We start from the raw sequence: 72,089 nt of genomic DNA, 5'->3' as shown, positions 1-72,089 counted from the left end.
CCTATGAAGCTCGCCGCCCGTGACACTCTCATGTAATAATGAGTGGGGCTGTACACGCCCCGGAGTCTCCGGAGTGTCGCCCTTGGGCCTCGGGGGCTCCCGCCCACGCCCAGTGGCAGCACTTAGCTCCGCGCTGGTGAGAAGACGTCGAAGACTAAAATAGGTGTCGGACGCGGCTTTTTCATTTGCTTTCTGCAATTGGCATGTTTATTCGCGTTTGAAGTCTTATTGGAGTTGTTGGTGTTCCTGGCTTGCGACTCTCTGTCTTTTTCATCCACCCGCCTCGTTTTCTCTCGCACAAGTCTCGCGAGGGATGTTCGCGGGCGCCCTCGCGAGCGTCTTCTGCCCTGATCGTCTGGAGCTTTCCTGTCTGAGTCCTCTGCGGGAGCACCCCTCCCAGTCCATGCCTCACGGGCATCGCGACACAAACACAGGACCTAGGCTGATCGCCCCCGCTGCCGGGACCAAAGGTTACCCCTCTAACTAATCCTTGCAGGGCATGAAGCGCACGGCGAGGCCTCAGCCTCCGGAGGCGAGGGCCGCGTCAAGCTCCACCAAGCTCAAATGACTCCCGCACATGGACACCCAGCACGGAAACATAGCGCAGAAATGGCAAAAGCAATGCGACACTTGACAGCAATAGTTCTAACATGCCCCCACGGGGCCGTGTACTACATTCTTCTTACGCGGGAAAGGAAGGAAACAAAATGGACACGACCAGTCCAACACCAACCTACAGCAAAAGCTCGAGCTGCTCCTGGGGTTCGGGCGGACGCCTCCTCTAGCTTCACCAGGGCGCGGCGGCGGGTGGACCCGCTACCTTCGCCCAGGCGGGAGCGACAGCGCGGGGGCTGGTCGCGGCCACTGCTGGAGGAGCTGCTGCCTGAGGGAGAGTCACCGAAACTTGACGAGCCCCGAGTACCGCCGCCGGCGCGCCTGGCGCTGTCTTCATCCTGGTCGGTGCCGGGGCTGGGCAGGCGGCCGCGGTCACCATCTTCGGGGAAGCACCCAGCGCGGCGACCATCTTCCCCAAACACCCTCATGTAGAGGGTGGCGTCGCCATCGAACTTGAAGTGCAGGGTGCATTGCTGACCCAGGCCGTGCGTGCGGGCAAACGTTTGCCAGCCGTGAGTCAGGGCCCCATTTCCGGAAGAGGAGGCCTCCAGTGAAGCCCAGAAGGCCCTGCTGCAGCAACCTTCCGCCTGGAGCTAGAAGCCGCACCAGGCGCTGGCCGGCAGCTCACCTATGAAGAAGCGGGGGAGCTGGAGCCAGGTGCTGGTCGGGTCCGCCGACCACACAACGAACTCCGGCAAGCACCTCCGCAGAGCAGAAGCGTGGCCTAGGGGGGCGCACACCCACGGCGTGCCCCCCGTCGGCAACCGAACACTCACCACCGCGCAGGGAACCGCCTCCATGACCGCGGGAGGCTACCACGGGGACCGTGGTGTACTTGCGAGGGCGGCCTCGGCCGTGCTTGGTCGGAGGAGGGTTAGGCCCTGCCCGGGGGGCCTTTCCTTTCTCTGCGGCCGAGAATCTCTTTGGGGCCATGGGGACGGCGATTAGCCAAGAAGAAGAAACGGAGCAGCAAGAAGGGATGGACTGAAGGGGCTCGCCCAGCCCCGTACTTATAGCCGGAGGAGGTCAACCACCTAGCACCACGATCGCAGGTAATCATGACCAATTTCTCTGCATGCAGGGACTTGTCAAGTCGTGCGATTGTCGAGGCGTCGTGGGAAGTGCAGACGCCCACGTCCAATCAACCGCCACGCGGCGCCCAAGGCCGCAGGCTGTTAGGGCCCGTGGCACTTCGTGCTTGCCCCTTCGCTTCTCTGCTAAGCCAAGCCCACGCGCGCCTCGGGCCCGGGGGCTACTGTCGGCGTTCTGGGAATGGGGGTCCCCAGACTTGCCTGCCTGCGGCCTGCGGCATGGCTTAGGTGGGGGCCCAGCACGGCCCATCTTCATCAACCCAAGCTCAAGACCCTCGCGAGGGACCAAGCCTCGTGGGGCGGACGACAGGAAGCTTCCTCAAGAGCGGCCTCATCAGGCAGGCTCGCAAGGAGGCGGAGAGATCAATGAAAGGGTACCTCGCGAGGATCCCATGACGCAAACCATGACGATCAAGGCCAGGCGGGAGCCAGGAGGGCGCCGGCCTGCGCAGGGTCCTTGTTTCCCCTTTGGTGCAAAGGGGGCAAGCACAGGCCAAGGAATCAGGCAAAGGTTTACCATTCCGGTGCAACGAGACCAAGACCAGTCGGACGGCTGGACGGAGGTCACCGTGGAGCCCAAGGCGGCGTCATCACTAGTGCTTTTGGCAGTCGAAGACCACCTTTGGTCAGGATAACGTGTACTAGATGTTCCCCTTCAAAATGGCCAATTGTTGGAGCCCTTCCCGCTCAATTATTCGGGGAGAGGCCCAGGGCCTCTATAAATAGAGCTAGCCTCCATAAAGGGAAGGAGAAGAGAGGAGACAAGGAAGAAACCCAGTAGAGACTAAGTAGAACACACTGCACCAGCTCAAGAACACCCCTTGCGAGGCTATTCTTCCCTTGTACTGTCCATCATCAGCCCCAAAGGCAATCCATCACACCACACACTAGAGTAGGGTATTACACCACAATGGTGGCCCGAACCAGTATAAACCTTGTGTCTCTTGTGTTGTTCATCATTTCCATCTTAGTTCGCACGAGAGGATCGGACGTAGATCGCTAGGGGAGAGATCTCCGTGCGCACCCTAGTGTTCGAACCTCAAGGGCCTGCCAGAACCCGAAATCCGACAAGGAGAATCCTGGCCGAACTATGTCTGGCAGGATTGGGATGCGGATTACGAAGAAATTCGCCGCCCACCCACCACCCACTTAGTAGCCACTGTCGATGACTTAACCGACATGCTCGACTTCGACTACAAAGAGATCGACGGTATGGATGACGATGCAGGAGACGAACAGGAACCACCGCCCACAGGGTACTGGGCGCCCACTTCATCACACGACGTATACATGGTGGACACACCCAAAGAAAACGACGACGAGGAACAGAAGGACGCAGCAAAGGGTTGTTCCCTCGAGAAACAGTCAAAGCGGCGGCGTAAGCGCCGCTCCAAATCCCGCCTCGACAGAAGCAACGATCACGTAGACCCAGCGTTAGATCAGGGTGAACCATCGCCTAACCACGGCAGCACGGAGAATCAAACCGAACAACCCAACCCCGTCGACGATAACAGTCCGGATGACATCACACTGGATAGGTGCCAGGAGCAACAAAATGCCCACCAAAGGCTTGTTGCCACGGCGAGGAGTCTGAAAAATCAGAAGCAAAGGCTCAAGGCTCCACAAGACACACTCAAAATCAAATGGAGTGAAGTACTCAACACTGCAGCGAAGTACGGCAGTAATCGCCACACCAAGAGCTATCCGAAGCGAAAGTTGCTACCTGAATTCGAGGAGGAGCCCTTAGATCCTCCACAATTAAAAAATAAAACGGCCATCCGGTTGGATAGACGACCTCATAGCCAACATAAAGCGGCAAACGACGCTGCACATAAACCAGTACGCGATCCGCGTAAGGGCTTGTATCAAAAGGACGGCACAACCAGATCCATCTATGGACCACGCAAGCGTGCTCCAACATACAATCAAACACAACAAACATACGAACACCACGGTACACCCAAATACAGGGGTGCCGCACACCCCTTATGTTTCACCGACGATGTGCTGGACCATGAATTTCCAGAGGGATTCAAACCCGTAAACATAGAGGCGTATGATGGAACAACAGACCCTGGGGTATGGATTAACGACTACATCCTCCATATCCATATGGCTCGAGGAGATGATCTCCACGCCATCAAGTACTTACCCCTCAAGCTCAAAGGGCCAGCTCGGCACTGGCTTAAAAGCCTCCCCGAAAACTCCATCGGAAGCTGGGAAGAGCTCGAAGATGCCTTTCGGACAAATTTTCAAGGGACATATGTCCGACCACCGGATGCAGACGATTTAAGTCATATAACTCGACAGCCCGGTGAGTCAGCCCGAAAACTTTGGAACAGGTTCCTCACTAAAAAGAACCAAATAGTCGACTGTCCGGATGCCGAAGCCTTAGCAGCTTTCAAGCATAGCGTTCGAGACGAATGGCTTGCCAGACACCTTGGTCAAGAAAAGCTGAGAACAATGGCAGCATTAACAAGCCTCATGACCTGTTTTTGCGCGGGCAAGGACAGCTGGTTAGCCTGATGCAGCACCAGCAACCCAAGTACATCCGAAGTCAGGGATGGAAACGGGAAATGACGACGCAGCAAGAATAAGCGCCGGAATAAAGAAGACAGCCCGAAGAGCACGGTGGTAAACGCCGAATTTAGAAGCTCTCGGCCAGGTCAGCAGAAGCCGCCCTCCAAAGGCAACAGAGACGAACTGTCTAGCCTAAACAAAATTCTGGACCAAATATGTCAGATCCATAGCACCCCTGATAAACCTGCAAATCATACCCACAAAGAATGTTGGGTCTTCAAACAGTCCAGCAAGCTCAACGCCGAGCACAAGGGGCAGGATACACCAAGCGAAGCCGAGGATGAGCCTTGCAAGCAAAGCACAGGGGAGCAGAAGAAATTCCCACCAGAAGTCAAAACAGTCAACGTGTTACACGTGTTAAAGGGGAAAAAACAAAGCGGCACCCCTAGAAAGACATGCCTGAGGGCCTATCACCATAGAGCTCCGCCACCGGTTGTCCCAACCGATCACCTTCGACCATCGGGATTACTACGCAAGTATCTGGCATGCAGGATGGGCTGCCTTGGTATTAGATCCAATAATTGACGGATACCACTTCACACGAGTCCTGATGGACGGCAGCAGCAGTTTAAATCTGATATATCAGGACACAGTCCGAAAAATGGGGATAGACCCAACAAAAATTTGCCGCAGCAATGCTACCTTTAAAGGAGTAACGCCAGGCCCAGAGGCCCATTGCAGGGGCTCCCTGCTACTAGAGCTTATCTTCGGCTTCCCCGATAACTTCCGCAGCAAAAATTTAACCTTCCGCATCACTCCGTTCCAAAGTGGCTATCAAGCACTGCTCTGACGCGAAGCTTTCGCTCGCTTTAACGCAATACTGCATTATGCTTCCCTCACGCTTAAGATGCCCGGTCCATGCGGCATCATCACAGTAAATGGAAATATTGAGCGCTCCTTGCGCGCTGAAGACAGTGCGGCTGCCTTGGCAGCCGCACAGTAAACGGCCTCACCAACTAAAGTATCTGACAGGTCGTTAAGACCACGGACACGGTTGGACGAGTCTGGTACAGCTATATATAATTGATACAGGTTTGATGGCTATACCCCTATTACAATACAAGGGGCTCAACGCGCGCGCACAAGCGGCAATAAGGATCACCTCTACTCATTTTGAACTATATATTGTTTATTTCGTATAACTCAACTTTTGCATGGCAACTTTTCAATTAAGTTCCTCTCTTTTTCAGATGACCATCGTGCTACACCCGTCCAGGATACGGCACAACGGAGACACAGGCACAGACGTGCAGCAGGGACCCGTTCCAAGGATTCTTTGTAGATTAAGACCCTGTGTAAACCTTTTTTACTATCTCTTGTTGATTTACATCCCTCGGATTCTCAGTACAATCGAGAAAGATGCTGACGTCTTGGCATGTGGCCACGCCAGAATAATGCACGTACCTGGACACCAGGGGCTTATTACAAAGGGTACTGTTTAGACCCGGTTTACACCATAAAGACCGAATACCTTAGGGAGTGTTCGGTGTCGCGGGTTTGGCCTTATATGCATCAGCTCTGAATCATGTCTTTGGTCAAATGTTGGGTTTGCCTGGCTCTTGTGTTTTGCTGCCTTACGTTCCGCTCTATCGGCTAAGGTGGCACCAGGAGAACTACTGCGATTGTGCCCTGGTTCATCCGGACGAGCACCTCAGTAGAGAAAGCTGAAAACTGACTATCATGATATAGAGTGAGACTAGTCAACCACTCGATAACCTATTGGAATCTTCGGGATTCCTCCGCATTAACGAAGGGCCGTTTCCCGGCCAGGCATGTACGCACCCTGAATCCGGATGAGTGCGGAGCCACCAGGGGCTATATAGTAGCCCCACTGTCAAACTCCTCTGGCTAAGTGAAAGTGTTAAAGCATTATAGTCCGGTTGCCTAGTTCGCTGCGCTATCACCTCCTTAATAGGACCAAGACGTTGGATCAAGTGTGAATATGTGTCTTCTGTGAACACCCCCGCATTATATGCATGGGGGCTGAAGCCGACGACTGCAATCTTTCAGGTTATATACATGAATACATAAACAGTCGCACGGGAGGCATCACAATACTTTCGGGCAAAAGTATAAATACAGCCTTGATAAATTCAATAAAACATTGTTTTTACAATGGGAATACATGTCACTCAAACATAACATTCTTCGAGCACTGGGCCTCTATCGAACGAGCGCCCTCAAGAACTTCTTCAAAATAGTGCTCGGTAGCCACTCGGCCTATGGCCGAGCCCTGCGCCGCGACAGTGGTGGCATCCATCTCCGCCCAGTATGTTTTCACACGGGCAAGGGCCATCCGCGAGCCTTCTATGCACGCCGACCTATTCATCGCATTAATGCGTGGCACAGCACCAAGGAACTGTTGCACCAAGCTAAAATAGTTGTTCGGCTTTGGCCTTTCCGGCCACAGATGATCCACGACAGACCTCATGGAGAGTCTGGACAATCTATTGAGTTTAGCCCATTCGGCAAGCTAATCAGTCAATGGAAGCGGACGCTCTGGAAGGATAAATTGCGACCAGAATAGCTTGTCCACTTCACGATCTATTTGATCTCGGAAGTATTCGGCCGCATCGACAATGCTCACCGCCAAGTCCAGATATGCGTCAGCCGAACTCCACAGCCGATCCAGAGGGGCAAACCGCGGATCTCCGAACTTCCTCCGCAACATAAAGGGCTTCCCAGCCACAATGTCCTCGGCTTCATGCAGTTCCTCCTTCTTTGCTCTCATTGCAGAGCGGGTGTCTTTGGTCGCCGTTGTGGCCTTTTCGAGGTCCGTAGCCTTTGCCCGGTTTTCTTCTTCAAGTAACTGGCAGCGGTCGGCAGTGTCTTTTAACTTCACAGCCATTTTTGCCATTTTCTCTTTGCTCTCGCTATGCGCGGCCTTCTCGGCTCTCAACTCTTCGGCCGCATTACTACTCCTTGCTTGCTCTTTGGCTCGGGCAAGCTCCACCCGCAAGGCCTCCACGATGGCAGCTCCATCTGCAGTCACAACATTTTAAAGATACTCACATCACGCTGCTCTTGCTATGTGACATTCACTATAAACATCACCTACCATGTGCCTCGTCAAGTCGCTTGTTAACAAGCTCGATGTCGGCATCCGCTGCATCCAGTCGCCACTTTAGTTTGGCAACCCCATCAGTTCGGCTAGCCACCAGAGCTTCAGACACCTGCACATAAATGCGGTTTGGTTATTACCTAGGACTATGATCCTCTGTTCATCGCCGTTCTCGAAGACAACCAGAGTCTCAGGGGCTACTATCTACACAAGGCACACCTAAAATGTGCGGTACTATCACAAATGTAAATCATTTCACGTACCTCAAAACCCGTCAGTAGACTCATAAAGTCTTCATGCAACCGCTTTCGGCGGACGAAATCCTTTCTATCACCGTACCCATCAACGTACGGTGCTCTTCTGACATAGTGACTTGCTCTAGCAGATCCCTCATTGCGTCCGACAACATACCAGACGGTGTCGGATTCTTTTGGTTACTCTCTTCAAGAGCCGGATACTGGGGACTTCGGGCGACCATAGGATTATCTTCTGGCCTCACCGGATCCGGAGTGACCCTTCGCGACGACACTTCAAGGTCGCCCGCTTCTTGAGCCAGGGAATCCGGGGGAGGCATTTCGCTCTCCATCATCTCCGGAAGAAGATCCCCCGAAGACGAGCTCTACTGAGAAGGGCTAAGATCCGAACTGCAAGATAAATGCTTCGGTCATTTCCTCAAAGGTAAGGTAGTATATCTTCACTACAAAGTACTTTTTGATTACTTACAGCTCGTTAGAGGGCTGATCCCCGCGCGGACTTTGTGCGGCAAGAGCACCCTCCAAGGCAGGACCCTCTAGTGAAGTTTTCTTCTCCCGTTTGGAAACTTTGGTTTCCGGATCTTCAGAGTTAGTCCTCTTCCTCCCCCGGGGCGAGGGAACGTTAGATTCTTCCCCTTGGTTATCCTCCCTCATGGAGGCGCTCAGTCCCTCGGTTGGAATAGGTAGCGGTGGAGGCCCGCTTTCGCCCTCTTTATTCCCCCCTTCATCTTCCTTTGAGGGCACCGGGCAGGGTGCTGGCTCGAGCATCTTTTCCAGCACCAGATTGTCCAAGCCTTCAGGAAGGGGAGCCGAACACCGAATCATCTTCGCCTTTGCTATCCAGTCCTGGTCAAAGAGCGACTCTTCAGAATGATGTCATGATAAATAAAAAGACGGTGTGTTTGGCCGTGGGATTACTTACTTGGGCCGCGGTGCGGTTGCTGCTTAGGCCCACGTCCTCGGAAGTGTCCGGACACTCTGCTTGGGGTCCGAAGAACGATTTGTACAACTCCTCGTGCGTCAGGCCGAGGAAGTTCTGGATAGTGCGCGGTCCTTCCGGGTTGAATCCCCACATACCAAGGGGCCGGCGTTTGTAAGGCTGGACTCGACGAACCAGCATGACTTGCACTACCATAACAAAACTAAAATCGCCCTCGAAGAGATCTCAGATGCAGTTCTGCAGTATGGACATATCCTTGGCTGGACCCCAGCTCAGCCCCCCGCTGATCCATGACATCAGTTGTGGTGGAGGGCCCGAGCGAAAGGCGGAGGAAGCTACCCACTTGGCACTTCTGGGAGCGGTGACGTAGAACCACTCCCGTTGCCATAATCCGGACACCTCTGGAAAAGAACCCTTTGGCCATGGAGCTCCAGCGATCTTGCTTATTAATGCACCTCTGCATGCTGCATGCTGCCCCTCGATCGTCTTCGGTGTCACATCGAAGGTCTTGAGCCACAGGCCAAAGTGAGGGGTAATGCGGAGGAAGGCCTCGCATACGACAATAAATGCCGAGATGTGGAGAAAGGAATCCGGGGCTAGATCATGGAAATCTAGCCTCTAATAGAACATCAAACCCCTAACGAAGGGATCCGGAGTGATGCCTAGTCCTCGGAGGAAGTGGGAGATGAACACGCCGTCTTCATTGGGTTCAGGAGTAGGGACGACTTGCCCTCGGGCAGGCAGCCGATGTGAAACTTCGGCGGTCAGGTATCTTGCCTCCCTCAACTTCTTGATATCCTCTTCCATGATGGAGGAGGGCATCCACCGGCCCTGGAGGCTGGATCCGGACATGATTGAAGGTCCGAAGCACCTAACCTGAGCTTTGGGTGTTAGAACTCAAGGCGGGGGAAGGATTCGATTGAGCACGGGAGGAAAAAAGTAAAAGCCTTGTCCCTTTATAAAGAGGGTGAATATCAAGCGTCCTCCTCATGGCCGTTTGGGACTTGCCTAAGATCTGGGAGTCCTAGGCACGGTTGGGTTACCCACGTCTGTATTGATGAGAATCCCGTAATAAGGGGAACACGATCTCTGCTTTGACAAGACATGTCAAAAAACTGCCTCGCGTTATGTGTGGGGTGGGTTAAGGAAAAACGGTTCGAATAATTACCGGGCCATGGCGTGATGTCATGCTGCCGAAACGTGTCAGCAGTTTACAATTGTGGAAATATTATTCTCTCTACGGTCATATGTGGAACTTATTTTTCAGGGTCGGACACTATCCTCGTATTCAAACTTTTATGTGATGTATTCGGAGGAGGAACCCGCCTTGCAATGCCGAAGACAACACTGCGCGCCGGACTCATCGTCATTTGAAGCCTGGTTCAGGGGCTACTGAGGGAGTCCTGGATTAGGGGGTCTCCGGACAGCCGGACTATGTCCTTTGGCCGGACTATTGGACTATGAAGATACAAGATTGAAGACTTCGTCCCGTGTCCGGGTAGGACTCTAGTTGGCATGGAAGGCAAGCTAGGCAGTACGGATATGGATATCTCCTCATTTGTAACCGACCTTGTGTAACCCTAGCCCCCTCCGGTGTCTATATAAACCGGAGGGTTTTAGTCCGTAGGACAACATACAATCATACCATAGGCTAGCTTTTAGGGTTTAGCCTCTCCGATCTCGTGGTAGATCAACTCTTGTAATACTCGTATCATCAAGAATAAATCAAGCAGGACGTAGGGTTTTACCTCCATCAAGAGGGCCCGAACCTGGGTAAAACATCGTGTCCCCTGCCTCCTGTTACCATCCCCCTTAGACGCACAGTTCGGGACCCCCTACCCGAGATCCGCCGGTTTTGACATCGACACTTCCCCTCATGAGGGGAAGAAGAAGAGGGCAGCCCCCACCATTCTGGAGGCGGAGGCGCCCAAGAAGGGGAAAGGCCCACTCGTGGGCAGCTCCGCATGGGATGTTGAAAGCAGTCCGGAGCAACACCCCCGCACTAAGCCGCGGGCCGCATCGTAAGTGCTAAGACTTACATCCGCCCATAAAGTTTCTCCTCTTCATTGTATTGATATGATTGCTTATGTTATTGTAGTCCGGCCCGAACAGCTCCCCGCGATCCTCGTCAGGAGGCTCGCTGGATTCCAAGGCGATGGCCAGCAATTCACCGCAAGCCGCTCACTCCCCCCAGGCCAAGGACGATGCAGAGGTGTTGTCCCGAAGGACTGTTCCAGGCGGGGGAGAGGCTCAGGCGCCGCTAGAAGGAGAAACCCCCATCGCTGGACACCAAGGGGAATCAATCCCCATGGAGACTGGTGGGGAGGGCCGTATTCAGTTCGGCCCTCAAGCGGACTCATTTTCGGAGACCGATACGGCTCCGAAATCCGACACGCAACCTCCTTCGAAAGAAGGGGGTGCCTATTCTGCCGGTGACCCTGTCCAACCAGGGGCACCACATAATCTGTTGGAGGCGCTGCAAGGCACTTCTATTGTGGATGAGCAGCGTGTCCTTATGGGCACGGTAATTGTCGTGGTTTTGTCACGACAGATGTCCTAGAGAAAGGACTTAGTCGTGGAGCCATTGCGACGGGTTAGCTTGAAGGGGTTAAAGCGGACACAAGGACACAAGAGAGTTTATACTAGTTCAGCCCCTTCAATGAAGGTAAAAGCCTATGCCTAGTTGTTATGGAATTGATGGGGTTTCGATGACTAGGGAGCCAACAAGCTTCGCCTATGTCTCGAGTTGTTGTCTGTCCTCCCTGAACCGCCGCCGGGTCGTCCCCTTATATACACGGATGACTCCCATCGGCTTACGGAGTCCCAATACCGGCTCATAGATGTGTCTGGTTTGGTCTCTACTTATTCCTAACTTACAATACAGGTTAACTACTAATGCCGGTTTACGGCTACAGGCCTTGAACCGTCCATGGGCCTTGAGCCCTCCTCTGTCTTCTTGGGCTTTAACATACTTAACTACTGACGAAGTTAACCCGGCCCAGATAGGCCGGTTTATGCCCAGTAGTAATATCCCCAATATTAGGCCCCAGATTGATTTGAACGGGTTCATGTCAATCCTTTAATAAAAGCTTCATCTTCAACATCTTTTTATAAATTGGTAAACCGCCATGACGTCATCTTCTCTGATTGCTATAAACCGGAGTGACATCACCTGTCATAACGAAGCTATCCATTATGCTTCTTTGTTTAATAGATCGGCGGAAATTGAGGCAACAGCTCCGTTTTGTGGCCCCTTGATTGCCGCGCCTGACTCATGTTCTTTCGCCTTATAAATAGGACCGAAGGGTCATTTCTTTTCTCCTTCCGTGCCTTCTTCGTCTTCCTCGCGTCGCCAGCCTCGGAGCTTCGCCACCGCCGTCGACCTCTGCCTCATCCTTGGCCGCTGCATCAACCTGAGCGCACCAGAACATCGCGGCAACCTTCCGCATCTTCCTCAGCTCCGGTAAATCTTCTATCCTTTCCCCCGCAGATCTGGCCTAGGGTTTCGCAGTTCTTCAGTGTTCATCGTCTGCATCTTGCTCATACGATAGATCTTTAGATGAATCCGCAAATCTTTACTCTGTGCAACGATAGTTGTTTGACCTTCGCCTTCACTTATGCATCTCAAACCATAGATCTATATGAACATTTTGCTCATTGGTTCGGTACTGCTCCTTTGAACCTCTAAGCATTTATCTCTTTTCTGAACTTGCTTCAGATCCAATGCTGTAAAGAAATCTTGTGAAACCTGTTTCTGCGTACTTGTCCATCCGCAATCTCAGCTTTTCAATGCTTAGATCAGGCGGTTTAACCTTATAGAAAATTTTCCAAACCGGTATATGCCATTAGTCCCCTTGTTGAACCGCCAGATGTTGGTTGCTTCATGAAACTCCGGTTCAGATAGTTCTGTCTCCGGTTTAACAGTGCACATACCAACGTACCTTGATCAAATGCTTTTTGAACCGGGATCTTCTACCTTGCAGATTCCATCATGGCCAAGCAAGTATATGAGTGCAATTGGGTTCCTTCTTGCGTCACAGAGGATCAACTGGACGATTTAGTCCTGATTGGCGCTTTAGGCAGCAAAGATACCATCCATTGGAGGGCTCCTGGCAAAGAATGCCCTCCCACACCTCGAGAAGGAGAGGTTGTTGCTTTAACCCGCCCGGTTCTAAATTTTACCGGGATGTTTTAGCCGATTTCCAACTCCATCCGCAAGACACTGGCCCCAACTCTGTTACAAATATGTGTCACTTCCAAGTGCTCTGTGAGGTGTTCTTTCAAGAGGAGCCCACAGTGGACTTGTTCAGAGACCTTTTCCATCTAAACCGCCGTACTGAGTTTACTGATGGCTCTAATACAGACTTCGGTGGCGTGGCGATTCAGAAAAGGAAAGAGGTCACATACCCTCACGCCAAGCTGCACAGTCACCCCAAGGAGTGGAATCAGACATGGTTCTACTGCAAAGACACCTCCCCTGCTGGTGAGAATCCCTTGCCTGGCTTTCGTCCGGAGCGGCTCAGCAATACACACCCTTTTCCTCAAAGATTGACTGCCCAGGAGAGAAGCAAATATGCTCCCCAACTGTCAAAGCTCAGAGCCTTTATGGCCAACGGTTTAACAGGGGTTGATCTCGCTCGTTGTTGGATATCATGGAGCATACTACCCCTTAGTCAGCACTCCGGTTTGATGTGCGAGTATACTGACAGTGTTGATGACCCACTACGACATTCAAAAATCCAGCTCTCCGATGAAGAAATCACAGAGGCTGTGAATAAGATGCTGAATGAACCGGAACACGTCTGTGCTAGAGCCGACCTGCTTCCCTTCTGTGCCACCAACAAACCGCCAGCTGTAAGACTTTGATTTTTTTCTTTGCTGAACCTGTTATTGATATGTCTGGTCATTGTTTAATATCAGTGTCTGCATAATCAGGGCAATGATCCGTTTTGGAGCAAAAAACTGCCGCAGGAGAAACCAGAAAAACCAGACAACCCGGAAAGAGCAACCCGGCAAAAGACTAAAGCTGTGAAGAAGACTGCCCACAGGAAAAGAACCACTGCATCTTCTAATCCAGCCCCTGATGATGATGTGGATAATCCGGACTTTGAGGTAGAGCTTGACTCACTTGGTTTATTTTTCATGCGTCTTATTGATGATGATATTTGTCAGGATGATGCCGAAGCCAGCCACGCGGATGTTGCAGAGGTAATTATTCTCTCTTCCGATTCAGAAACTTTGCCTTCACAAAAAATCCGCCAGGCAAACCGGAAAGTTAAATTTTCTCATCCTCTTGCTTATTTGGATCCTAAATTTCTTATGAAGACCCAACAACACGAAGCTCGTCGCACAACCCGGCACAGCGGCCAGGTAGTTACCTCCGCCGGTTTACCGAATAGTCCGGTTCGGAAACGCCATTCAGAGGTCTCTAATTTGCTTGTCAGTGCTTGTCCTAAAGCGGGCTGCTTTCGTCAACCTCTTAATCCGTCTGACTCCGATTACCAGGTTACTTCCCACTCATCTTCTGGCGAGTCATCGGCTACTCAGCTCCCACCGCTTAAAACGGTGCTTGGGTAAGCTATACTTATTGTGATGTTTGCAGTACATCGCCTTAGAACATATGCTGTATTTGATTTTATTATTCTTCTCAGGGCCAAACCTAGGCCAAGCAAGAAGGCCCGCCTGGACAAAGCGGCCGAAGAAGATGTCGTTCTTGAAGCAGGCAAGACACCCAATGCTGAAGCGGCTATTCCTGAGGATATTCCCAACGATCCACCGCAGCAAGATGATGATCTTATTGCTGAAGAGAGACCTACTGATACCTCAGGTCCTATCCATCAGCCCACAGGTTCCATCCGGATTGAAAGCTCCACCGGTCCAGCAAAACCTACTGACAAGCCAACAGCTCCAGTGCAAACCGGCGGTACCAAGGATGATGAGGTTGTCATTACTGGCACTGGCCATACTGAGCCAAGCAATCCTGTCGCTTTATCCAAACATTCTGCCAAGGAAGAATTTGCTGCCTTTGGCAAAGGCAAGTGGAACGCTGATCTGACGACTTACGCTGCTCTGAACGCCCAAGATATCCATTCCGGCTATCTGAACCGGCTGTATACCAGTCGTGACTATGAAGCCGGTCTGGTTAATATGATGAAAGATAAATATGAGGTAACTTCCATATGCTCCTTCCTGCTTGTATGCTTCCATTCTTGCTGACTCTCCTAGCCCCCAAGGGCCGGTTTGAAATATTCTTTCAAACCGGGACTTAATAATATAAATCTTGATGCTTTGAAATTCGCTGATGTAGCCCCCAAGGGCCGGTTCAACTTAGCGTAGTTAAACCGGTACTTTAAGTAATTGAAACTGCCGCATCAGAATATATATGATCAAATAGCCATTAGCCCCCAAGTGCCAAGTTGAATACTTGTATTGATCTTGGGACTTTGTAAACAATTGAAAGATGAAGATCGAATATGCATTAGCCCCCAAGTGCTAAGCGCATAACTTGTTATGTGGTTGGTACTTGAATCCTTATACCGATTTGTTGAAGCATATATCTGTATGCATGCAGGCGGAGCTGAAGACGAAAGAAAACCAAGTCATCGATCTTCAAGAAAACCTGAAAACCCAACAGGCTGAAACCTCCAAAGCAAAAGAGGAATTGGCCAGCGCTTTAAGCGCCATGGAACAACTTAAGGAGAACTTCAAGAAGAAACGGGCGGATTGGGCCACTGAAAAGTCCGCTTTGATCAAACGAGCAGAGGATGCCGAGGCTGCACTAAAACCAGTGACGGATGAACTGACCAGCATAAAGCGGCACGTGCATGCCATGACCACTGCTATCTTTGGTAAGCCAGCTTGCCTTCTGAATTGGCTCTGCCTTCTTACAGAGTCGCCGGTTTATTAACCCTTTATGGTATTTCAGGGACACGCATTGGTCACTTGGGGTCAGATGTGCGGAAGAAATTGAAAGCCGCCTATACATTGGTTGAACAATTGTATACTGGTGCCCAGCGGATCATCTGTACCGCGTCTCATAACAAACCGGCGCCCACTTTGATTCAAGATACTCTGATGAAACTGTCAGTGCTTCCTGCCCGGGTTGAAGAGCTGAAGAAATCTGCTGCTCGAACCGGTGCAATCAATGCCTTAATCCGGGCAAAAGCCTGGGTGCCGGATTTTGATCCTATTGAAGCGGCTCAGGGCTATCCCAGCTTGAAGGAAGACGGGTCAGAATTTGGTGAAGCGGATCTGCGAGCAATAAACCGGGAGGTACGTCCGCTAGCTTGTCAGTTGGCTGAGGAAGCAGACTTGTCTCATTATCAAGCGCAATATGACAGTCAGAACAAGCGAATAGCTGCACCAATCCATGAATCGGAAAATCTGATCCCTCCAATCCGTAAGCATACTTACGCTCCCGATATTGACCCGTCATTGCTGATCCATGATGAAGCTGTTTTTCAAGCATTAATGGGAATCGACTGGACAACTGTGGATTTCCAGCCACTGGGTAGAGAAACGGAGGCTGAAGCGGCGCAGGATGACCCACAACCATCAGGCCAGGCTGGTGACCAAGCTTGAACCGGAAGCCGGTTTTAAAACTGCCTCTCCTTTGTGAAAAACAATTATATTATTATGGGCACCATGTTGCCTTGTAATAGGCTAGCTGATACCTTTGATGTTGATATGCCTTCGTGCATAATTTGTTCTTCCTGTGGTAATGAACTTTCCAAAACACTTTCTGAAATGAGAAATTCGTCAAGTGCCACCACGGTTGTACCGCCAGGCGGAATATGATGTCTGTGTATATGAAATCAAAACATCCAAAACAGAATTTTAAGTATATGATCAAATTTTTGAGATACATAATACCTGCCATCGTTGAGTGTGAAGTTGGCTTGGCCAATCTTGAAGCGGAGTTTTGCAAACCCACACTGTTGGAGGAGATAACAGCTCCTGTATATATATATATGACGCTGGTTTACCATGTAAACCGTGCCGGGTTATAATAAACACCGTGTTACTCCATAAGAGGATGTTAACAACAAGGATCAAACCGGGCAAATAGTCTCCGGATTGACGTGAACTGTGTTCCGTCAATTGATTGGTTAAAAAACTTTGTCGGTTTAAAAAACGCAATAAAAGCAAAAAAAACCCTTCAAAGAAAAGTGTGAAGCAAAAGCAATGACAAAACCGTTTGCCAAAAAAGGTTTATTTAAGCTGATCAAATGGCGTTACCATGGCCAAACATGACCAAGCTCCCGTTAGGTGTAACTATGGTTCTAGTCAGCCAGGTCCCCAAATGAAACCGTGGCATTTATGCCGACCAAATGGCATGGTCATGGTTCGGGTTCGACCAAGCCCCCAAGTGATTCTGTGGCCTTAGGCCGATCAAGAGGCATGACTGGTTCAGACATGACCAAGTCCCCAAGTGATCTGGTGGCTCTCGCCTATCAAGAGGCATGGTATTGGTTCGGACACGACCAATCCTCCAAGTGATATAACACGATGCTTTTAGCAAAGCGAACTCAAGGGGTAAACCGGAAGCCGCTTTAAAACAACTCCGTGTAACCACACATGATGTAAAAGAACAGATACCCCGCTTTAGCTGAGGTTCCGGTTTATTATAGTTAATATATACATCGCTGTAATATGTACATAAGTAGAACCAATGGCTCAGGTATAATAAGGCCGAAGATGAGCTATGTTCCACGGCCTGTTGGTCTCCTCCTCTGATGTACGTGAGTCCTTATGTTCTCGAATATCGATCAGATAGTATGACCCGTTGTGCAGATTCTTGCTGACCACGAAAGGCCCCTCCCAAGGTGGGGATAACTTATGCATACCAGTCTGATCTTGGATGAGCCGAAGCACCAAATCTCCCTCCTGAAAGGTTCTGGTTCTGACCCGGCGACTGTGATAACGACGAAGATCCTGCTGGTAAATCGCCGATCGGGCGGCTGCGATGTCACGCTCTTCATCCAACCGGTCCAAAGCATCTTGCCGTGCTGTCTTGTTGTCCGCTTCAATATAAGCCGTTACATGAGGTGAATCATGACGGATATCACTGGGGAGAACCGCCTCCGCTCCATAAACCATGAAGAACGGTGTGTATCCTGTTGATCTGTTGGGTGTTGTATTGATGCTCCATAGCACAGATGGTAATTCTTCTACCCAACAACCCGGCGTTCTCTGCAAAGGAACCATGAGCCGGGGCTTGATGCCTCTCAGGATCTCTTGATTAGCTCTTTCTGCTTGACCATTGGACTGTGGATGTGCCACTGATGAAACGTCGAGCCGGATGTGCTCCCGTTCGCAGAACTCCTTCATAGCACCTTTGGACAAATTGGTACCATTATCTGTGATAATACTGTGCGGAAAGCCAAACCGGAAAATCACCTTTTTGATGAACTGAACCGCCGTGGCCGCATCACACTTGCTAACAGGTTCTGCCTCCACCCACTTTGTAAACTTGTCAACCGCCACCAGGAGGTGGGTCTTCTTATCTTTGGACCTTTTGAAAGGCCCAACCATATCCAGCCCCCAAGTCGCAAACGGCCAAGTAATTGGAATCATTCTCAATTCTTGAGCCGGTACATGAGCACGTCTTGAAAACCTTTGGCAACCATCACATCGTCTGACCAGATCCTCCGCATCAGCATGAGCAGTTAACCAATAGAAGCCATGGCGAAACGCTTTAGCCACCAGAGACTTTGAACCGGCGTGGTGACCACAATCTCCTTCGTGGATCTCACGCAAAATTTCACGGCCTTCTTCAGGAGACACGCAACGTTGAAAAGCTCCTGATACACTGCAATGATGCAACTCGCCGTTGATGATAGCCATGGACTTGGATCGCCGGATTATCTGCCGGGCCAGAATCTCATCCTCTGGCAACTCGCCCCGGTTCTTGTACGCCAGGTAAGGAAGCGTCCAATCCGGAATAACATGAAGAGCTGCCACCAATTGAGCCTCCGGATCAGGAATAGCCAAATCCTCTTCACCAGGGATCTTCACCGACGGGTTGTGCAGCACATCCAGAAAAACATTGGGCGGGACCGGTTTGCGCTGAGAGCCCAGCCGGCTTAAAGCGTCCGCCGCTTCATTTTTCCGCCGGTCCACGTGGTCCACCTGATAGCCTCTGAAATAACCTGCAACAATATCCACCTCACGACGATATGCTGCCATGAGTGGGTCCTTGGAGTCCCAAGTGCCAGACACCTGCTGAGCCACAAGGTCCGAGTCACCGAAGCACTTAACTCGACTTAGATTCATCTCCTTAGCAATCCGGAGACCATGGAGCAAGGCTTCATACTCAGCTGCATTGTTAGTACAAGGGAACATTAAGCGGAGAACATAACAAAACTTATCACCTCGTGGGGAGGTTAATACGACTCCAGCCCCCGAGCCTTCCAATTGCCTGGATCCGTCAAAATGGATGGTCCAATACGTATGATCCGGCTTTTCTTCAGGTGCTTGCATTTCCGTCCAATCATTGATGAAATCAACAAGTGCTTGAGACTTAACCGCTGTCCGAGGCACATACTTCAAACCGTACGGCCCCAGCTCTATAGCCCACTTTGCAATCCGGCCAGTTGCTTCCCGGTTCTGGATGATATCTCCCAAAGGAGCAGAACTGACCACTGTAATTGGATGCCCTTGGAAGTATTGTTTAAGCTTCCGGCTTGCCATAAAAACTCCATACACCAGCTTCTGCCAATGCGGATACCTTTGCTTGGACTCAATGAGCACCTCGCTGATATAATAGACCGGACGTTGAACCGGATGCTCCTTACCTGCCTCCTTTCGCTCTACCACAATAGCCACGCTGACCGCCCGAGCATTAGCAGCAACATATAGCAGCAACGGCTCCTTGTCAATGGGAGCAGCGAGCACAGGCGGATTGGCCAATTGCCGTTTTAAGTCCTCAAATGCTTCATCAGCAGCAGAACTCCAGACAAACTGATCCGTCTTTTTCAACATCTGATACAAAGGGATTGCCTTCTCACCGAGGCGACTGATAAACCGGCTTAACGCAGCAATCCGGCCTGCCAGGCGCTGAACATCATTGATACACTTCGGTTTAGCGAGGGAGGTGATGGCTGTGATCTTCTCCGGATTAGCCTCAATTCCCCTATTGGACACCAAGAAGCCTAATAACTTGCCCGCCGGTACACCAAAGACACACTTGTCCGGATTAAGCATCATCTTGTATGTCCTCAGGTTATCAAAGGTTTCCTTCAAATCATCAATCAGAGTCTCCTTCTCCCTGGACTTAACCACGATATCATCCACGTAAGCATGTACATTACGGCCAATCTGCTTGTGAAGACAATTTTGTACACACCGTTGGTAAGTCGCTTGGGCACTCTTGAGCCCGAAGGGCATAGACACATAGCAGAAGGCTCCAAAGGGAGTTATAAATGCCGTCTTCTCCTGGTCCTTAACTGCCATTTTGATCTGATGATAGCCAGAATACGCATCCAAAAAACTTAAACGCTCACAGCCCGCCGTAGCATCAATAATTTGATCAATACGGGGGAGAGCAAAAGGATCTGCTGGACAAGCCTTATTAAGATCTGTGTAATCCACACACATGCGCCAGGTGCCGTTTTTCTTGAGGACCAGCACCGGATTGGCAAGCCACTCAGGGTGAAAAACTTCAACAATAAAGCCAGCTGCTAAGAGCCTGGCTACCTCTTCTCCAATTGCCTTGCGTCTTTCTTCGTTAAACCGGCGGAGGAACTGTTTCACCGGTTTATATTTAGGATCCACATTAAGTGTGTGCTCAGCGAGTTGCCTCGGTACACCTGGCATGTCAGAGGGCTTCCATGCAAAAATGTCCCGATTCTCACGGATGAACTCGATGAGCGCGCTTTCCTATTTCGGATCCAAGTTGGCACTGATGCTGAACTGCTTGGACGAATCACCAGGTACGAAGTCAACAAGCTTAGTTTCTGCTGCCGATTTGAACTTCAGGGCCGGATCATGCTCCGTAGTTGGCTTCTTCAACGGAGTCATGTCCGCCGGATCAACATTGTCTTTATAGTACTTCAACTCCTCGGTGGCACAAACCGACTCTGCATAAGCCGCATCTCCTTCCTCGCATTCCAAAGCGATTTTGCGGCTTCCGTGAACCGTTATTGTCCCCTTGTGACCCGGCATCTTGAGCTGCAAATACACATAACAGGGCCGAGCCATAAACTTGGCGTAGGCCGGTCGCCCAAACAGGGCATGATATGGACTTTGGATTTTCACCACTTCAAACGTCAATATCTCCGACCTGGAATCATGATCATCCCCAAAGGCCACTTCCAGAGCTATCTTACCAACGGGATATGCTGATCTGCCAGGCACTACACCGTGGAATACTGTATTAGACGGTTTGAGATTCTTATCTGTTAGTCCCATACGACGGAAGGTCTCATAGTACAGGATGTTAATGCTGCTCCCTCCATCCATGAGCACCTTGGTGAACTTGTAACCTCCCACCTGAGGCGCCACCACCAGAGCCAACTGACCCGGATTATCGACCTGGGGAGGGTGATCTTCTCTGCTCCATATGATTGGCTGTTCAGACCAACGTAGATAACGGGGTATGGCCGGTTCAACAGAGTTGACCGCCCGCCTCTGAACTTTCCGGTCTCGCTTGTCCAAGCTAGTGGTGAAGACATGGTACTGCCCATTACTCAACTGCTTTGGGTTGCTCTGGTAACCTGACTGTTGCTGCTGTTGGTTGTAACCACCCTGGTTGTTCTGACTATTTTGACCATTATGTCCGCCCGGATTACCATTGAATCCTGAACCGGAACTTCCTCCTCCGTAACCCGGCCCGGATCCCGAGCCACCGCCAGATTCGTGATCATACCGGAAATTATTAGAATTCTTGAACTCCTGCATAATAAAGCAATCTTTCCAAAGGTGGTTTGCCGGCGCCTCCTTCGTCCCATGTCTTGGACAGGGCTGGCTTAGCAGATAGTTTAGGCGGTTTGGGTTAGGGTTGGGCGCTCCATTACGATTTTTCGGCCTACCCTTGCGTCGCTGGCCATTGTCCTGTGCGTTGGTATTAGCCACAAAGTCCATGTTACCATCCGCTTTACGCTTGCCTCCTCCACCATTGCCTGCCCAGTGATGCTGCTGACCTTTGGAGCTGCTGTTCTTCTTCCCTTTCCCTGTCTTGTCATCATCAGATTCGGGATCCTTGGTACTATCAGAATCAGCATATTTCACCAAAGCGGCCATGAGGGTCCCCATGTCGGTGCAATGACGCTTCATCCGTCCCAACTTCAGCTTCAGGGGTCCAAACCGGCAGTTGCCTTCTAGGGTTAATACTGCGGTGTCAGCGTTGATGCGGTCTGAGGAGTGCAACACTTGTGAAACCCGGCGCACCCAATGAGTCGTTGATTCTCCTTCCTCCTGGACGCATGCAGCTAAGTCCACTATCGACATAGGCTGTTTACAGGTATCTTTGAAATTGCTGATAAACCGGGCTCGTAATTGGGCCCATGAACTGATAGAATTAGCCGGCAAGCTTTTTAACCAAGTACGGGCCGTTCCTTCGAGCATCATGGTGAAGTATTTCGCACACGCCGCGTCATCCACATCAAGCATCTCCATGGCCATCTCATAGCTCTCCACCCATGTCTCTGGAGGTTGATCCGCCGTGTAATTTGGTACCTTGCGTGGGCCTTTGAAATCCTTGGGCAGGCGCACGTTGCGTAAAGCGGGGATAAGGCAAGGCACCCCCAAAGAACTAGAAGTAACACCAGGTTCAGTCAAGGTGGTTGGACGAACCGGCGTGAGCTGCCGAGCCTGATGCTGTGTGGCTAACTCGGCCTCCCTGCGCGCGCGGGCCCGGTCCACCACTCCCTGAGCGTCATCAGCACCACCCGCCGGGTTGTTGTCACGGGGTGCCCCACGTCGTTCATTACTCGACACTGCCGGTTCATCCATGTGTCTGCTATAGCTCCGGCTTGGACGGGGGGTCGAGTGGATCCGGTCGCGGCTGTACGAGTACGCTTCCTGTTGGGCCAAAGCTGTCCTCAGAAGTTCCTTGACCCGTCGCGTCTCTACTGCCTGCGGCGAGTCACCTTCAATTGGAATGGCCTCCAGCCGTGCAGCAGCGGCAACAAGATTGTCCATTGGGTTGGAGTAGTGACCCGGAGGTGTTAAAGCAGCCTGAGGTACAACGGTGTTTTGACGAGGCGGGTCCATCTGACGAGGCTGAACCGGTGCACCGATCCCAGGGGCTTCTGCCCGGTTTCCCTCCAGCGGATTGCCGGCTCTTGGTCCTGGAGTGTTGAAAAGGTCTCTGGCCTCGAAAACCGGAGGTAAGCGGGATCGGTGCTTCCTCCTCATGACTTCATGCGACGCGCTCTGGTCCAACATAAGCTTGTAGGCCTGTGCGTCTAAAGCGGCCCGCTCTGCGGCCATCCTGGTGTCCTCAGCCGCCAGATCCGCCTTGGCCTGGGTGATCTGTTCCTTTACCTTTGCAATCTCCGCGTTGTGAACGTCCTGATCCGGCGGATTAACTTCCGCCATAAGCACAGCCAACACATCAAATAGTTCTGATAGAACCTGAGCCGGCGGGCGCACAGGGCCTCCTGCCCCGGCAGCCGTCGCCGCTGCTGAACCGGAGATCGTTGCCGCAGCTGTCGAAGAATGAAGCGCTGCTTGTGTTCCGGCCATGAATATTCCAACCCGGTTGGGCAGATCAGAGGGGTCCGGAATACTATCGCCATCGGAACAACTCCCAATCCGGCCATCTTGTAGCTGATAAAGAGATTCGGTTTCTCCGGTCGAAGATTCGTCACCGGAACAAACGACGGTCGCGCCGCGAAATTCCGATCCGTCCTCATAACTTCCTCCATGGATGACTCCCACGAAGGCACGCTTCATGGCCGGTTTAACCCGGGCGGATCGCGCACGCTGAGCCGTCTCGACGAGGTCGGTGCAGATGTCCGGCTCAGGGCCCGGTTCACCGATCTTGCCAATGAAAACGTGAATGCTACCAAAGGGGACCCGGTACCCGTACTCAATTGAGCCGGCCTCGGGGCCCCAGCCTGCGTCGTCGATGTAGAGCTTACCGCGACGACTCTTAGTCATCCGGCCTACAGCGTAGCCCTCGAGTCCTTCAAAGCGGCCCTCCAAGAACCGGAAACCATCGTGCGACGGCCCCACGGTGGGCGCCAACTGTCGTGGTTTTGTCACGGCAGATGTCCTAGAGAAAGGACTTAGTCGTGGAGCCATCGCGACGGGTTAGCTTGAAGGGGTTAAAGCGGACACAAGGACGCAAGAGAGTTTATACTAGTTCGGCCCCTTCAATGAAGGTAAAAGCCTACGTCTAGTTGTTATGGAATTGATGGGGTTTCGATGACTAGGGAGCCAACAAGCTTCACCTATGTCTCGAGTTGTTGTCTGTCCTCCCTGAACCGCCGCCGGGTCGTCCCCTTATATACACGGGTGACTCCCGTCGGCTTACGGAGTCCCAATACCGGCTCATAGATGTGTCTGGTTTGGTCTCTACTTATTCCTAACTTACAATACAGGTTAACTACTAACGCCGGTTTACGGCTACAGGCCTTGAACCGTCCATGGGCCTTGAGCCCTCCTCTGTCTTCTTGGGCTTTAACATACTTAACTACTGACGAAGTTAACCCGGCCCAGATAGGCTGGTTTATGCCCAGTATTAATATCCCCAACAGTAATTGAAAGGGTTCAGTCCGCCAAGAGCGGACTAACCGAAGCCTGCAGCAGCCTGCTGACAGGTTTTGAGATAAGCGACGCAGAAAAGAGAAAATTCCAATGTAGATGGTAGCCCCTGAGACACTGTCCGGTGTTCTGAAATAAAAAGCCGGACAGAGGATCAATATCCTATTGCAGGAAACTAACTATTTTTTCTGAAATGTAAACACATGCGTCACTGTTGGCTGCAGCCTCGCATATTGTCGAAGTCTCTGGACTGAAGCAGGAACTGGCGAAGGCCGAGGAAGAGCTGGGCCAGGTGAAGAGGCAGCTCCAGGAAAAACAAGGTAAGTAATAACTTGTTATGTATTCGAACAAAGGAAAATGATATGTAATGACCGAAATGCCATGACGTGTACAGAGGCGACGACCGAGGTCAAGGCCCTGAAACAGGCCCTGGTTGAAGCCGAAGGGAAGGCTGTGAAGGAGCAGACCGCTCGGAAGAAGCTCAAGGCCCGGGTCAACGAGGTCCAACAGGAGCTCGAGGACGCGGTGAAGAAGTGCGAGGCCTTGGAGCGCGATGTGTCAGTTCAAGAGATCAAACTCGCCAAGGCTCGCCAGAGTGCGGAGGCAGCCCGAAATGAGGCCCAAGGCGCCCTCCAGGAGGCCAAGAAGATCGTGGTGGGTAAGGCATTCAATATGCAAAGCAAGAATGTGAAGATGAAATATCGTTTACTAACCCAGATTCGGAGTTCTCCAGGGGCTTTTACTGATCTGCCACGCAGTGTGGCCGACGCCGCAGAATTCTTCCTAGCCGAAGAAGAGAGCTCTTCGGAGAAGCTGTTCTGGTCACAATATCTTGCGCCAGAACATCCAATGTCCTTCAGCAATCAGCTAAAACAGCTGGTCGAGCTGCATAGGGCGGCCGAACTGACCATGAAGGATTTGATAATCCGGTTGTGGCCAGCCGAAGCTATACCTGGCAGTTACTTCGGCCTCGTGAAGCGACTAGTGGATGCCTGTCCTCGGCTGGACATCGTCAAGCGGTCCGTCTGCATCGAGGGCGCACGTCTGGCCTTCTCCTATTGCAAGGTCTGGTGGGCAAAGCTTGACGCTGTGAAATTAGCGACCGGGGGGCTGCTGGAAGGCAAGGAGCACCGCACACCCGAGCGATACTTCGGCGATGTCTTGGAGGGGTCCCGCATTGTTGCGGATCATTGTGCGAAAGACACTATCTTTGAATGAATGTATTCGATCTCCCTCTACCTTGTATGATAAAACAAAGTGATTGTGCAATATAATTATTGTTATGTTTTTAAATTTTTACTTCCTGTGCGGCCGTGTTGTATGAAATCTGAGGGTTAACCAGTCATCGGCTTCTGCCCCCACATAGGTAGTACAGGGGTGTTCGGGATGCAATCTAAACAATCTTGATCCAATTAGATGATCCTTGAAGGAGTTGTTTAGCGCAACGAACCAGGCAACCAGACTATGCGGCTGTAACGCCCTCACTTAGCCATAGGACTTAGACAATAAAAACATGGGCGCAGCCCCTAGTATCCGAACTAGAGTGCTATGAGCGTTTGATCGGGAAATACCAATCCTTCACGTAATGCGGAAGAAACCTCCAACGATTTGTAACCTCCGAACAGCTGACCGGCTCTCACCGCATCATGGCAGTCAGTTTTTGGCTTTCTCTACTGAGGTGCTCCTTTGGATAAACCAAGGCACAATTGTAGTAGTTCTCCCTTTACTACCTTAGCCGATATAGCGGAACATAAGGTAGCAAGCACAGGAGCCGGGCAACCCAAGTATTGACCAAAGTCATGATTCGGAGCCAATGCATATAATGCTAAATTCGGGGTGCCGAACTATACTTACAAAAAGTGTTTGGACTTTTGTTGTCGTAAGGTGCTATGAAGCCCCTGGCAAACATCAAACGTACCGAAGTGTACGGGTGCTACCTGATAGGGTTATCCACAGGGGAGCTGAAAAAGAGGAAGAAAACAGGAAAGGTACAAAGGTAAAAAGCTGGGGTCCTAAAGCTCCAGCCACAAACTGTTCTCATTGTATTTTAACTAGTACGTCAAAGCACGTTGATACAGTTAGTGCGATAAGCAACATGCTATTTAATATGCCAAAACCAAGGGAGAGCTGCAAATTGGTCCTGAAAAACAGGTAGGGTTATCGTTAACAGAATCACCTAAAAAGTCCCCGTATGTATGCGTTTCTCGCCGTTTGGTGTGTTTATCCTTCAAGAGGACCGATGACCAGTCCACCAGACGGGGCCTGTGGGATTGAGACCTGCAAAGGAAATAAGTAAAAAGTGAAAGTATGTGTGTATCCGATGTCGATTGAGCAGTACTATGGACCACAAGCTAGCTATGCCTCTGTCGATGCCCATGGGATTTTGAGTGAGTCCTTATGTATGTGCGATACGGAGGCCGGATTGCTAATCGAGCTCCTGACGAGCCGAGCTCTCCTGCTACAGAGTAGTCCGGACCCTCTTAACGGTGTCCGTGGGCTCGGCAGCCAAATTAAGGTTCTGCTTGAGAAGGCCGCTCTGTACTTCTGCTGCTAAGGCAGCTGTGTGCTCTTCTGTATGGAGGGAGCGTTCCATATTTCCGGTTGACAGTTATGACACCGCGTGGACCGGGAATTTTGAGCTTGAGGTAAGCATAGTGTGGTACTGCGTTGAATCGAGCGAATGCAGTTCGTCCGAGCAGTGTGTGATAGCCGCTGCGGAAGGGGATGATATCGAAGATTAACTCCTCGCTTCGGAAGTTGTCCGGAGATCCGAAGACAACCTCTAGTGTGATTGAGCCCGTACAGTGGGCTTCTACACCTGGTATGACTCCTTTGAAGGTAGTCCTGGTGGGCTTGATCTGTGATGGGTTAATGCCCATTTTTCGCGTTGTATCCTGATAGAGCAGATTGAGGTTGCTGCCTCCGTCCATAAGGACGCGAGTCAGGTGGAACCCATCAATTATTGGGTCTAGGACCAGCACGGCTGAACCACCATGAAGGATACTGGTCGTATGATCCTGGCGATCAAAAGTGATCGGGCATGACGACCATGGATTAAATTTTAGGGCGACTGGCTCTATCGCGTAGACGTCCCTGAGCGCACGCTTGCGCTCCCTCTTGGGTATGTGGGTAGCGTATATCATGTTCACCGTTTTGACCTGAGGGGGAAACTTCTTTTATCCCCATGTGTTCGGTTGCCGGGTCTCTTCGTCATCGTCATCGCTTTCGATCCTTTTTCCATGTTCTTGGCATTTAATTTGTTGGCCTGTTTAAAAACCCAGCAATCTCTATTTGTATGATTGGGTGGTTTGTCCTGGGTGCCATGAATCTGGCACGAACGATCAAGTATGCGGTCCAAGCTGGATGGGCCCGAATTGTTCTTTTGGAACGACTTCTTATGCTGACCAGACTCAGAGCCACTGAATCCGGCATTGACCCTCGTATCCTCGGTGTTATCACTATTGTTTCGACGCTTGTATCTGTCGCGTCGAGACTTGTCTTTGTTATCTTTAACTTCGGGGGTGCCGGCGTCGCTTGCATTGTTTTTCTACGGGCCAACCAACTGTCCTCGCCCACACAAAAGCGGGTCTTGAGTGCCGTGAGGGCCGCCATGGATTTTGGCTTTTCTTGGCCGAGGTGGCGAGAGAGCCATTCATCACAGATGTTGTGTTTGAATGCTGCTAGGGCTTCAGCGTCCGGACAATCGACGATTTGGTTCTTTTTAGTTAAGAACCTAGTCCAGAATTTCCTAGCGGACTCTCCAGGTTGTTGAACTATGTGGCTTAAGTCATCAGCGTCTGGTGGTCGGACATATGTACCTTGGAAGTTGTCGAGGAAGGCTTCTTCCAAGTCCTCCCAGCTGCCGATAGAATTTTCAGGCAGGCTGTTTAACCAGTGCCGAGCTGGCCCTTGAGCTTTAAAGGGAGGTATTTGATGGCGTGGAGGTCATCGTCGCGGACCATATGAATGTGGAGAATGAAGTCTTCGATCCACACTGCGGGGTCCATGGTTCCATCGTATGATTCTATATTCACGGGTTTGAACCCTTCTGGGAATTCATGATCCATGACCTCATGAGTGAAGCAATGAGGGTGTGCGGCGCCTCTATATCGGGCTGTGTCGCGACGTAGCTCTGATGGAGTCCGTCGGCGGTTTTCAGCCCGCGCATGACTAAGTTTGTCACGTACGAATAGGTGGCCGTCGTCGCGTGTCGAGGCACGCCCTTGAGATCCGTAGATTGATCTGGTATGTCCTGCTTTATTGTTCAGGTTTTGCCGGAGGTCATATGTATGCCCGTGGGCTAATTTACCCCTACCTATGCGATGAGGTGGGGCGGGCTAGTGTTCGGCGTGAGTTGCCATTTTGTCCCGACCATGTGGTGGTCGGTCAGCCGCATTGTATGATGGTGGTATGTATTCTAGCGCCTCCTCGTCAAACTGAGGTAGCAATTTGTGCTTTGGGTAACTTTTGGTTGGACGCTTGAGGCCGTATTCTTCGGCTGCTAGGACATCAGTCCATTTATCATTGAGCAAATCTTGATCACCTTGAAGCTACTCCTTCTTCATTTTCAGGCTCCTTGCAGTGTCTATGAGTTGGCGCTTGAAGCGCTCCTGCTCAAGAGGTTCCTCAGGCACGATGAAATCGTCGGTGCCGAGGCTCACCTCATCCTCGGAGAGCGGAAGATAACTTATGTCCTCTGAGTCTTCGTGTGTAGCCTGTTTACTAAGGATAACCTACCCATCTTCATGTTCATCTTTTTCATTAGCTATGTCAACCGGGTCTTCGTTGTCTTCGGCACCTTCTGGAGTATTATCTTCTCCTGTGTCGGTGTTGCCGTCTTTACTGCGCGTGACTTAGAGCGGTGCCACTGACGCTGGCACTTGGATTGTATTTCAGAAGGTTTATCCTCAGCTGGATCTTCCTTGTCATCGCCGATGTTCTCCTTTGGTGCATCCACCATGTATACATCATATGACAAAGTGGCCGTCCAGTGTTCGGTGAATGCTGGGTTCTGGGCCTCTTCTTCTCCGGCATCGTCGTCCATACCGTCAATGTCCTCGAAGTCGTAATCAAGTGTGTCAGTTAAATCCTCGACCGTGGCTATGAAGTGGGTGGCGGGTGGGGGGCAAAATTCGTCATCGTCAGCCCCTAGTTCGAACCGGATATAGTTTGGTTGTGAGTCCTCCATCAAGGACATGTTCTTTAATGAGTTTAACATGCATGTCGCCCAAAGGCGAGTGCTGGAAGATGTATGCGGCTCTGAATTCGAAGATTGATAAACGATCGAGTTCGGCGTCCGTGAGCTCACATGGTTCAGAACTTACGGCCAGAGACGAGTCCGGAGTTCCGGTGGCACAGGTATTGTGTAAGATCAAGTCTATGTGAGGCACCAACGCCGGGGAACCTGTGGCCTCCGTGGCGGGGTTGAGCTTCCCGTCCTTGGATGGTGCAGCCTGCTCCGGATCTAAGGCCAGAGCGGTTATGGGAGCTATCTCCTGGATGCAGTCTGATGATAGATTTAGGTCATGTCCCTCGGGGTGGCCAGGAGTGGTAGCTGCAGTCTCGAATCTGTGGAAGATCAAGTCCCCACGGATGTACGCGACATAGTTCAAGCTCCCAAATCTGACCTGATGGCCAGGGGCGTAGCTTTCGATCTGCTCCAGATGGCCAAGCGAGTTGGCCCGCAGAGTGAAACCGCCGAACACGAAGATCTGTCCGGGGAGGAAAACTCCCCCTTGGGCAGCATCATTGCAGATGATTAAAGGAGCCATGGAACCTTTTGATGATGGCATAGTGGTACTCTCAATGAAAGCACCAATGTCGGTGTCAAAACCGGCGGATCTCCGGTAGGGGGTCCCGAACTGTGCGTCTAAGGTTGATGGTAACAGGAGACAGGGGACACAATGTTTTACCCAGGTTCGGGCCCTCTCTATGGAGGTAATACCCTACGTCCTGCTTGATTGATCTTGATGAATATGAGTATTACAAGAGTTGATCTACCACGAGATCGTAATGACTAAACCCTAGAGGTCTAGCTTGTATGGCTATGATAATGTGTGTCCTCCGGACTAAGTCCTCCGGTTTATATAGACACCGGGAGGATCTAGGGTTATACAAGGTTGGTTACAAAGAAAAGAATCTACATATTTAGTCGCCAAGCTTGCCTTCCACGCCAAGGAGAGTTCCATCCGGACACGGGTGTAGTCTTCGGTCTTCATATCTTCACAGCCCATCAGTCCGGCCCATGGCTAACAGGCCGGACACCCGAGGACCCCTTAGTCCGGGACTCCCTCAATTGGAACACCATGAATGATGTTGAATAGCAAATTCTTCATGATGCCAATGACTTTTTTTCGTTAGAATCATGGCCTTTGATAGGACTCAGGGTCTTGGTCAGAATGCAATAGATAGTCCTCGGCACATATAGCAATTCCTTCACGAGGAATTTGGTTCTAGGGGCTTGACCAGGCTTCAGTGGCTTCATCAAGACTTGCATCTAATGATCAGATAGCTCAGGTTCATGGTAGATGAGCTACGCACCTTCAAGGGGAGGACTGACAGGCAGGGCATGAAGCAATTCAGAGGCCGGTGCTTTGAAGTGAGTGTTTTAGGTCATCCAGTCCAACACCCCAAAATTCACATCTTCAGCATTGCCGGTGATGTGCAGCATTGCGTAGAACTGAAGAATTAGTTCTTCATTCCAATCAAATATATTAGTGCAGAGGTTGAGTAGCCCAGCATCATGAAGAACACTGAGGACTAGGGTGAAGCAAGGCAGCGATTCCATGTCAACATGAGGAATATGCTCATGTTCAAAGATCTTGTCTTTGTCAAAAGTAGAGAGGAATAGAAATTCATCTGACTTGCTGTCCAGAAACGCTTCCTCCGAAGATGAGTAGAGTCATATGGGGTGTAGTCAATGAAGAATACATGCTCATGAAAGAAGTCATCTGCTTTGAATTTCTTCTTCTTTGATAAGGGATTCTTCGGCTTGGGCTGAGGAGTATCAGTCAATGTCTTTGCAGCCTTAGGAATCACAGTCTCAGGAGCCGCAGGCTGAGGAATTTCAGTGCCAACATCTTCAGTGTCAGCCTGGGTCTCCATTTCTTCAGCAACATGAGCATCAGCACTAGTGGCTGGAATTTCTTCAGGTATGGTAAGAAGAGAAGCTTGAGGTTCTTCAGAGCCCATAGGAATTTCTTCAGTCTGGACTGGGGAATGAGGAATCTGCTGTAGTAGGGTGAACAGTGGTGAATTGGGGTGCTGAATTTCCTAATAGTCATCATTCAGAATAGGAGTGGAGCACCCAATGTCCACATCTTATTCTTCTGCATCAATTTCCTCAATGCCTGCCTCTTCAGCTATGAACTGAGGCATGGGCGATGATACCAATGGAGTTGAAGGGATATCCTCCACTTCAGTTTCTTCGTCCAACTGCTCTAACAAAGCAGCAAAAGGAACATCTTCATTAGATCCGCTTGGGATCTCATAATCCTCACCAAAGGGAACGAGTTCCTTTGATGGCATGCTCGAAACAGTAATAGCATCAATGGGATTGTCAAAAGAGCTTGTCAAAGTCTTCATCTTCTTTGGTACTGAAGACTCTGAGGCGGCTGATGCTTTCCTTTTCTTCATAGCTGCTCGCTCCGCAGCTTTGGTTTTCTTTGCTTCTGATGTAGAAGGAAGAACTGGGAATGGTGTTGGTGCAGGAGGAGCAGAGGAAATTGGTTCATTTTCCTCAGGCGCAACTGATTCAGTTGCACTGGCATTGTCAGTGTCTTCAGGCGCAACGACAGATGCTTCAGTTGGCCTGGCTTGTTCTTCAGGCACAACACTAGTGGTTGCCTTGGCAATTTCATCAGCTGCTGGAATATCTTCATCAGCCCTGGTACTTTTAGTTTCTTCAGTAGCCTGATTTTCATCAGTGGTGCTGGCATGACCTTTAGTTGGCTGGGCAGATGCTTCAGCCTGAGGAGATTCATGTTGCATTGGGGCAACAACATTTGAGGCGAATCCTTCAGCCAGTTTCACAAATGTGACTTTGGCTCCAAGCCAATCTGCATCGTAGGTGCTAAATTCATCACTGAGTCGTTTGATCTCAGACTATATAGCAACAAGTTCATCAGTTGTCATCTTGGCAACATTCTTCTTCAGCAAGCGCTCCTTCTTGTATTGAACTTTCTTCAGCTGTCTGGCCTTCTCATATTTCCACTTTTCTTCGCCAATGAAGGCGGTCAGCATGTGACTTTGGCCAGGAGTGAGCTTGAAGTCTGGCATAGGTGTGTTGGGATCCTTGTGCCAGAGATAAATGTACTTAAGGATTAACTTGGGATCTAGAAGAAGAGGCACTTCACTTCCTTTGGCTCTAGCGGCCCTTTGCTATCTATCTCTGATGATTTCAGCGAGTTCTTCATCATCAGCTTCGTCATCACTGGACGGCACATGAAAAGCAATCTGCTTCTTGTGAGGACTTGGTCTTGAGCCTCGTCCAACAGTGGCCTTGGTCTTCAGCAGAGTGGGGCCTGTTGAGGATTGTGGAGGAGCTGAAGAACTTGTAGAGGCTCCTGAGGCAATTGAGATTACCTTTGTTCCTTTGACACGAGGCGAGATGCACAGGTGCTCAGGACTTTGCCGGAGGAGCTGAGGTTTTTGCAGCTTGAGGAATTGGCCGTGAGGGCATTTATGAGCTTGGCCGTGAGGGCATTGGTGAAGAACTGAGCTTCCGAGTTGGCTTCTTTTGCATAGACTTCCTGGGCTTGCCAGCAGAAGCCTCAGCAGCAGCAGCAGAGTCTTCATTAAACTTCCTCACTGCTTCTCTAGCCATCTTGGCTAGCTTTGCTTGTTGTTTTGCCCATTCATCAGGATAGTCCTCACCGCGCTTGAGGCTAGTGGGATCAGCTTCTTGGCCAGGTGCCGATGAAGGTCTTGGGCAAGGAGGGTGAAGAGCGAATTTGTTTATGTACTTTGGAGTGACATACCTGTACTCCCTCCATTCTCGTGCCCATCTCCTCTCTATCCTTTGTATGCCCACCTTGCGCTGATTCTTGTTCTGCTTGCCATGTTTGGCCTCATCAGGAGTACAATATTCTTCATAAATGTCCTCAGGGATCTCAAACATTGTGTTGACTTCCAGTCTCTTGCCTCCCTTCTGAGGTTTCTTGCCATCTGCCATATTCTTTAGCTAAGGATTTTGAACAATCGACTTCTCTAAAGAAGTGTGCAATTTTTCTTCGAGGAACGCTGCAAATGAGTTAAGTTAATGAGAACCTAGTGATTCAGCAGTGGACATGAGTACCTATGAATAGAGCATAGGTGCAAAGAATTTGGAGAGGTCATATGCGTTCTCAGAAGTTTTTGCAAAAAGAACAAGTTTGAGGAATTTGACCAGTGGCGTCTTGAGGAATTTCACTAAGCGCCTTTTGTCTTAGGTTCCAAAGTTGTATAGATTGAAAATCCACGCAATTGAGGAATCTTGAAGAAAAATGTTGCTTAAGAGAAATAGATCAAGAACAGATGCTTGTGTGAGGTCTTCAAAGTGTCGAAGTTGAAGAATAAACACTTTTTGAAGATTTGTGGAAATCATCAGAATCAACAAGGGTGGTAAAAGTAACTTTTAATTACCCATGACGAAGAACACGAAGAACTGGGAATGTAGATTGGAAGTTCGTCAGTCCAGATCTTCCACGCCCTAACTTGGCAGAGGAAGACAGCTACGGCGATGGCGGAGTGAAGAAATCCGCGGCCGGCACGAGTACGACGGCAACGAGGTTGAGGCAGTGAAGCTCTTCCTCACCAGCGATGATGGAAGTAGCGACGGACCTAGGTCAGGAAGCTCAATCAAGGGAAAGTGAGGTCGAGCAAGGTAAATGCAGTCTAAAGAGGTGAGGGGTATATATAGCCGAGGTGAAAAACCGCTCGCCCGAAGAAATTTGATGAACGTGCCCCTAACTCTTCTCATCCTAGCGACATGTGTCACCCACGTACAGAGTGGTGGCAATCATGTGAGATCGTGGGTGAATAGATAATTCTTATTGTGGGATGTGGAATGGTTTAGGCGGCAAAAAGATGAAAATTTAGATAAGAAAATTTTAATGTTTCGTTCGCAAATTCTTCAGCTGACAAGGACACAGTGAAGACTTTGGACGGGTTTCGAATAGAACGCACATGAAGAATTTGTGAACAAACTGGATTGAGTCTAGCATAGAGGGGGAAGGGTTCGATCACATTCACTTAGCAAAAAAGGCAACTTGAAGAATTAGCAATAAGTGAATGATGTAGAGGACTAAAAACTCAAATATATAGTCAATGAAGAATATAATCGGAAAGAGTGAAGACAATGCAAAGTTGCAGAAATTGAACAACTGAGGAATTTCAAAACTAAAGAAATACTCAAATTGAAGATTTTCAACTTTTGTTGGTAGTGTGACCCACCGTATAAGAATGATGATTTTAGACGCCGCGTACAATTGTCGTAGGGCTCTGAGAATCAAATTATTTGTTAATTTCTTCACAGTTAGAGGGTTAGTCTTCATTGATTGAAGAAAAACATTACTTCGTGTATTGCACATCTAAGTCATGAATTTTGCATAAGTGTTAGGATGTGTGTCCTTTTCAAAGGACATTCGAAGATTCTAAGATATTTAGCTCACACCGCAACTTGCTAAATCTCTTCTCATCCAAGGGCTTTGTGAAGATATCGGCTAGCTGTTCTTCAGTCTTCATGTGCTCAATGGAGATATCGCCCTTCAACACATGATCACGAAGAAAATGATGACGAATCTGAATGTGCTTTGTCTTCGAGTGTTGAACTGGCTTATGAGCAATCTTGATGGCACTCTCATTGTCACTATAGAGAGGCACATTCTTCACATTGATGTCGTGGTCCTTGAGGGTTTGCTTCAACCATAGCAATTGAGCATAGCATGAACCAGCAGCAATGTACTTAGCTTCAGCAGTAGAGAGTGATATGTAGTTATGCTTCTTCAAGGACCAACATACCAAGGAGCGTCCGAGGAAATGGCATGTGCCTGATGTTGACTTGCGGTCCACATGATCACCAGCATAGTCAGAGTCTGAATATCCAATGAGATCAAAATCCGAGCCCTTAGGATACCATAATCCAAGTGTTGGCGTGTGATCTAGATATCGAAGAATATGCTTCACAGCCTTATGGTGTGATTCCTTCGGTGTAGCTTGAAAACGGGCACACATGCAAACACTAAGCATGATATCTGGCCTAGATGCACATAAATACAATAAAGATCCAATCATGGAGCGGTATACCTTTTGATCAAAGTCAATACCATTTTCATCAGTGCATAGATGGCCATTTGTGGGCATAGGGATTTTGACTCCTTTGCAATCTTGCATGTAGAATTTCCTCAGCACATCCTTGAGGTATTTCTCCTGAGATATGAAGATGTCGTTGCTCTGTTGAAAAATCTGAAGACCTAAGAAGAATTTTAGTTATTCCATCATAGACATTTGATATTCTTCACTCATCATATAGGCAAATTCATCACTGTAACGTTGTTAGTATAGCCAAAAATGATATCATCAACATATATTTGGCACACGAATAGTTCATCATCATAAGTTTTGGTGAAAAGAGTTGGATCAAGTGAACTGGGTTTGAAGCCTTTCTTCATGAGGAATTCCTTCGAAGTATCATACCACGCCCGAGGGGCCTGCTTGAGGCCATAGAGAGCCTTATTGAGTCTAAAGACTTTGTCAGGATGCTTTGGATCTTCAAAACCTGGGGGTTGAGCAACATATACTTCTTCCTCAAGCTTACCATTGAGGAATGCACTTTTCACATCCATTTGACATAATATGATATTGTGATGGTTAGCATAAGCAAGTAATATGTGAATAGCCTCAAGTCTAGCAACAGGTGCAAAAGTTTCATAGAAGTCAATTCCTTCAACCTGTGTGTAGCCGTGAGCTACCAGTCGTGCCTTATTCCTCACCACAAGACCATTTTCATCTTGCTTTTTGCGGTAGTTCCATTTTGTGCCGATGATATTGTGCTTGCGTGGGTCTGGTCACTTGACAAGTTCCCACACATTGTTGACCTCGAACTGATGTAATTCCTTTTGCATCGCTTGAATCCACTCAGGCTCCAGAAATGCTTCATCTACCTTAGTGGGCTCTGTGATAGAGACAAAAGCAAAGTGCCCACAAAAATTAGACAAATGTGAAGCTTTTCGGCGTGTGGGAAGACCTGGTGCGTTGATGTCGCTGATGATTTTCTCAATCTGCACTTCATTTGCGACGCGAGGATGTGCTGGTAGACGACGAGGAATTTGCTCAGCATTTTCTTCAGAGCCATTTTCTTCAGGTGCACCAGCATAATGTTCTTCACGATCAGGAATGACTTCTTCAGCAGATTCTTCAGTAGGAATGACATCCTCAGTAGCCTTGAACTTGATGGATTCCTCAGGTGGTATTTCATCTAGCACAGGAGGTAGGTGCTCTCTTTGCGAGCCATTACTTTCATTGAACCACACATCTACAGTTTCAACAACCTTGTGGTGATAGGTGTTGAAGACTCTATAGGTGTGCGAGTCCTTTCCATAACCAAGCATAAAACCTTCATGTGCTTTCGGTGCAAATTTAGAACTGTGATGAGGATCTCTAATCCAACATTTAGCACCGAAGACTTTGAAATAACTCACATTGAGCTTCTTATCAATGAGGAGTTCATGTGAGGTCTTTTTTAAGAATTTGTGAAGATATACCATGTTAATGATGTGGCACGCAGTATCAATTGCCTCAGGCCAGAAGCGAGGAGGCGTCTTGTATTCATCAAGCATAGTGTGAGCCATCTCAACAAGAGTCCGACTCTTGCGCTCCATGGCGCCATTCTGCTGAGGAGTATAAGGAGCAGATAATTCATGAGTAATACCAAGTTCATCAAGATAGTCATCAAGACCAGTATTTTTGAACTTAGTTCCATTGTCACTTCTGATGTGCTTGATCTTCACACCAAAGTTGGTTGAAGCCCTCGAGGAAAATCGTTTGAAGACTTTCTGCACTTCAGTTTTGTAAGTGATGATATGCACCCATGTGTAACGAGAATAGTCATCAACTATGATGAAGCCATATAAAGATGCAGCATTAGTAAATGTAGCATAGTGAGTAGGGCCAAAGAGATCCATGTGAAGCAATTCAAATGGACGAGTGGTAGTCATGATGGTCTTTGAGGGATGCTTGGCCTTGGTCATCTTTCCAGCTTCACAAGCTCCACACAGATGGTCCTTGAGGAATTTGACACCCTCAATGCCTATGACATGCTTCTTCTTCACAAGCGTGTGCAAATTCCTCAAGCCAGCATGACCAAGTCGTCGATGCCATAGCCAGCCTTCTGAAGCTTTTGCAAGTAGACATGTAGCAGGTTGTGGTCCTGTAGAGAAATCAACAATATACAAATCTCCTCTCCTAAAGCCTTCAAAGACTTTGGAATTGTCAGCTTCCATGATCACAACACAACGATACTTGCCAAAGACAACAACCATATCAAGATCACAAAGCATTGAGACAGACATGAGGTTGAACCCTAAGGACTCTACAAGCATGACTTTGTCCATGTGTCGATCCTCTGAGATTGCAACCTTGCCTAGACCCAATACCTTGCTTTTGCCTTTGTCAGCGTAGGTGATATGCTTCAGATGTGATGGGGTTAAAGCAGTGTCCATCAATAGGTTCCTGTCACCAGTCATGTGATTTGTACATCCACTGTCGAGGACCCACTCAGTGGCTTTGGGTTGATCATCCTGCAGATGAATTAGTGCAACTTACGAACTCATATACTTCATCAGTGAAGAATATGACATCAATTTCATCAGATCAATTTCATCAAGGAAGAGAACAGGTAAAACAGTATGAGGACGAGAGAAATGAAAGTTCATTTCTTCATGATTAGCCTGCGTCCTTTCAAGCATATTTAGGTCTCCAGCAAATTCTTCAGACGTTTAAGTTCGTCTGGAGTCCTAACCCTGCATAAGAGATTAGTTCTTTTTCTTCACCACCCACATCTGGAGGGGTGGAAAAGAGTTCATCATTCTACGAGCTCCATAAGACAAAGGTGGCATAGATGCCAATCGACTTCGTTTCGCATAAGAGGGGTTAGGGTAAGCATATGAATAAGGATAGAAATTCTTCGAGGACTTATGAACATAATGATTTGAAGAATAATGCACATATTCATAACCCTTGGTCTTTCCCTGCGAAAAAGAAGTGTTAGCACAATGATGTTCATGTGAGGACTTTGATCCATATGAGGACTTCGATCCATATGAAGACTTTGGTCCATATGAAGAATTTGATCTGGGGTTCCTATTCTTCACAGGTGGTGTCATGATGACATTCACTTGAAGACTTTCAAGGCACCTTTTGGGAACCCACATTTTCTTCATAGGGGGGCCGTTCCTGAAGTTAGTGCCAACATATCTAGGAAATACTTCACCATTCTGATTTCTGAACAGTTTATAATTGGAGTCAAATGACTCATCAGAAGAATATGAAGATTCACATGTAAAGCCAGATATGGTAGATGGATCCACTGGAGGTCCCTTTGCAGCGACCCATGAGGTTTTGGGATACTGCTCAGGTTTCCAGTAGGTCCCATCAGCACTGAGTTTCCTCTCAAAGGCAATACCCTCTTTCCTAGGGTTCCTATTGGGGATCTGCTTTTTAAGCACATCACAAAGTGCCCGATGCCCTTTGATGCTTTTATTCATGCCTGTCACATACAATTCCTTCATCCCTGCATGGTCAGTGATACTAGCAGCATCCTCAGATGAGGATTTAGTGATAGCAGATACAGTTGAAGAATTTGCAGTAATAGAATCATTTGAACTTTCAGGTGAAGAATTAGCAGATTCACGTTCAATGCATTTCAAACATGGTGGTGTGAATTCAACTTGAGCGGAACTGATCTGTTGAGCAAGCAATGAATCCTTCTGAAGATCTTCATAACTCACCCTTAGCTGCTCAATGTCTTTCTTTCTTTGAAGAAATTCATAGGAAAGCTTCTCATGATCAGATACGAGAGTGTTATGATGACTCTGAAGATTATCAAACTTAGTCTGAAGTCTCTGAATACTTTCAGCCAAAGTCTTAGAACGATCCATTTCTTCACCCAACATATCATAGCTCTCATCTAGCATGTTTTAAACCTTTTCCAAAGCTCTTTGTTGTTTAGTGGCGAGGGAAGCAAGTTTGGTATAGCTGGGTCCAAATTCATCATCACTGGACTCAGATAGGTAGCATTCAATTACCTTGGCACCCTTTGCCATAAGGCATGGTGAAGAGGATGAAGATTCCGGATCGAAATTCATATCCTTGCATGATTCCGTGAAATCCTCAAACCAGGGATCATGATGAGTTCGATGACCTTCATAGACCTTAGAGAGTCGGTCCCAGAAGAGCTTCGCATGGCTAAGATGCATAATGTTCCTGAACTGCTTTTGGGAAAAGCCGGAGCAGATGATGTCCTTCGCCATGAGGTTAAGTAGAGTGTACTTACGGATATCATCAGCCTCCGCCATATTGCGGATATCGGGAAGACCAATCTCAGTGACGGTCCACAGTTTGATGTTCATCGCCATGAGGCGCTTCTTCATCATGGCCTTCCACTTGGGATAATCATGACCGTCAAACATGGGGCATGTCACTGTCTTCATTCCTGCGGTCAACACAACTAAAACTCCAGGTGGTTAAACCAAAATCACACAGAACAAGGGAGTATCTTGCTCTGATACCAACTGAAAGTGCGTTAAGTCGACTAGAGGGGGTGAATAGGCAATTTTTACAAATTCGTCACTCAGGAATTTCAGGGTGAAGAAATTCCTAAGTCACGAACGACTTGCAGCGGAGTAAGTACTCGGGTGCAAACATAACAGAACAAAAGCACAGTCATCATGATGAAATGAAAGGAAGCACAGAGTACATAAAGCGTAAACACAGGGTAAGCAGGCTGAAGAAATTGAACTAAGGAAATTGAGAAAGTCTTCAGTCAAAGTCTTCAAACAGTAGCGATCAAGTACACAACACAGTAATGAGGAAATAGAACCAGTTAGCTCGGTGAAGACAATGATTTGGTAGACCAGTTCTAACTGTTGTGGCAGTTGTACGTCTGGTTGGAGTGGCTAGGTATTTAAACCTGAGGACACACAGTCCTCGCCGTATTCTCCTTGAGCTACGGTCACATAGACCTCTCCCAATCACTCGTGGTAAGTCTTCAAGTGACTTCCAAACCTTCACAAACTTGGTCACCCAGCGATCCACAATTTCCTCTTGGATGCTCTAGACCATGACGCTTAGCCGTTTGGAGGATGCATAGTCCTCAAAGGTAATAAGCGTCGGTTCCACACAGGAACAATCTCTCTAGTGATGCTCAATCACTTTGGGTTTGTAGGTGTTTGGTTTGGGGTTTGGGGTTTTTCCTCACTTGATGATTTTCGCTCAAAGTCCTCGGAGGATGGGATGCTCTCAATGACAAGTGTCAGTTTCTCGTGGAGCATCCAACCAGCTAGTGGTTTTAGGGGCGGCTATTTATAGCCTAGGGAGCAGCCCGACATGATAAGACATAAATGCCCTTCAATGATATGACCGTTAGGTGGATAAGATATTTGGGGACAACTGGTGCATAGCACAGCAACGGTCAGAAATTTGAGGTTCAAATTCCTCAGGGCTATCATGTTCCTCACTTGTAGGCAATCCACACTGGTGAATTCCTAACTCCTTAGTCAGAACAAGTTCCTCAGAGACCAGAAGAACTTCGTCTCTGTTACTGAAGAAATTGACTGAACTGTATGAGATTTCCAATGGCTTCACTCAAAGGGATTGGTAGGTGTAGGATTTTGATTTGAGCATCACATGGAAACTTTTCCTTAGTTTTACCTCGACCCCCTTTAACAGTACGGTGTTTCCTATGACTCAATAAGGAGAAAATGAAACTACGAAAACAAAAGTCTTCATGCTTCATGTTCCTTGCATCAATACCAAGTCTTCGGGATCACACCAATTTGTTCACTTTCAAAGTCTTTAGAAAACCAAAGTCTTCAGTTGAAGACATTCATTTTTAGGGGTCGACTTTCTCTGTAAATATCAAACTCCTCATAGACTTGTAGACTTGTGTACACTCACAAACACATTAGTCCCTTAACCTATAAGTCTTCAATACACCAAAATCACTAAGGGGCACTAGATGCACTTACAGGATCATATCCAGTCGGCTAAGAATCTGACACATCCCTTTACTAAAGGTCTATCACGTGTTGTGATAGAAAATGCATTGAGGGTGATGGGTATGAGACCCACATGAGTTGCCATGGTGGTAACCCAACCTATGTGATAGGAGATCCCGTGAAGTAGGACATGGGAAAACAAGCTAGTGGTTAACTAGGACAATAACTTTACTAACCCAATCCATTGAAGATGCAATACTCTCGGAAACCGTATGGTAGGTTGACTACTGTCTTGATGTGTTCCAAAGCTTATATAAGCAAGATGCTATCCTACGTAGCGGTCTTTGAAGGAACACACCTATATGAGCCCGACTGCTGATCACAGTCTATGAGATTGGGTGATCTCTAAAAAGCTCATGAATGGGCGAGGAGTGTGACTAATATGCTCCACTCGAGGGGTCAGCCTTCGGCAGCCTAATACTAGTAAGCCATGTGGTGAAACTTTTTGCGCCAAACTGAGAATTCAAGCCATAGTCAATTGTTCAGTTGTGGAGAAGTGTAGCTACTTCCTCTAGGTGGAGTTCAACCTTAACACGTCTTCACTAAAATACTAGTATATCAAAGCAATGTTTGGAATGGACTACAGAGTGAGCCCTCGAGATTTGATGGGGGGTTGTTAAAATATGGGATGGGCTTTAGGCCCATCCAACAATTTCAGAAAATATCTAAGGTCCCTGTAGGTATCATGGCAAGGGATTTGGTGGGAAGTTTAGTACCACCCCGCTAGTAGAGAAGAAGTTGGACCTCCTTATAAGGGATTCTCTTTCACATGCTATTGGAGCTTGCGAAGAACAATCGTTTCCGCGTGCTCCTCCTCCACCGCCCACCTCGCCACGATGCGTCTGAAGGAAATATGCCCTAGAGGCAATAATAAAGTTGTTATTTATATTTCCTTATATCATGATAAATGTTTATTATTCATGCTAGAATTGTAATAACCGGAAACTTAGTACATGTTTGAATACATAGACAAACAGAGTGTCACTAGTTTGCCTCAACTTGACTAGCTCGTTGAATCAATGATGGTTATGTTTCCTAACCATAGACATGAGTTGTCATTTGATTAACGGGATCACATCATTAGATAATTATGTGATTGACTTGACCCATCCGTTAGCTTAGCACGATTGTCATTTAGTTTGTTGCTATTGCTTTATCCATAACTTCTACATGTTCCTATGACTATGAGATCATGCAACTCCCGAATACCAGAGGAACACTTTGTGTGCTACCAAACGTCACAACGTAACTGGGTGATTATAAAGGTGCTATACAGGTATCTCCGATGGTGTTTGTTGAGTTGGCATAGATCAAGATTAGGATTTGTCACTCCGATTGTCAGAGAAGTATCTCTGGGCCCTCTCGGTAATGCACATCACTATAAGCCTTGCAAGCAATGTGACTAATGAGTTAGTTGTGGGATAATGCATTACAGAACGAGTAAAGAGACTTGTCACTGACGAGATTGAACTAGGTATTGAGATACCGACGATCGAATCTCGGGCAAGTAACATATCGATGACAAAGGGAACAACGTATGTTTTTATGCGGTTTGACCAATAAAGATCTTCGTAGAACATGTAGGAGCCAATATGAGCATCCAGGTTCCGCTATTGGTTATTGACTGGAGACATTTCTCGGTCATGTCTCCATAGTTATCGAACCCGTAGGGTCCGCACGCTTAATGTTCGGTGATGATCGGTATTACGAGTTTATGAGTTTTGATGTACCGAAGATAGTCCGGGGTCCCGGATATGATCACTGACATGAAGAGGATTCTCGAAATGGTCAAGACATAAAGATTGATATATTGGACGACTATAGTTGGACAACGGATGAGTTCCGGGGGTCACCGGATATTTATCGGAGTGCCGGAGGGGTTATCGGAACCCCCGGGAGAACTAATGGGCCAACATGCGCATTATGGGAGAGAGAGGAGAGGGCCTAAGGCTGGCCACCCCCCCTTGCGAGTCCGAATTGGACGAGGGGGGCAGCGCCCCCTCTTTCCTCCCTCTCCCCCCCTCCTTCCTTCCCCCTTCCCCCTTCCTAGTTGGAATAGGAAAAGGGGAGTCCTACTCCTACTAGGAGGTGGACTCCCCCTCTCCTTGGCGCGCCACAAGGCCGGTCGGCCTCCCCCTTGCTCCTTTATATACGGGGGAGTCCTCTCGTTGCTAGGAAATTTTTTGAAATTACTGCGTTCCCCAACAGTGGTATCAGAGCCAGGTTTATGCGTAGATGTTATATGCACGAGTAGAACACAAAGGAGTTGTGGGCGTGGGTATATACATATTGCTTGCCGTCACTAGTTGATTCTTGATTCAGCGGTATTGTTGGATGAAGCAGCCCAGACCGACATTACGCGTATGCTTACGCGAGACTGGTTCTACCGACATGCTTCGCACACAGGTGGCTGGTGGGTGTCAGTTTCTCCAACTTTAGTTGAATCAGATTCAATGAACAAGGTTCTTTCTGAAGATCAAAAAGCAATCACTATACCGCGTTGTGGTTTTTGATGCGTAGGTAAGAATGGTTTTTGCTCAGCCCGTAGCAGCCACGTAAAACTTGTAACAACAAAGTAGATGACGTCTAACTTGTTTTTACAGGGCATGTTGTGATGTGATATGGTCAAGACATGATGCTAAAATTTATTGTATGAGATGATCATGTTTTGTAAGACAGTTATCAGCAACTGGCACGAGCCATATGGTTGTCGCTTTATTGTATGAAATGCAATCGCCATGTAATTACTTTACTTTGTCACTAAGCGGTAGCGATAGTCGTAGAAGCAATAGTTGGCGAGACGATAACGATGCTTCGATGGAGATCAAGGTGTCAAGCCGGTGACGATGGTGATCATGACTGTGCTTTGGAGATGGAGATCAAAGGCACAAGATGATGATGGCCATATCATATCACTTATATTGATTGCATGTGATGTTTATCCTTTATGCATCTTATTTTGCTTAGTTCGGCGGTAGCATTATAAGATGATCTCTCACTAAATTTCAAGGTATAAGTGTTCTCCCTGAGTATGCACCGTTGCTACAGTTCGTCGTGCCGAGACACCATGTGATGATCGGGTGTGATAAGCTCTACGTTCACCTACAACGGGTGCAAGCCAGATTTGCACACGCAGAATACTCGGGTTAAACTTGACGAGCCTAGCATATGCAGATATGGCCTCGGAACACTAAGACCGAAAGCTCGAGCATGAATCATATAGTAGATATGATCAACATAGTGATGTTCACCATTGAAAACTACTCCATCTCACGTGATGATCAGACATGGTTTAGTTGATATGGATCACGTGATCACTTAGATGATTAGAGAGATGTCTACCTAAGTGGGAGTTCTTAAGTAATTTGATTAATCGAACTTTAATTTATCATGAACTTAGTACTTGATAGTATTTTGCATGTCTATGTTGTTGTAGATAGATGGCATGTGTTGTTGTTCTGTTGAATTTTAATGCGTTCCTAGAGAAAGCTAAGTTGAAAGATGATGGTAGCAACTACACGGACTGGGTCTGTAACTTGAGGATTATCCTCATTGTTGCACACAAAAATTACGTCCTGGAAGCATCGCTAGGTGACAAACCCGCTGCAGCAGCAACGCCAGATGTTGTGAACACCTGGCAGAGCAAAGTTGATGACTACTCGATAGTTCAGTGTGCCATGCTTTACGGCTTAGAACCGGGACTTCAACGATGTTTTGAACGTCATGGAACATATGAATGTTCCAGGAGTTGAAGTTAATATTTCAAGCAAATGCCCGGATTGAGAGATATGAAGTCTCCAATAAGTTTTACAGCTGCAAGATGGAGGAGAATAGTTCTGTCAGTGAACATATACTCAGAATGTCTGGGTACCACAACCACTTGACTCAACTGGGAGTTAATTTTCCTGATGATAGTGTCAGTGATAGAGTTCTTCAATCACTGCCACCAATCTACAAGAGCTTCATGATGAACTATAATATGCAAGGGATGTATAAGACGATTTCTGAGCTCTTCGCAATGTTAAAGGCTGTGGAGGTAGAAATCAAGAAGGAGCATCAAGTATTGATGGTCAACAAGACCACCAGTTTCAAGGAAAAGGGTAAAGGGAAGAAGGGGAACTTCAAGAAGAACAGCAAGCCAGTTGTTGCTCAAGTGAAAAAACCCAAGTCTGGACCTAAGCCTGAGACTGAGTGCTTCTACTACAAAGGAACTGGTCACTGGAAGCGGAACTGCCCCAAGTATTCGGCGGAGAAGGATGGCAAAGTGAAAGGTATATTTGATATACATGGTATTGATGTGTACCTTACTAATGCTCGCAGTAGTGCCTGGGTATTTTATACTGGTACAGTTGCTAACATTTGCAACTCGAAACAGGGGCTACGGATTAAGCAAAGATTGGCTAAGGACAAGGTGACGATGCGCGTGGGAAATGGTTCCATAGTGGATGTGATCGCCGTCGGCATGCTACCTCTACATCTACCTTCGGGATTAGTTTTAGACCTAAATAATTGTTATTTGGTGCCAGCATTGAGCATGAACATTATATCTGGATCTTGTTTGATACGAGACAGTTATTCAGTTAAATCAGAGAATAATGGTTGTTCTATTTATGTGAGTAATATCTTTTATGGTCATGCACCCTTGATGAGTGGTCTATTTTCACTAAATCTTGATAGTAGTGATACACGTGTTCATATTATTGAAGACAAAAGATGCAGACTTGATAATGATAGTGCAACTTATTTGTGGCACTCGCGTTTAGGTCATATTGGTGTAAAGCGCATGAAGAAACTCCATTCTGATGGACTTTGGAATCACTTGATTATGAATCACTTGGTACTTGCGAACCATGCCTCCTGGGCAAGATGGCTAAAACTCCATTCTCCGGAACAATGGAGCAAGCAACAGAGTTACTGGAAATCGTACATACTGATGTATGTGGTCCAATGAACATTGAAGCTCGTGGAGGATATCGTTATTTTCTCACCTTCACAGATGATTTGAGTAGATATGGGCATATCTACTTAATGAAACATAAGTCGGAAACATTTGAAAAGTTCAAAGAATTTTAGAGTGAAGTGGAAAATCATCGTAACAAGAAAATCAAGTTTCTACAATCTGATCATGGAGGTGAATATTTGAGTTATGAGTTTGGACTTCATTTGAAACAATGCAGAATAGTTTCACAACTCACGCCACCTGGAACACCACAACATAATGGTGTGTATGAACGTCGTAACCGCACTTTATTAGATATGGTGCGATCTATGATGTCTCTCACTGATTTACCGCTATTGTTTTGGGGTTATGTTTTAGGGACGGCTGCATTCACGTTAAATAGGGCACCATCTAAATCCGTCGAGACGACACCTTATGAACTATGGTTTGGCAAGAAACCCAAGTTGTTTTTTCTTAAAGTTTGGGGCTGCGATGCTTATGTGAAAAAGCTTCAACCTGATAAGCTCAAACCCAAATCGGATAAATGTGTCTTCCTAGGATACCCAAAAGAGACTGTTGGGTACACCTTCTATCATAGATCCGAAGGCAAGATATTCGTTGCTAAGAATGGATCCTTTCTAGAGAAGGAGTTTCTCTCAAAAGAAGTGAGTGGGAGGAAAGTAGAACTTGACGAGGTAATTATGGTGATCATGAAACTTCTGATCAAGTTACTACCAAACCTCGTAGGTCAACCAGAGTAAGATCCAAACCAGAGTGGTACGGTAATCCTATTCTGGAAGTCATGTTACTTGACCATGATGAACCTACGAACTATGAGGAGGCGATGATGAGCCCAGATTCCGCAAAATGGCTTGAGGCCATGAAATCTGAGATGGGATCCATGTATGAGAACAAAGTGTGGACTTTGGTTGACTTGCCCGATGATCGGCAGGCCATAGAGAATAAATGGATCTTCAAGAAGAAGACGGGCGCTAATGGTAATGTTACTGTCTACAAAGCTCGACTTGTTGCAAAAGGTTTTCGACAAGTTCAAGGAGTTGACTACGATGAGACTTTCTCACCCGTAGCGATGCTTAAGTCTGTCCGAATCATGTTAGCAATTGCCGCATTTTATGATTATTAAATTTGGCAAATGGATGTCAAAACTGTATTCCTTAATGGATATCTTAAAGAAGAGTTGTATATGATGCAACCAGAAGGTTTTGTCGATCCAAAAGGTGCTAACAAAGTGTGCAAGCTCCAGCGATCCATTTATGGACTGGTGCAAGCCTCTCGGAGTTGGAATATACGCTTTGATAGTGTGATCAAAGCATATGGTTTTATACAGACTTTTGGAGAAGCTTGTATTTACAAGAAAGTGAGTGGGAGCTCCGTAGCATTTCTGATATTATATGTAGATGAAATATTGTTGATCGGAAATGATACTGTATTTCTGAATAGCATAAAAGGATACTTGAATAAGAATTTTTCAATAAAATACCTCACTGAAGCTGCTTATATATTGGGCATCAAGATCTATAGAGATAGATCAAGACGCTTAATTGGGCTTTCACAAAGCACATACCTTGATAAAGTTTTGAAGAAGTTCAAATTAGATCAAGCAAAGAAAGGGTTCTTGCCAGTGTTACAAGGTGTGAAGTTGAGTCAGACTCAATGCCAGACCACTATAGAAGATAGAGAGAAAATGAAAAGTGTTCCCTATGCTTAAGCCATAGGCTCTATCATGTATGCAATGTTGTGTACCAGACCTGATGTGTGCCTTGTTATCAGTCTAGCAGGGAGGTACCAAAGTAATCCAGGAGTGGATCACTGGACAGCTGTCAAGGACATCTTGAAATACCTGAAAAGGACTAAGGATATGTTTCTCGTATATGGAGGTGACAAAGAGCTCGTCATAAACGGTTACATCAATGGAAGCTTTGACACTGATCCGGATGACTCTAAGTCACAAACTGGATACGTGTTTTTATTAAATGGTGGACCTGTCAATTGGTGCAGTTCCAAGCAGAGCGTCGTGGCGGGATCTACATGTGAAGCGGAATACATAGCTGCTTCAGAAGCAGCAAATGAAGGAGTCTAGATGAAGGAGTTCATATCCGATCTAGGTGTCATACCTAGTGCATCGGGTCCAATGAAAATCTTTTGTGACAATACTAGTGCAATTGCCTTGGCAAAGGAATCCAGATTTCACAAGAGAACCAAGCACATCAAGAGATGCTTAAATTCCATCCGCGGTCAATTCAAGGAGGGAGACATAGAGATTTGCAAGATACATATAGATCTGAATGTTGCAGACCCATTGAATAAGCCTCTCTCACGAGCAAAACATGATCAATACCAAGACTCCATGGGTGTTAGAATCATTACAATGTAATCTAGATTATTGACTCTAGTGCAAGTGGGAGACTGAAGGAAATATGCCCTAGAGGCAATAATAAAGTTGTTATTTATGTTTCCTTATATCATGATAAATGTTTATTATTCATGCTAGAATTGTATTAAGCGTAAACTTAGTACATGTGTGAATACATAGACAAACAGAGTGTCACTAGTTTTCCTCTACTTGACTAGCTCGTTGAATCAATGATGGTTATGTTTCCTAACCATAGACATGAGTTGTCATTTGATTAACGGAATCACATCATTAGAGAATGATGTGATTGACTTGACCCATCCATTAGCTTAGCACGATGATCATTTAGTTTGTTGCTATTGCTTTATCCATAACTTATACATGTTCCTATGACTATGAGATCATGCAACTCCCGAATACCGGAGGAACACTTTGTGTGCTACCAAACATCACAACGTAACTGGGTGGTTATAAAGGTGCTCTACAGGTGTCTCTGATGGTGTTTATTGAGTTGACATAGATCGAGATTAGGATTTGTCACTCCGATTGTCGGAGAAGTATCTTTGGGCCCTCACGGTAATGCACATCACTATAAGCCTTGCAAGCAATGTGACTAATGAGTTAGTTGTGGGATAATGCATTACGGAACGATTAAAAAGACTTGCCGGTAACGAGGTTGAACTAGGTATTGAGATACTGACAATCGAATCTCGGGCAAGTAACATACCGATGACAAAGGGAACAACGTATGTTGTATGCGGTTTGACCGATAAAGATCTTCGTAGAATATGTAGGAGCCAATATGAGCATCCAGGTTTCGCTATTGGTTATTGACCGAAGACATGTCTCGGTCATGTCTACATAGTTCTCGAACACGTAGGGTCTGCACGCTTAATGTTCGGTGACGATCGGTATTACGAGTTTATGAGTTTTGATGTACCGAAGATAGTTCGGATTCCCGGATATGATCATGGACATGACGAGGAGTCTCGAAATGGTCGAGACATAAAGATTGATATATTGGACGACTATATTCGGACACCGGATGAGTTCCGGGGGTCACCGGATATTTATTAGAGTGCCGGAGGGGTTATCGGGACCCCCGGGGGAACTAATGGGCCAACATGGGCCTTGTGGGAGAGAGAGGAGAGGGCCTAGGGCTGGCCGCCCCGCCCCCCTTGGGAGTCCGAATTGGCCAAGGAGGGGGGCAGCGCCCCCTCTTTCCTCCCTCTCTCCCTCTCCTTCCTTCCCCCTTCCCCCTTCCTAGTTGGAATAGGAAAAGGGGAGTCCTACTCCTACTAGGAGGAGGACTCCCCCTCTCCTTGGCGCGCCCCAAGGACGGTCGGCCTCCCCCTTGCTCCTTTATATATGGGGGCAGGGGGCACCCTAGAACACACAAGTTGATTGTTTCCAGCCGTGTGTGATGCCCCCTCCACCATAATCCACCTCGGTCATATCGTAGCGGTGCTTAGGCGAAGCCCTGTTCCGGTAGCATCATCATGCCGTCGTGCTGATGAAGCTCTCCCTCGAAGCTCTACTGGATCGTGAGTTCATGGGACGTCACTGAGCCGAACGTGTGCAGATCGCGGAGGTGTCGTACCTTCGGTGCTAGGATCGGTCGATCGTGAAGACATACGACTACATCAACCGCGTTGTCATAACACTTCCGCTTACTGTCTACGAGGGTATGTAGACAACACTCTTCCTCTCATTGCTATGCATCACCATGATCTTGCGTGTGCGTAGGAATTTTTTTGAAATTACTGCGTTCCCCAACAGCGCGCGCGTCGCGGGTTGTGGGAATGAGTCAAGCTGAGTTCACACATGTGCACTTAATTTTTGCCGATCAGAAAAGGAGAGTCCTTAATGGACGAGACATGATTTGAGACGTCGGATCATGGGCCGTTGGCGACTCGAACGGCCATGCCTATATATGTGAGGGGTCAACCAACCCTAGCCGCTGTGCTTAGGTTTTAACTAGCACACATGCTCGTGCGTTGCAATGGGATAATAAAATTACAAGCCTCTAGCTCAATATAAGAATGGATCGATACCCCACTTGTCCGCATTCTCTATTTCAACATGGCGCCCTTTAATTAGAGCCAAACCAGTATATTCTCTTTTTTTGGCACGTGCCCACAATTTCTTTCAATTATAATTAACCAGCATAGTCTTTTTTATTGGCACATGGAAGCTACCACCGTCAATAATTTATGGTGTCTCTTATTCTGAACCAGCCGACCTAGCTCGATATGTCGGATGTGGAACAGGCCCAGTATGGGAGTGATCGAACTCACGACCTCAAAAGACCCAACCACATGTTGCTAGCCACTAAAATAAACACGTCCTGCTAACCAAGGGTCTATGTGAATATTTCAGAATCTAATGCAACGTCAAATTCGAAACATTTTTATTTATTTTTTTAACTTTAAGAAAATGATAGCTATGAACTGCCAAATATACTTGGCAACGTGAACAATTTTCCAAATTACGATTTTTTTTGAAAATTCCATACATTTAAAAAACACGGAAAAAAATGAACGGAATTTTTTTTGTAATTCACAAACATTTTTTAAAAGTATGAACCTTTTATAAAAATACAAACATTTTTTGAATTTGTGAACAATTTTTGGAAATGGGAACACGTTTTGAACATTTAGAAGAAATTTAGAAAATGTGTTTCTTCATGCAAAAAGTATTTCTAATTTTTGAACATATCAAAAAAAACAAGAATATTTTTCGAATTTGTATTTTTTTAATCTTGAACAAATTTGGAAAACCCCAATCACTTTTTTATAAAATGGGAATAGTTTTTAAAATTTTGAAAAAAATCGGAAAGGCAAAAATTTAAGATTGCAAACATTTTCGAAATAGGAAAAACAATTGGAGTTCATAACATGAACTACCGAATATACTTGGCAACCTGAACAATTTTCCAAATTACGAACAGTTTTTTGAAAATCCATAGATTTTTGCAAAAACCAAGAGCAAAAAATTTGAACGGAAGATTTCTTGCATTTCACATACATTTCTTAAAAACCAGAACCTTTTATAAAAATATGATCATTTTTATGTTGTGAACACTTTCATAAAATGGGAACATGTTTTGAACATTGAGAAGAATTTTAGCAAATGTGTTTCTTTAACGCAAATATTATTTTCATTTTTTGAACATATCGCTAAAACAAGAATAGTTTCCGAATTTGGGACATTTTTTTAAATCTTGAACAATTGTGAAAAATACAAACATTTTCTAAAAAATGGGAATAATTTTTGAAAATTTTGAAAAACATTGGAACGACAAAAAATCCAAACATTTATAAAAATAGGAACACATTTTTGTAATTCGTAACTTTTTACGAAATTTTTAATAAAAATTGAAATTACAAACATTTAAAAAAATGAATTGTAGAAAAAGTTAAAAAAAATAGACTTGGAATGGAAAAAATAAAAAACGACATAAAAAGATAAAGAAACAGAAAAGGAAAAATTGAGACGCAACAAAAAAAAATGGGCGGCCCAGTCTTGGACGCCATGTGCGTACCTTGAATTATTTGCCGTAGTGTGCGGGAAATAGGATTTTTATTGCTGCGTGGGCAGAAAAAAATGGGCTGACTCTATTGGGCCATAGGGCGCGCGGCCCATGTACGTAATTCTGCACAAATCGTTTTTTCTTTACTAACAGACAGACGTACAAGTTTAGTACCACCTCAGATAGGAAAAAAATATTTTAACAGTGAACAGATGAAAAAATGGGAAAACGCATCTTACTTTATTTGTAGGTAATGAAAGATCGTGGATGTCGCCTAGAGGGGGGTGAATAGGCGCTTTTAAAATAATTACGATTTAGGCTTGAACAAATGCGGAATAAACCTAAGGGTTAATTTGTCAAGCACAAAACCTACAACAACTAGGCTCACCTATGTGCACCAACAACTTATGCTAAGCAAGATAAACTACTAGGTGATAGCAAGATATATGACAAGAACCAATATGGCTATCACAAAGTAAAGTGCATAAGTAAAGAGCTCGGGTAAGAGATAACCAAGGCACGCGGAGACGACGATGTATCCCGAAGTTCACACCCTTGCGGATGCTAATCTCCGTTTGGAGTGGTGTGGAGGCACAATGCTTCCCAAGAAGCCACTAGGGCCACCGTAATCTCCTCAAGCCCTCGCACAATGCAAGATGCCGTGATTCCATTAAGGGACCCTTGAGGGCGGTCACCGAACCCGTACAAATGGCAACCCTTATGGGCGGTCACCGAACCCGTACACTTTGGCAACCCTTGGGGCGGTCACCGGTACCCGTCAAATTGCTCAGGGCGATCTCCACAACCTAATTGGAGACCCCAACGCTTGCCCGGAGCTTTGCACCACAATGATTGAGATCCAAACAGCAACAACCGTCTAGGGCACCCAAGCACCCGAGAGGAACAAGCTCAAGGGTACCAAGCACCCAAGAGTAATAAGCTTCTCAACTTGTAACTTCCACGTATCACGTGGAGAACTCAAACCGATGTACCAAATGCAATGTCAAGGGCACACGGAGTGCCCAAGTCCTTCTCTCTCAAATCCCACCGAAGCAACTAATTCTAGGGAGGAAAATGAGAGGAAGAACAAGAAGGAGAACACCAAGAACTCCAAGATCTAGATCCAAGGGGTTCCCCTCACCTAGAGGAGAAAGTGATTGGTGGAAACGTGGATCTAGATCTCCTCTCTCTTTTCCCTCAAAAACTAGCAAGAATCCATGGAGGGATTGAGAATTAGCAAGCTCGAAGAAGGTCAACAATGGAGGAAGAACATGAGCTAAAAAGGATAAGGTTCATTGGGGAAGAAGATCCCCTTTCATAGGTGGGGAAAAATCCAACCGTTATGCTCACAGCCCGCACAGAGCGATACTACCGCTCCAAGGAGCGGTACTACCGCTAGGGCGGTAGTACCCCTTTAAAAAACAACAACGAGGAGGCAAAAAGGCCAGAAGAACCATCGGAGCGGTAGTACCGCTTGACCTCACGGTACTACCGCTAGGGGTAGCGGTACTACTGCTAAGGGTAGCGGTACTACTGCTTGCGAGCGGTACTAAAAAATTACATCCGGGCCTACCACCGCAGGACTTGGGACGAGTTTTTGGTCCGAAGCGGTACAAAAAAATTACATCCGGGACTACCGCTGCACGACTTGGCACAAGTTTTTGGTCCGGAGCGGTACTACCGCTGAAGGAGCCACAGTAGTACCGCTCTGGAGCGGTAGTAAAAAATTACATCCACTCCAATTCGTGGTAGTACCGCTGCAGCCTTTTCAGAACACCAAAACTGCCACAACTTTTGCAAACGGACTCCGAATTCGATGAAACCAAGTTTGTTGGAAAGCTAGCGACAAGGGCTAACAAAATATTGATAGAAATACCAATAATAAGCAAATGAGAAAAGGCCCAAAAGAAAATGCTGAGAACCCTTCCTCGGAAAAGACCGGTAAAACATCCAACACCGAAAACATCATAGAAGATGCATGCAAACTCCGTTTTCGATGAACTCAAGCTTGTCATCAAGATGACCATAAGCTCTAAGACTCACAAAGAGAACCAAACAAGAACCAAGAAACATGATGCAAGGATGCAATGGTTTGAGCCCTCGATGAACGATACGATCAAGCTACTCACTTGAGAGCCCCCCTTGATAGTACGACTATCGATCCTATAACCCGGTCTCCCAACTACCACCATGAGACCGGTAAAATAGAAAACCTATCAAGGGAAAACCTTTGCCTTGCACATGATCCACTTGAGCTAGATCATGATGATCTTGTCCTCCTCAAGATGGACCACCTTTCTTGATTGCGTTGGGTCGATGGAGACTAGATGATTGCTCCCCCATACTCCACTATGGGTGAGCCACTCTTCGGCACATCTTCACAAGTCCATTGACACCACAATGGATGGCAAGCTTCAAGCACTTGATCTCTTCGTGATGCTCCACTTGAACTTGCACACGGCAATCTTGATGATGATCACCACTTGATGTCATCCTTTCCATGGGTTGTATGATATCTTCCTCTTGACGCAAGCCCATGGACACGTACCTAACCCCACATAGACTCTCACATAGACCATGGGTTAGTACACAAAGTGCAATGGACAATGCTTACCATACCATTGATCACTTGATCCCTCTCGGTACATCTTCTACGCTTTGTGAGTTGATCAACTTGATACACTCTTGACTTAGTCTTGATCAACCTTAAATCTTTCCAACTCTCTTCGTTTGGATGATGTCTTGAAGGTAAACATGAATGATCACACAATCTTCTTCTTCAAGACATGCTTGCAATAAGCTCAACACTCACATGACCAATCTTTGGATAATTCCTTAATAGCACCTTGGTCAACCCATAAACTCCTTGAAACCAACACATGGATTTCAAGAAATGCCTATGGAAAAATTCTTCAAATATAACTCAATGCAACCATTAGTCCATAGAGAATGTCATCAATTACCAAAACCACACATGGGGGCACCGCATGTCCTTTCAATCTCCCCCATTTTGGTAATTGATGACAATCACTTTCAAGAGAGTTTATATAAGGAATTATGCATCACCATGCAATGCAACAACCAATAATGCATGCGAAGGAGATGCGTATGCTTAGGAACAAACCAAAGCCAGAAGAGATAACTCTCTAAAAATCTCCACAAAACTCTCTGAAACTTCTCCCCCATTGGCATCGATTGCCAAAATGGGCTACAAGCTTAGAAGGCCAATATAAAATGTGTTCCTCCATAAATTGTGTATTTCTCAACAAGAGAGTGGAATGCAATACACACATCCAACGGTAAATACTTGGAGGAAGACAAACTATATTGAGGCCCAAAGATTGCAAAAGGAAGATATGCCACAAAGACATAACAAAGAGAGAAACACGCAATCAAGCAATCTAAAGATATCTATTGAAGCAAGCTATCAAAAGATACTAATTGAACCAACTAGGCCAATGATCCTACGAGCCACATGAATAAAGGATATTATGATATGAGTAGAGGAGTGTTCTAAAGAAACTAGAGAAGCTCCCAATGATTTGTGCACAAAAAGAGAATTTTTGTATTTGGATACAAAGTGCACAAAATAGGATCATAGCTCCCCCAAAATCAATAGAAACTTACAACAAATGCAAGTGAGCATATAGGAAACCAAGCCTAGTACTTGCAACAAACACATGGTTGAGCAATAAGTAAAAGAGGCAACTTAAGAATGGGCTCAACCAAAATGATGTGTGTGAGTCAAGGCAATGCACTTGAGAAGACTAATGTACGGATGAGCATTAAGCATCAATAAAGTCTTGAAAGAATGAGGTACACGGTGCAAGGCCTATCATTCCCACACACAACTAGCAAATGGGTTCACAAGCTTACTAATAAGCATATAAAGAACCTATGATTGAGACAACCTGTGGTCAAGATAGAGGATGAAAGCCTCATCAAGACGAGGGATACCAATTAAGATGGCAAAAGCCTCGTAAAGATAAGCATGAGGAAAATAATCTTCACCACACAAGAGTGCATCAATATGCAACGATATAAGGCACGCACTCAAGGCAAAAGCTTTCACGGAGCCACCAAAGAAATAACATAAGAAAGATAAGGTGGACATGAAAGAAAGGATATCAACTATATATGCAACTTCTCTCAAGTGAATAAGATTCTAGGTAGATGAAATCATGATGATATATATCTACAAAGAAGGATGTACGCCCGAAATAGTTACAACACGAGGAACAAGATATCTAAAGGGATATCATACATATGCCAATAAGATATTTGATTGGAAGCATAGCACATGGCTAGATATGGTTTTATTGTATATAAATGAAGTCCACACACGAACAACAAAGACATCACAACTAGCAACAAGAGATCATTGTTGGGATGCTTTGAGAAAGGAAACAAGTATCATAAGAATGAATGAATACCATGCCATGATACAACCTACACAAGGTTGATGCAAGAAATGTGTGCATGAAGAATATGAAGATACTTGTTATCGAGTTAACATTGGAAGGATGTAGTAGATATCAATTGAAGGTAGATAGTAGTTCATTGATCATCCTAGCTCGTTTCAATAAGCACATGACGACAACACCTTCCTTGTGAGTGATCCGAGCATCCAATGTATCTCCAATTGTTCCTAGAACAACAACACAAACAAAATGGTACCCAAACTCATTGAGACCAAAGAGTTAGAGAACCAATAATACATAGGACAAACTCCACATAAAAATGTGCATATAGATACGAAAATGAATTTCATGCACATCTCATCCAATTTGAGACTTGGTGGAGTTTCCCCTATATATTGGGTCAAAGAAAGAAAGCATACCAAATATACTACACGAAGTTAATAAGCATGCTCAAGACTTTCAAGAACCGATACCAAATGACAAAGAAATACCAAGTGAAGAAAAGATACCAAATGAATAAATCATCACTTGGAGGATATCAATAAAAGATACATCAAGGAATGAGACATCCATTGATACCCACTAAATAAAGGATATCAAACCCCCAAAAGAGAGGATGGTTCCAAACAAACCGAGCTCTCTACAAAGTTTCATGATGGCACAAAGTACCCAAAAGAAATGACTTCCTTTCACCGACACACACTTGATAAGGATCACAAGATGGGTGTTTTATAGAAAATAGGATAGCTCCCCCAAGACTAGTGCATTATAGAGAAATTGCATTTGAATACAAAATGCACAAGGTGGGATCACCACTTTCACTATATCTAGAAAACACTAGACAAGATCAAGAAATAAACAAGATCCACAAGTGGTATGGAAGACAAAGGGAGTTGATACAATCCTTGGCAAGAGAAAAGGCAAATAAAAAGCAAAAGCCAATGTAAATATGATCAAAAAATTCTACCACAAAAGTGAGTACCAATTGTCAAAAGACAAGAAGTAAATGGAAATAATTCCTGGTGGTAGATAGCAATGATATCCGACATCATCTTCACACTAAACAAAAAGCAAATTGCAACTTGTAGAGCTAACATGCCACCTAGGAACAAGATAATTTACAATATCAACTCTAGATGACAATATCTCAAATGTACACATTTTCTAGGCTAGTAATATACACATAGCATATTACTCCCCCCATAATGTGATACCAATTAAAGATAGACAAGAGGCAATTAAAGGATCCAACAAGAGATAATTAATGGACTATTTAGAATCTGAATTTCTCATGAGAAGACATACCACATAGCGACTATATAATCTTGTAATATAAATACTAGATGGTATTCCTCATGTACACACATTTATAGGATTGTGAGGTGCACAAAGCACATCACTCCCCCATAATGGGATATTCCATTAATCTCTCACAAGAGCCAACTAAGATATGACCAAGATGCACAAAGGCTCAACGAACGACACACATGTACATGATGTGCAAACCAACACACACATACTTGATTGCTCAAGATAATCAAGTTGGAAGCACAACATATACAAACACATGCAAGGAATGAAACCAAACATGCAAAGGGGCAAGTAACTATCAATGTAGACACTTTAAGCACGAGTTAGCGCAAGGAGGAACATTGGATACAAGATAGAAACTTGATCATCCGAATGACTTGGCTTGAGACAATAAGAATGATGAAGTCCCCTTAATTCTTCACAATGTAGCCAAGTCTCCAATGACCTCCTATATCACCTATTGATCAAGTTTGAGCTTGTTGGTCCCCAACCAAGTTGGGTCCTAAGAGGTTAGTCACAATAGGCTTGGCTACCCAAATGGTTCTTTTCTTGACACCACTTTGAGCACCAACAAATTTGGCAAACACATTGCCAACATTATCCTTCCCAAGAGAATAGATATCATCAATAATAATTGGGTTGGATAAGTTACCACTAGTGCATGAAGAGGCGAGGTGACCTTTCTCGCGACATAGGTAGCAACGTCTACTCTTCACTTTCTTCTCACTTGATTTCTCAACTTGAGAAGCATAAGCTTGAGTCTTCTTGGGAAGAGGCTTTTCTTCAACTTGAGGTTGAGCATGAGAATGAACTTGTGGCCGCTTCCCTTGTTGCTTTTAACTAATGGGTTTCTTCTTCAATGGGCAAGATCTAACATGACGCCCTTCAATTTTGCATTTTGAAGCAAATAATCTTGGCTGAATCCTTGACTTGTTCTTGGCCCTTCTTCTTGATCATCTTGGACTTCTTCTTCTTATTGGAGTTGAATCCAAGTCCACCTTTGTCATTGGGAGATTTTTGCACACTCAAGATATTGTTGAGTGTGGATTTCCCTTCATGACTCTTTTCCAAGTCTTTCTTCAAAGAAGTGACTTGGGCCTTGAGCTCTTTGATTTCCTCTAGATGGTTAGTCTCAACACAAGTACTAGAGGAAGTATAAGCTTCATCATTAGCGAAACAAGGCAAGGAAAGAAATTCATCACAAGATGTACCAACATTGTGAGTAGATGAATTACAAGGACTAGCACATGGCAATATAGCATTTTGACTAGAAGTAGTGCTAGTATCCGCATGAGGCTCACTAGATGTAACCTTAGAAATCATGGCCTCATGAGCTATCTTTAGCTCATTATGGGATACTAGAAGATCATCATGGGAGCTTGAGAGCTTTTCATGGTTTTCTTCCAACTTCCCATAATTGCTAGATAGCAACTCAAGTTGAGCCCGAAGCTCAACATTCTCCTTCAAAATGGATGCTTCACAAGTAATAGAGTTAGTAGCACAAGCATCATCATTATCAACAAGAGGAGAAGACAACTTGGCAAGCTCTTTTGAATATGAAGCTTTAAGTTGTGCATGAGATTCGGTGAGTTTGATGAGCTCACTCTTAATGACCCTTGAGCCATTTTCGAGGTTCCCAAAGTCCTCAAGGAGTTTAGCATGCGCAACTTCAAGATTCTCATTTTTAGTTTCAAAAATATTGGTGACCTCAATAGCTCTATCATGACATTCCTTCACTCTAGATAATTCTAGAGAAAAAGTCTCCTCAAGAGATTCCTTGGTGGTTTGTTCAAGTTCGAGAGCTTGGGAGAGGTCCGCGATCTCATTAGCGTAATCATGCTCATGACCTTCCATTTTATCAATGGTGACCTCATGCTCCTCAAGATGAGATTCCAACTCATCATATATTTCTTGCCCTCAATAGAAATAGACATGATTTCCATGAAGTTGGAGGTCGAACAATCATCCCCACAAATCTTGGACACACCATATTTATCTTGAAGATTCGTCCACAACTCATGAGCATCCCAGAACAGCATGAGTTGAAATATAACTACATTGCTCAAAGCATCAAAAAGCACATTAGAAGCTTGAGCATTGAGATAAGAGTTTTTCTCATCCTCTAAAGATAATCTTTGGGGATCCTTTGGAGGAGAAAAACCCATATCTACAATTCGCTCTAAATTTGGGTCCATGACCCTAAAGAGATTAAGCATGCGAATTACCCAAACATCAAAATTTGTGCCATTGAAACTAAGAGTGTCAGAGAATCCTAATCCCCTAGTAGACATCTTTACTCTCTAGGCGGTAAAGCCTAATAATGAGAGACGAGGCTCTGATACCAATTGAAATATCGTGGATGTCGCCTAGAGAGGGGTGAATAGGCGCTTTTAAAATAATTACGGTTTAGGCTTGAACAAATGCGGAATAAACCTAGCGGTTAATTTGTCAAGCACAAAACCTACAACAACTAGGCTCGCCTATGTGCACCAAAAACTTATGCTAAGAAATATAAACTACAAGGTGATAGCAAGATATATGACAAGAACCAATATGGCTATCACAAAGTAAAGTGCATAAGTAAAGAGCTCGGGTAAGACATAACCGAGGCACGCGGAGATGACGATGTATCCTGAAGTTCACACCCTTGCGGATGCTAATCTCCGTTTGGAGCGGTGTGGAGGCACAATGCTTCCCAAGAAGCCACTAGGGCCACCGTAATCTCCTAACGCCCTCGCACAATGCAAGATGATGTGATTCCACTAAGGGACCCTTGAGGGCGGTCACCGAACCCGTACAAATGGCAACCCTTGGGGGCGGTCACTGAACCCGTACACTTTGGCAACCCTTGGGGGCGGTCACCGGTACCCGTCAAATTGCTCGGGGCGATCTCCACAACCTAATTGGAGACCCCGATGCTTGCCCGGAGCTTTGCACCACAATGATTGAGCTCCGAACACCAACAACCGTCTAGGGCGCCCAAGCACCCAAGAGGAACAAGCTCAAGGGTACCAAGCACCCAAGAGTAATAAGCTTCTCAACTTGTAACTTCCACGTATCACGTGGAGAACTCAAACTGATGCACCAAATACAATGGCAAGGGCACACGGAGTGCCCAAGTCCTTCTCTCTCAAATCCCACCGAAGCAACTAATGCTAGGGAGGAAAATGAGAGGAGGAACAAGAAGGAGAACACCAAGAACTCCAAGATCTAGATCCAAGGGGTTCCCCTCACCTAGAGGAGAAAGTGATTGGTGGAAACGTGGATCTATATCTCCTCTCTCTTTTCCCTCAAAAACTAGCAAGAATCCATGGAGGGATTGAGAGTTAGCAAGCTCGAAGAAGGTTAACAATGGGGGAAGAACACGAGCTAAAAGGATAAGGTTCATTGGGGAAGAAGACCCCCTTTTATAGGTGGGGAAAAATCCAACCGTTATGCTCACAGCCCGCACAGAGCGGTACTACCCCTCTGAAAAACAACAACGAGGAGGCAAAAAAGCCAGAAGAACCGTCGGAGCGGTAGTACCGCTTGACCTCACGGTACTACCGCTAGGGGTAGCGGTACTACTGCTAAGGGTAGTGGTACTACTGCTTGCGAGCGGTACTAAAAAATTACATCCGGGCCTACCACCGCAGGACTTGGGACGAGTTTTTGGTCCGGAGCAGTACTAAAAACTTACATCCGGGCCTACCACCGCAGGACTTGGGATGAGTTTTTGGTCCGGAGTGGTACTACCACTGAAGGAGCCACAGTAGTACCGCTCTGGAGCGGTAGTAAAAAATTACATCCGCTCCAATTCGCGGTAGTACCGCTGCAGCCTTTTCAGAACATCAAAATTGCCAAAACTTTTGCAAATGGACTCCGAATTCGATGAAACCAAGTTTGTTGGAAAGCTAGCGACAAGGGCTAACACAATCTTGATAGAAATACCAATAATAAGAAAATGAGAAAAGGCCCAAAAGAAAATGGTGAGAACCCTTCCTTAGAAAAGGCCGGTAAAACTTCCAACACCGAAAACAACATAGAAGACGCATGCAAACTCCGTTTTCGATGAACTCAAGCTTGTCATAATGATGACCATAAGCTCTAAGACTCACAAAGAGAACCAAACAAGAAACAAGAAACATGATGCAAGGATGCAATGTTTGAGCTCTCGATGAATGATACGATCAAGCTACTCACTTGAGAGCCCCCCTTGATAGTACGGCTATCGATCCTATAACCCGGTCTCCCAACTACCACCATGAGACCGGTAAAATAGAAAACCTATCAAGGGAAAACCTTTTCCTTGCACATGATCCACTTGAGCTAGATTATGACGATCTTGTCCTCCTCAAGATGGACCACCTTTCTTGATTGCGTTGGGTCGATGGAGACTAGATGATTGCTCCCCCATACTCCACTATGGGTGAGACACTCTTCGGCACATATTCACAAGTCCATTGACACCACAATGGATGGCAAGCTTCAAGCACTTGATCTCTTCGTGATGCTCCACTTGAACTTGCACACGGCAATCTTGATGACGATCACCACTTGATGTCATCCTTTCCATGGGTTGTATGATATCTTCCTCTTGACGCAAGCCCATGGACACGTACCTAACCCCACATAGACTCTCACATAGACCATGGGTTAGTACACAAAGTGCAATGGACAATGCTTACCATACCATGGGATCACTTGATCCCTCTCGGTACATCTTCTACGCTTTGTGAGTTGATCAACTTGATTCACTCTTGACTTAGTCTTGATCAACCTTGAATCTTTCCAACTCTCTTCGTTTGGATGATGTCTTGAAGGTAAACATGAATGATCACACAATCTTCTTCTTCAAGACATGCTTGCAATAAGCTCAACACTCACATGACCAATCTTTGGATAATTCCTTAATAGAACCTTGGTCAACCCATAAACTCCTTGAAACCAACACATGGACTTCAAGAAATGCCTATGGAAAAATCCTTCAAATATAACTCAATGTAACCATTAGTCCATAGAGAATGTCATCAATTACCAAAACCACACATGGGGGCACCGCATGTCCTTTCAGGTAATAATATAGATACAGAATTTGCATGGACGATTGCTTTGTTAATTCATGAATGAATATGGCCAAACATTGTTTCCCCCTCTCAATTTTTTCTTGGATCCGCGTCCCTGAGGCCAACTCCACCGCGCGACCTCATCCTATCCACGCACGTCTGTTTGTGGTAGAACGGACGAGAGACGGTCCAGCGCGCGGGCGAAAACGGACTTTTGTCTGTTTTCTGTCTGCTTTCGATCCATCCCCGGCCTAAGTTTGCGCCGCTTTTGGGGTGAAACGGACAGCACGCGAGCGCGCGGGCCATCTGCGTGTGTCCTCCCCGGGCCCTCCCGTCGGTGGCACAGGGGCGCCTTTTTCTATCCACCCCCTCCCTCCCTCCAGCCGCACATTCTCCACTCTTCTCTACTCTTTCCTCGCCGTCGCTGCCATTGCAGTTGTGCATCCGAGCTACCCAACCACGGCCACCTGATTTGTGCACCCGGCGGCCGGATTTGGGGCAGATCCGGTTGGTCTTGACCTCGCCCAGCTGTGGAAGGCCGCACCGGGCAATGGACTGGCCGGGCACCGGGCCTAAAGGCCCTGGCAGGGCCGCAAGGCCACATGCAGGCAGTGGCTCCTCCTCTAGCCGCTCGGATCTACACCGTCGGTGGTCCGCCGGCAGATACACGAATGGCGGTCGGCCAAGCTCGGTGCTAGCCCAAAAGCTCGTCGGTGCACCGTTGCCACTCATTAAGGCCAACTCCACCGCGCGAACCCATTCTATCCACGCGCGTCCGTTTGGGGTAAAACGGATAAACCAGACGGTCCAGCACGCGGGCGCAAACGGACTTTTGTCCGTTTTCGACCCATCCCGTGAAGGAAATATGCCCTAGAGGCAATAATAAATTTATTATTTATTTCCTTATTTCATGATAAATGTTTATTATTCATACTAGAATTCTATTAACCAGAAACATAATACATGTGTGAATACATAGACAAACATAGTGTCACTAGTATGCCTCTACTTGACTAGCTTGTTGATCAAAGATGGTTATCTTTCCTAACCATAGACATGAGTTGTCATTTGATAAACGGGATCACATCATTAGGAGAATGATGTGATTGACATGACCCATTCTGTTAGCTTAGCACATGATCGTTTAGTTTACTGCTATTGGTTTCTTCACGACTTATACATGTTCCTATGACTATGAGATTATGCAACTCCCGATTACCGGAGGAACACCTTGTGTGCTACCAAACGTCACAATGTAACTGGGTGATTATAAAGGTGCTCTACAGGTGTCTCCAATGGTACTTGTTGAGTTGGCATAGATCGAGATTTGGATTTGTCACTCCGATTGTCGCAGAGGTATCTCTGGGCCCTCTCGGTAATGCACATCACAATAAGCCTTGCAAGCAATGTGACTAATGAGTTAGTTGCGGGATGTTGCATTACAGAACGAGTAAAGAGACTTGCCGGTAATGAGATTGAACTAGGTATTGAGATACCGACGATCGAATCTCGGGCAAGTAACATACCGATGACAAAGGGAACAACGTATGTTGTTATGTAGTTTGACCGATAAAGATCTTCGTAGAATATGTAGGAACCAATATGAGCATCTAGGTTCCACTATTGGTTATTGACCGGAGACATGTCTCAGTCATGTCTACATAGTTCTCGAACTCGTAGGGTCCGCACGCTAAAAGTTCTGTGACGATCGGTGTTATGAGTTTTTGTGTTTTGATGTACCGAAGGTAGTTCAGAGTCCCGGATATGATCACGGACATGACGAGGACTCTCGAAAGGGTCGAGGCGTAAAGATCGATATATTGGATGACTATGTTCGGACACCGAAAGGGTTCCGGGAGGTTTCAGACATATACCGGAGTATCGGGGGTTACCGGATTTTCATGCCACAACACTTAAGCTAACAATCATGATAAAATGTGGTTTGACAAAAACTTTTGAGTGTTTTGGACCTTGCGTTGATTGGATTTTTGTCTGTTGTTTGCAAGTGCTCTAAAAATCAAATAAATCCTCCAACTCCTATACTTCATCTCCTTGCTCCAAACTCTTGAACCAATGAGCATGCCATGTGTATAGAGCAATATAGTATTTTCTTACAAAAATAATTTGGCCAAAAAGTATTTTCAAAAATTAGTTTTCCAAAAACCCCTGAATTAAGATTTGTACTGCAAGTACTTAATTCAGGGCAGTAAAAATCTTTCCAAAAATATGTTTGACTCCTATTAGATATAGGATACCCAGAAACCACAAAAATATAATTTTAAAAGTTATTTTCCTATTTTATTTAAAAGCTTTTTCTTAAGGCCAGAAATGGTCTTTAATAGGGAAAAATTATTTTATTGTTTCGAAGATATTTGAGAAAAATTAGGGAAACTCAGGGGGCATATATTCCCCATATATAAGAGTTTCAACACATGGTCATGTTCAAAATATTGGTCAAATCCCTCAAAAACCCTTTCTGGATATTTCAAGCTTTTGAAATATTTACAAAGGAAATATTCCCCAAAAATTCCAAGAAAATTCTAGCATGTCACATATGACATGTTTGATGATCTTGCCAAGTATCATGTCATGGAGAATAGTATAACCCCATGAAATCTCCCCAAGACCATTTCTGTCCATTTTGAAGTTTGAGAAACTTTACATTGCCAAACATGTCCAAATGTTCTCAAACCTTGTGAACATGCTCAAATGATCTAATTATGCATCTACACCAAATGGCACAAGTTGGAGAGAATGTTATCTTGCTCAAAGTACCCCAAAACCCTTCCTGTTCAGAACCAAATTTGAACAACTCTACATTGGCAACTTTCTCCTTTTGATCTCAACTTTTGTGGACATGTTCATAACCTCAAATGATGACACTACACCAAGTGGTGCATCAAGGAGAATAGATTTGCATGACTAAATCTTGGTAAAGCCATTTCTGTTGATTTCTAGGGTTTACCAAAGTTACATTGGCTACTTTGCCCAAATGAGCTCAAACTTGGTGGAACATCCTACTTCTATGTGCCATTCCATCCTGTTAATTCTCATGGCAAGTGGAATTAATTTTCTTGCCCAAACCAACAACAAACACCTTTTGCCATTTTCCCAAAATCATCATTTTGACCTCTTCCACTAATCTCCTTGAGCTCAACTTTTTACCACATCTCCTCCTAGTCTTCTCCTATCTCCAGTAACTCTTCCCTAGCCTCAGCTCAATTATTTTGGGGGTGAAACCCATCTCTTTCTCTCTCTGTTTACCCATGGCAACTCCTCCTCTCTCTCTCTCGTTTCTATATGCAGGCCCCCACCTAGCTCCTGACCACTCTAGAGCATCCAAGGAAGCTCCAGGACACAAGTGTACATGCCCCTGACCTTTTAAAATGGCCATGCCGGCCATATGCATGCTCTGGAGCACGCTACAGTGCACCCTTGCACTGTAGCTGCCCTCTGCCCGATGCCTCCGACCACCTCGGCCCTCCCCCGCACGCCTGCCGACGCGCCTCGATGTCCGCAGCACGCTACACCCCAGCCCCCCTCCTCCTTCTCCCTCCTCCTGCCCCTGCTCGCACGCGCGCCGGCCGCCCGAGTACACCAGTGAGCAAGCTCACACGTGCGGTGCCCCTGGCCCCCCTGCTCTCTCTCTTCTCTCCCCTAGCTCTGGACCGAATCCAGGAACGCCCCAGACACACCGCGACGAGCTCCTGTGACCTGTGGTGACGGCAACGAGCTCGCCGGCGCACGAGTCCTCGGTGGACCGTCGCCCGCCTATTTAAAGGCCTCCCCGAGCCCTCCTCTCCTCACCACTCGCCCTCTCTCCCTCCCAGAGACCCACGGGACGAAGCCAAACCTCTCCCCGAGCCCTCCATCCACCTCCAAGGCCGGAGCCGAGACGCCGGCCTCCACCTAAATTCAGCCGAGCCCGAGCTCTTCTCCCTCTCCTCTCTCCACCAGTAGGCTCACCTGAGCAAGGGGGAGCTCCCACGATCTTTCCCTCGTCCGAGGACGCACCGTAGCGCCGTGCCCAATCTCGCCCGACTGTAGGGGAACGTAGCAGAAATTCAAAATTTTCCTACGTGTCACCAAGATCTATCTATGGAGAGACCAGTAACGAGGGGAAGGATAGTGCATCTACATACCCTTGTAGATCGCTAAGCGGAAGCGTTCAAGTGAACAGGGTTGATGGAGTCGTACTCGTCGTGATTCAAATCACCGGAGATCCTAGTGCCGAACGGACGACACCTCCGCGTTCAACACACGTACAGCCCGGTGACGTCTCCCACGCCTTGATCTAGCAAGGAGAGAGGGAGAGGTTGAGGAAGACTCCATCCAGCAGCAGCACAACGGCGTGGTGGTGGTGGAGGAGCGTGGCAATCCTGCAGGGCTTCGCCAAGCACCTGCGGGAGAGGAGGAGGTGTCACGGGAGGGAGGGAGGCGCCAGGGCTTCTTGTATGGATGCCCTCCCTCCCCTCCACTATATATAGGGGCAAGGGAGAGGGGGGAGGCGCAGCCTTGCCCCTTCCTCCAAGGAAGGGGTGCGGCCAAGAGGGGGGAGGAGTCCATCCTCCCCAAGGCACCTCGAAGGTGCCTTCCCCCTTGAGGACTCTTCCCTCCCCAAGTTCCCTTGGCGCATGGGCCTCTTGGGGCTGGTGCCATTGGCCCATATAGGCCAAGGCGCACCCCCTACAGCCCATGTGGCCCCCCGGGGCAGGTGGACCCCCCCCCCCGGTGGACCCCCGGACCCCTTTCGGCACTCCCGGTACAATACCGATAAAGTGTGAAACATTTCCGGCGACCAAAACAGGACTTCCCATATATAAATCTTTACCTCCGGACCATTCCGGAACTCCTCGTGACGTCCGGGATCTCATCCGGGACTCCGAACAACATTCGGTAACCACATACAAACTTCCTTTATAACCCTAGCGTCATTGAACCTTAAGTGTGTAGACCCTACGGGTTCGGGAGACATGTAGTCATGACCGAGACGTTCTTCGGTCAATAACCAACAGCGGGATCTGGATACCCATGTTGGCTCCCACATGTTCCACGATGATCTCATCGGATGAACCACGATGTCAAGGACTCAATCGATCCCGTATACAATTCCCTTTGTCTAACGGTATTGTACTTGCCCGAGATTCGATCGTCGGTATACCGATACCTTGTTCAATCTCATTACCGGCAAGTCTCTTTACTCGTTCCGTAACACATCATCCCGTGATCAACCCCTTGGTCACATTGTGCACATTATGATGATGTCCTACCGAGTGGGCCCAGAGATACCTCTCCATTTACACGGAGTGACAAATCCCAGTCTCGATTCATGCCAACCCAACAGACACTTTTGGAGATACCTGTAATGCACCTTTATAGCCACCCAGTTACGTTGTGACGTTTGGTACACCCAAAGCATTCCTACGGTATCCGGGAGTTGCACAATCTCATGGTCTAAGGAAAAGATACTTGACATTAGAAAAGCTTTAGCATACGAACTACACGATCTTTGTGCTAGGCTTAGGATTGGGTCTTGTCCATCACATCATTCTCCTAATGATGTGATCCCGTTATCAATGACATCCAATGTCCATGGTCAGGAAACCGTAACCATCTATTGATCAACGAGCTAGTCAACTAGAGGCTTACTAGGGACATGGTGTTGTCTATGTATCCACACATGTATCTGAGTTTCCTATCAATACAATTCTAGCATGGATAATAAACGATTATCATGAACAAGGAAATATAATAATAACTAATTTATTATTGCCTCTAGGGCATATTTCCAACAGTCTCCCACTTGCACTAGAGTCAATAATCCAGTTCACATCGATATGTGATTAACACTCAAGGTCACATCCCCATGTGACTAACACCCAAAGAGTTTACTAGAGTCAATAATCTAGTTCACATTACCATGTGATTAACACTCGATGAGTTCTGGGTTTGATCATGTTATGCTTGTGAGAGATGTTATAGTCAACGGGTCTGAATCTTTCAGATCCGTATGTACTTCGCAAATCTCTATGTCATCTTGTAGATGCAGCTACCACGTTCTATTTGGAGCTATTCCAAACAACTGTTCTACTATACGAATCCAGTTTACTACTCAGAATAATATGGATTAGTGTCAAAGTTTGCATTGGCGTAACCCTTTACGACGAACTCTTTTACCACCTCCATAATCGAGAAAAGTCCTTATTCCTCTAAGGATAACTTTGACCGCTATCTGATGATCCACTCCTTGATCACCTTTGTACTCTCTTGCCAGACAAGCGGCAAGGCACACATCAGTTGCGGTACTTAGCATGGCATACTGTAGAGCCTACGTCCAAAGCATAGGGGACGACCTTCGTCCTTTCTCTCTTTTCTGCCGTGGTCGAGCTTTAAGTCTTAACTTCGTACCTTACTACTCAGGCAAGAACTCCTTCTTTGACTGATCCATCTTGAACACCTTCAAGATTATGTCAAGGTATGTGCTCATTTGAAAGTATTATTGAGCGTTTTTGATCTATCCTCATAGATCTTGATGCTTAATGTTCAAGTAGCTTAATCCAGGTTTTCTATTGAAAAACACTTTTCAAATAACCCTATATGCTTTCCAGAAATTCTACATCATTTCTGATCAACAATATGTCAACAACATATACTCATCAGAAATTCTATAGTGCTCCCACTCACTTCTTTGGAAATACAAGTTTCTCATAAACTTTGTATACACCCAAAATCTTTGATCATCTCATCAAAGCATACATTCCAACTCCGAGATGCTTACTCCAGTCCCTAGAAGGATTGCTGGAGCTAGCATACCTTTTAGCATCCTTAGGATCGACAAAACCTTTCTGATTGTATCACATACAACCTTTCCTTACAAAAACTGGTAAGGAAACTCGTTTTGACATCCATATGCCAAATTTCATAAATGCAGCTAATGCTAACATGATTCCGACGGGCTTAAGCATCGCTACGGATGAGAAAATCTCATCATAGTCAACTCCTTGAACTTGTGAAAAACTCTTCGCCACAAGTCGAGCTTCATAGACGGTGATATTACCGTCCACGTCCGTCTTCTTCTTAAAGATCCATTTATCTCAATGGTTTGCCAATCATTGGGCAAGTCCACCAAAGTCCATGCTTTTGTTCTGATACATGGATCCTATCTCGGATTTCATGTCTTCTAAACATTTGTCGGAATATGGGCCCACCATCGCTTCTTCATAGCTCGTAGGTTCATTGTTGTCTAGCAACATGACCTTCAAGACAGGATTACCGTACCACTCTGAAGTGGTACGCATCCTTGTCACCCTACAAGGTACGGTAGTGACTTGATCCAAAACTTCATGATCACTATCATAAGCTTCTACTTCAATTGGTGTAGGTGCCACAGGAACAACTTCCTATGCCCTGCTACACACTAGTTGAAGTGACGGTTCAATAACCTCATCAAGTCTCCACCATCCTCCCACTCAATTCTTTCGAGAGAAACTTTTCCTCGAGAAAGGACCCGATTCTAGAAACAATCCATATTGCTTTCGGATCTGAATTAGGAGGTATACCCAACTGTTTTGGGTGTCCTATGAAGATGCATTTTATCCGCTTTGGGTTCGAGCTTATCAATCCTGAAACTTTTTCACATAAGCGTCGCAGCCCCAAACCTTTAAGAAACGACAACTTAGGTTTCTCTAAACCATAATTCATACAGTGTCATCTCAACGGAATTACGTGGTGCCCTATTTGAAGTGAATGTGGTTGTCTCTAATGCCTAACCCATGAACAATAGTGGTAATTCGATAAGAGACATCATGGTACGCACCATATCCAATAGGGTGCAACTATGATGTTCGGACACACCATCACACTATGGTGTTCCAGGCGGTATTAATTGCGAAACAATTTCCACAATGTCTTAATTGTGTGCCAAAACTCGTAACTCAGATATTCATCTCTATGATCATATCATAGACATTTTATCCTCTTGTCACAATGATCTTCTACTTCACTCTGAAATTACTTGAACCATTCAATAATTCAGACTTGTGTTTCATCAAGTAAATATTCTCAACATCTACTCGAATCATCTGTGAAGTAAGAACATAACGATATTCACTGCATGCCTCAGCACTCATTGGACTGCACACATCAAAATGTGTTACTTCCAACAAGTTGCTATCTTGTTCCATCTTACTGAAAACGAGGCTTTTCAGTCATCTTGCCCATGTGGTATGATTTGCATATCTCAAGTGATTCAAAAACAAGTGAGTCCAAACGATCCATCTGCATGGAGTTTCTTCATGCGTATACACCAATAGACATGGTTCGCATGTCTCAAACTTTTCAAAAACGAGTGAGTCCAAAGATCCATCAACATGGAGCTTCTTCATGCGTTTTATACCATTATGACTTACATGGTAGTGCCACAAGTAAGTGGTACTATCATTACTATCTTATATCTTTTGGCATGAAAATGTGTATCACTACGATCGAGATTCAATAAACCATTCCTTTAGGTGCAAGAACATTGAAGGTTTTATTCAAATAAATAGAGTAATCATTATTCTCCTTAAATGAATAACCGTATTGCGATAGACATAATCCAATCATGTCTATGCTCAACGCAAGCACCAAATGACAATTATTCAGGTTTAATACTAATCTTGATGGTAGAGGGAGCGTGCGATGTTTGATCACATCAAACTTGGAAACACTTCCAACACATATCGTCAGCTCACCTTTAGCTAGTCTCCGTTTATTCTGTAGCTCTTTTATTTCGAGTTACTAACACTTAGCAACCGAACCGGTATCTTATACCCTGGTGCTACTAGGAGTACTAGTAAAGTACACATTAACATAATGTATATCCAATATACTTCTATCGACCTTGCCAGCCTTCTCATCTACCAAGTATCTAGGGTAATTCCGCTCTAGTGACTATTCCCCTTATCACAGAAGCACTTAGTCTC

This window comes from Triticum aestivum, chromosome 2A (genome assembly GCF_018294505.1).
Source record: "Triticum aestivum cultivar Chinese Spring chromosome 2A, IWGSC CS RefSeq v2.1, whole genome shotgun sequence".
Lineage (NCBI taxonomy): Eukaryota > Viridiplantae > Streptophyta > Magnoliopsida > Poales > Poaceae > Triticum > Triticum aestivum.
This window is presented reverse-complemented; position numbering follows the sequence as displayed.